Source organism: Amblyomma maculatum, chromosome 11, assembly GCF_055883805.1.
Source record: "Amblyomma maculatum isolate TAMU_Amacu chromosome 11, ASM5588380v1, whole genome shotgun sequence".
Classification (NCBI taxonomy): domain Eukaryota; kingdom Metazoa; phylum Arthropoda; class Arachnida; order Ixodida; family Ixodidae; genus Amblyomma; species Amblyomma maculatum.
The window spans coordinates 32,570,799-32,642,887 of NC_139354.1; the positions used below are offsets into that span (position 1 = coordinate 32,570,799).

A 72,089-nucleotide genomic window follows, 5' to 3' on the forward strand; every position below is an offset into this window, starting at 1 on the left:
GTAATGTAAGCGAGAATCGAGCAAGAGAAAATTGTTCGCGGGCGAAATCAGATGTATACACTCGCACAGTAACATATTATATAAGAAGGGAACTGTCATTAGCAGCATAAGCAAAGTCGTTAAATTAAGCCGTGAACTCTGCATGAATTTGTAAAGTAGTTCGAACAAAAAAATACGCTAATTGGAGTGTCGTTACACCAAACAACATTACTGGCGTGGCTCCATAGCACTTAGTTATGGCGGCACTCGATCCACGAGAATTATTACCTTAACAAATTCTTTGTCAGAGCGACAACAGATCCAGCAGACAGGCACAGATTCAGCAGAGAGGGGACACACACTCAAGGGCGCTGTCTGACACTGGTAAAACAATCGCGGTGTGCGTTCGCGTACCGGGTACATACGAGAACTGCCTCATGGGCTGGCTCTCGAATATATTCGACAAAAAGAATTGGCAGGGTTAAGTTTAGTTGTTTATGCATCAGTCGACGTGAGCTGAGTGGAGCAGGCGTAGGGAGTGATATGAAGTTCTGAATCTGCTGCTGCTGTTACTGACCCTGAAGCCAAGGCTATCTCAGCCATGTGTTTTCAGACCATCGGACTCCAGACCGGGTGACTCGTGTAAGCATGCCCTTTCGAATTGACACTACCTGATCTTGTGCATCGGAGGGCACGATTACAAAGCGTGAGATGCGGTATCTTCGCGACTGTTTTTGGCTTCACATATATCCATGGCAAGGCGCAGTCTACCAGAGTCCATGCACAGGCGCGGACGGCACAGTAGACGCCGGAGACTGTTGCTGCCTTCGATTCTGAGTTAATTTAAACTGAAAATGAATGAGAATGGGAGGGATATGTCAGGCGCAGTGAGGACCACCTGAAGAAGCTAGGCCTTTGACAGTGTTCCTGACTTTGTTGGAGAGCCAGCATTAAATGAGCGAAACTCCACATCCAGGAATCGTTCGTGCACACTCGCAGTCGTGACCTGAACGGTTTTTCCACAGTATATATATATATATATTTCGTTATCGTCCTATCCATGGCACGCATCCTCTTTTTCTATTTTCGTGCTTTTCCCGGCTGCTTAGCCGCGATACTGTGGACCTTCTTTGAGAGAAACCTTGGAAGCAGGACTGAACAGGCAGCAGTTTTCGGGCAGGCAGTCAGAGGGCGCCTCGGGCGAAACGAGATGAACGGGCAGATCTGTCCCGCAGTTTCTGCGGAAGAAACGGAGCTGCAGCGGAGCGGTTCCTTCGGCCGGTCGAGAGATTAGGGTCTCCGTCCGTCCGTCTCACGCACGCGAGATCGCTAAGGTGCACCACTAATCCAGCCACCGGTGTATCATATATATACTTTCACCCCCGCGATTGAATCTCGCGAGATGGCGCAAAGAGCGCAAGCCTTGCTGCTGGATGGAGTCCAAGTATCTTCGAAGACTCTTTTTCTTTGGACGGTAGGCGGCCGGTTTCGAAGAGTGGGCCGCCCCCCGCGATGCTGTTTTTCTGGATGCGCGCCGGGCTGGGCGAAGACGACCGTCGTCGCGCTATCGCCGTCCAGCAGCGCGGTCCGCGCGCGTTCGGAATACGATCAATTCCTAACCGCACGCCGACTGCACCCTCGCTCACGCGAGACCACTCTCGACGAAGACCCCAGAATCTGCTCCGAGAGCCGAGAGAGAGAGAAAAAATCCCGCAGATATCGGCCGAGACGTCGTCCGCCAAGGACTTCGAGGTGCTTCGACCCTGCCGGGAGTGCGCGAGCAGAATTCAAGGCCAGCGTCTTCTTCTCTTGGCCGCCTCCTCAGGCCTCTCCGGGAGCTCGTTACAATTTACCGAGACGCTGCTGCATAGGCTGCAGCTCTTTCCATCTCGCTTCTGAGGGGTCGCTGCCGTAGGAGCCGTTTTTCTTCTTTCGTTCTTTCGGTCTGTGCGAGCGAGAAAGGGAGGGAAAAGCGCCTTGCACGCAGCCTGGGCCGAAAGAAGCGTGGGCCGCTTTCGCAGATGCAAATGGCAGTCGTGTTTACATTCGAAGATTGCGCGCTCGAAGCGAAGACGGTTGTCCCACTGGCGCGCGCGCATGCGCAGAAGCTTAAGTTGTCGCGATTTGATGCCCGCCGCGACACATGTGTCATTTCGCACCATGTATCGCACTGCCTGCCATCTGCGGTTAAAGAACGGGTCTCCTTTTTCTCGCTCGCTGTGCCTACAGGCTGCAGGGTGTCGCTATTGCGGCAGCGAACAGCCGCGGTGAATGCGGCCGCAGCTTGTCCTCGTTCCACTATCCGGAACAACTTGTTTTAAGTCTTCCGTCGAAAGTTCGCGGTTCAATAGAACGCGATTATACTGCTCCGCAGGAAAATATGGCTGAGTGTTGAAGTTTTTGAATCCGCTAGCAGGCCTCCGCAAAATCGAGGATAAATTCAGACGGTGAATCGAAGGGCAGAAACCTGACGGACTTTAACAAGGGCGGCACTTTTACACGATGGGATTTCGTAAGTTCGGATGATCACGTGTGCTTTTTCGAAGCCAAGTTCCTATAGCTCACCGGTAATGAGGTTTTGCGGGGTGCGCTACAAAACGTCTTTTTTAAGACCTTTCTTGACTCAGGGAGCGAAAATCTGTGCGAGGGAGCTGTGCGCGTGATGTGTGCATCGCATCTGCGCATCCCTGTGTCACTTGAAAATAGCGGATGTGTGACGAGAAAGATTCAGAGCGAAAACGATTGACGGTGACAGGTAATGAGTAAAAGTTATAGACATCGATAGAGTTAATAATGACTAATGCTAACGGCTCAAGGCACGAGCATCACCGAGCGCAAGTTGCCGAGGTCGATTCCAGGCACCAACGAGGCAAAAAATCATGATGATTAATAATGACTAAAATTAATTGTAATAACCAATAGGTCAGACTACGACTTGTAATGACCGCAACTGACTTGAAACGAGTAAAAATGCTTAGCGATGACTGATAATGATCACAGTCACAAGGCATGACTCATCATTACTACGAAACGACCAATATGTCAAACGAAAGAGACACCCTCTAATTTTGTTCCCCCTATCGTTTAGCTTTTGTACTACGCACAGATACAATTAGGGTGTATATATTTTTGTCGCGTTAGTATGAAAACCAAATAGTTAAACTGCTTTGAAGATAATTTATCTTCTAGATTTTATTGACAGGCACCACATGAACGTAGTTCCAATGACTGATTGATTGCCCTTTTCGCTTGTAGCTGTATATCTTACACTGCGAAGTTGTGCAGTCGATGCACGTAAAGATTTTGTGTATTGCATGAATTCATTTGAAAAAAACTCTGACAGCAGCTTGCGCCTTGTAGAAAGTTGGATTCAGCAACTTTAAGCCGGCTATATGCTGATACGCAGCAGGGGTTCGTGGAAGATGAAAATTAGAAGTCAAGTAATTTAATGATGAAATGCCACACAGAACAATATGCAACTGCACCACAATAATTTCAACTGCATCGCGTTTGAAGAATAACGGTGACTTGGTTAATGTTCTTGTAGCTCCTAATGACAACTTCGGTGGCCTACATTATGCTCTAAAGCAGATCTTATCCTTAGCGTTTTTGTTTGTTTTGTTTTGTTTTCCGGAAAAAAATTCTGATTCGTTATTATGGACGACTCGCTTTATGGATATTTTTGTGCTGAAATCAAAGTGCCCATATTAACGACGCACACTGTATACAGCACAGGACAACGTTGCATGCTTGCTACTGCTGATACACATAGAATCCGGTCATCGCATGTTTTCATCGCGACCGCGCTGGTTCATGCAGGAAAGGAGGGCAAGCAGCGCTGCTCGCTCCATTAATCGTCACTGCCATCGCGGAACCCGCTTGTTGGAGCGCGCTTAAGATGAGTCTCAGTTGAGCCAGCCACTCAGCCGCCCTCCAACACCTTCAGCCGTTCCTCCTCGCTCAGATGCGATCAAGCTTCCCACTTCTGTAGATAGAAAAAAAATGGAAGAGAAAGCAACCGTTGTTTTGTTCAACTGGCGGCGCGGTGTGGCCGAGTAATTGGCGCGTGGTAGGGGACACACCCAGCGGCGAGTGCGGCGCGTGCGGTGGCGTTGCACGTGACGTACACCAATTGGCCTTTTCAATTGGCTTTCCGGTCGCTCCGAGTAAGCGGGCTCCGGTCGGAAGCAGCAGGAGGGCTAGTCGCTTGCTCCCCGACCCTCAGCGGCACAATGGTGGGCCAGCGTGGGAGTTCCACCGGCGTTTCATTTGCGGAGGGATTGTTGTAAGCGCGCGGCCCCCCAGAGCGAGGGTGAAAGGTGTTCACCCTCAATGAACACGCTGTGGGTCGCGGCAACGCGATGGCACCTTGATACCGTGACGTGGAGGGTGAGTCATTTTGGCAACCCCGGTGCAGCTCACAACGAACCAACGCGTGCGATGTCCAACGGCGAACTGGCTGATTGACAGTGCGCCGGATACCGCAGTATATAGTCTGGGAGCACTGCGATTAACGGGTGCTTCCGATGACGTCATCGATGCTCGGGTGCCCTCTGCCATTTAAGTCACCGTTACGAGTGTTTCCGCAGGCCTCGCCCCAGCGGGAGGGCCGGGTGGGAGATATTTTCCGCCGCTTTGTTCACGGCGTATGGCGGAAAACGTGGGAAATAACCGCCCTCAATATGGGCTACACAAACGCGTCCGCAACGGGGAAAAAAAGAAAAAGAAACAGCAGCTAAACAGCCGGAACATCCCACACGTGGCAGCGCTCAACGTGAATACATTGAGAGACGCTGTTAAGTCTATAATTTGGCAATGCGGCAGCCTGCACCCTATTCATGTTCTGGGCCATCAGGAGAGTGACCTGCCACTGACGGGGAAGATTAAATCTATTTGTGTTGCAAAAAGTACGGCGCCGAAATGCTTTCGGAGTACCGAATTATATATATATATATATATATATATATATATATATATATATAAAGAAAGAAGCCACCAGTCCACGGGGCCAAGGAAAGCATTGGGGATTGTCTTTTTTTTATTTTACTTCGGTAATCACATAAACTAGGAATGTAATCTGTTTAGGGGAAAGATAAACACAAAGTAGAAGGAAAAACAACGTGCCGATGGTGGGAACCGAACCCACGATCTCCGAATATCGCGTCCTGTACTCTTCCAACTGAGATACATCGGCCGCTGTCCCCTCTGCTACTTTCTTGGGTATTAATGTTGCCTGTATACGAACCTTGAGAGTGTTCACCAGCGCCGCCCTCAACCATAGCGACGAGGAACGTCCTTCTGTTACCGCCAGCGTCCCGTAGAACGTGATCAAGAGCGAGGGCGAAAGCTGTGCTAGAACCCTCTTAAGCTACCTATGGCTTCAAGACTGCCAGAACCGAGGCCCCCGTAGGCTACAAGCAGATAAATGAAGGGCAAATGGGGGTACTCGTTATAATACATGAAGGAAAGAAGCCAACAGTCGGCGAGGCCATGTGTGTGTGTGTGTGTGTGTGTGTGTGTGTGTGTGTGTGTGTGTGTGTGTGTGTGTGTGTGTGTGTGTGTGTGTGTGTGTGTGTGTGTGTGTGTGTGTGTGTGTGTGTGTGTGTGTGTGTGTGTGTGTGTGTGTGTGTGTGTGTGTGTGTGTGTGTGTGTGTGTGTGTGTGTGTGTGTGTGTGTGTGTGTGTGTGTGTGTGTGTGTGTGTGTGTGTGTGTGTGTGTGTGTGTGTGTGTGTGTGTGTGTGTGTGTGTGTGTGTGTGTGTGTGTGTGTGTGTGTGTGTGTGTGTGTGTGTGTGTGTGTGTGTGTGTGTGTGTGTGTGTGTGTGTGTGTGTGTGTGTGTGTGTGTGTGTGTGTGTGTGTGTGTGTGTGTGTGTGTGTGTGTGTGTGTGTGTGTGTGTGTGTGTGTGTGTGTGTGTGTGTGTGTGTGTGTGTGTGTGTGTGTGTGTGTGTGTGTGTGTGTGTGTGTGTGTGTGTGTGTGTGTGTGTGTGTGTGTGTGTGTGTGTGTGTGTGTGTGTGTGTGTGTGTGTGTGTGTGTGTGTGTGTGTGTGTGTGTGTGTGTGTGTGTGTGTGTGTGTGTGTGTGTGTGTGTGTGTGTGTGTGTGTGTGTGTGTGTGTGTGTGTGTGTGTGTGTGTGTGTGTGTGTGTGTGTGTGTGTGTGTGTGTGTGTGTGTGTGTGTGTGTGTGTGTGTGTGTGTGTGTGTGTGTGTGTGTGTGTGTGTGTGTGTGTGTGTGTGTGTGTGTGTGTGTGTGTGTGTGTGTGTGTGTGTGTGTGTGTGTGTGTGTGTGTGTGTGTGTGTGTGTGTGTGTGTGTGTGTGTGTGTGTGTGTGTGTGTGTGTGTGTGTGTGTGTGTGTGTGTGTGTGTGTGTGTGTGTGTGTGTGTGTGTGTGTGTGTGTGTGTGTGTGTGTGTGTGTGTGTGTGTGTGTGTGTGTGTGTGTGTGTGTGTGTGTGTGTGTGTGTGTGTGTGTGTGTGTGTGTGTGTGTGTGTGTGTGTGTGTGTGTGTGTGTGTGTGTGTGTGTGTGTGTGTGTGTGTGTGTGTGTGTGTGTGTGTGTGTGTGTGTGTGTGTGTGTGTGTGTGTGTGTGTGTGTGTGTGTGTGTGTGTGTGTGTGTGTGTGTGTGTGTGTGTGTGTGTGTGTGTGTGTGTGTGTGTGTGTGTGTGTGTGTGTGTGAGCGAGCGAGCGAGCGAGCGAGTGTGCGTGCGTGCGTGCGTGCGTGCGCGGGGGTCGCAGATACCTCCGAGAAACCGAGCTTGGAGCGACCGAGCGGAAAAAGGCTGCTCCAGACTCCTGGCAGCCCCTCAGGCATCAACGCTTCCAATCACTGCAGAAGACAGGCAGCGTCCTGCACCCAGAGTGTATGAAACCACTTACGTTGTCAGACCATGCGTCGGCCCCCAGGCAGCCGCGACCTGCGAGAAAAACACGGGTTGCGGAAGACTCCTCCGAAGAGGGAGACCCAAAAGGACACTGCGGGACCTTTCCCTCTCCCCTTACCCGGACGAGGAGAACATATATGAAATGGCAGCCCGCTGTTCGCCGCCACCTCCCGTTATCTTTAGATAACCCCTTGAGCTGTATGCAGTTATTTATAATGTAATCAAGCCGTATCCTCCTTGTGATCGACCACTTTGATCATATATATTCGAGGGCTCCAATGGAAAAGAAAAGAAAAAAAAATTGGTGACGCCACTAAGAAGTACCGAAAACCTTTTCAAATCGAGCATAAGAAATATACGCTCTTAAAGAATACATTGAGGACGTTATGAGGTTGACCCGCTTGTCAATACATCACCCCATTCTAAAGAGAAAGAGAGACATACCACTCTTGCGGAAAACGGAGCTTTTATGAGCAGAAACCAGGGGCATTAAATTAAATACAGATGTCGCTACTACGAGCTAATTTCGCAAGAAATATATGGTGCGGCGACAGATATTTTTGTGCGCAGACTCTAGAGACTTCACTGTTCACTTTTTACAGTAATCTTGGAGGCCCCTTCGTTGTAAATGTTTGAAATGAATTTCGGAAATTTTTAACGCAATATTCTGAGCGACATAGGCGTCTTTCGTCGCCGAAAAAAAAAGTCAACATAGCGAGGGAGAGGACAAAGAGCCATGCAACCGAATTTTGCTAAAAACAATTGCTGAATGGAAATCTGCAGAGAAATAACTGAGACAGCACAAAAGCAGGACATACGAAAACAGTCTGGTTTGTGGGTGACTCTTGGAGGCCGCCACTGGAATGGGTTGGTTTGTGGGGTTTAACGTCCCAAAGCGACTCAGGCTATGAGAGGCGCCGTAGTGGAGGACTCCGGAAATTTCGACCACCTGGGGTTCTTTAACGTGCACTGACATCGCACAGCACACGGGCGCCACTCTGTTTCGCCTCCATCGAAGCGCAACCGGGGTGGCGCAGTGGTACGACTCTCGACTACTATTCCCAAGGACGCGGGATCGAATCCCAGCCTCGCCGGCCCCTGGAAGTGGGTTTCTACTTGGGGAAAAAAAGAAAAAAAAGTGGGGTTTCTGCGCAAGAAGTTCTTACAAAGAATGTTTCTGAGACCGATTCTGAGATCTAATTCGAGGCCTCCTTGCTTTTAGTTTAATTAGCGTGTTCTTTAAAAGGTCCGCAGAGGCATGCACATATGGAGTGTTAAGATGAGTTCGGATGGTCTTCAGTGGCGTTAGTGAACTGAGTGTCCAAGTTGGCCAGTGCGCGTAGTTCATTCCTGACGATGCGTCCCGCAGCCAAGTCCGTGCGGGAAGCTCTTCCATAGCGTGGCCCAGATAGCGCCGGACGTCGGCCGCATAATCGACCGGAAGTCGTTAGCGTGCAGCAGGAAGCATGCGCCAGCGTCCTTGTGCAAGAACGACCGGAACCACGTCGCGTGACGCGCTCACGTTGCTGCTGGTACTGTCTACTGCGCATGCGTTCCTGAGTTTGCGTGGCATCAACTGGCGGCACGGCCACCCGAACGGGTGCCGATATGAGCTCCGCCCAAGTTTTAATGGCGAAGCTAGATGTCTTTTTTTTTTCTTTTTTTTTGTGTGTGTGTCCGGAAGCTCGAGAGAAGCCGGTTGACGTTTTTTTCCCGCATTGTGTCGCGCTCGCATTTGATGAGGGGGCGGTTTTTGGGACAAAGTAGTGGGCCCCCGAAATGTCGCACAACTGTGGGAGTGGTTGCATTCGAATCTGTGGTCTGTGTGAGATTCAGCATAGAACTGCTATTCGCAACTGGCACCAGCCATCGGTCGGGAGTCGAACCATCAACCAAGAAACATAACGGTGTTGTTGTTGTGGCTGTAGGAAGAAGGAAAAGAAAATGCACGGGCCTGCTACTGGCTCTGTAGCTGAGCCACCTCCGCTGCCTCGTGCAGATAGAAGAGAATATAGAGAAGAAAGAAAAGGGAGAGGGAAAGAAAGACGCGCGCCGAAACAACAGCCGTCGTCCACCACCAGCGGTGGCGTGTGCAATGACGGCCTACAACAGATAAAAATTCGGTGCCAGGCTAGCCTCTTGCCGCAAGCGGCGGTGACCCACCTGGACCAGCCCCATCAGGGGAAGCCCGCCATAAAGGTGTCGGGTCAGATGTAACGGTGTCTGTCTATAAAACGTGCGTGCACCTGCTACGCCGCTGCACTGTCACACGCAATCAGTGATTAAGTGTCCCGCTTTGGCGGTATTCTTTTTAGAGATGGAAGTAAGATATATGTCTGGCTCCGCTTATCCAACTGTTGATTCAATAGTCGTTTAGTCATCGACCTGATTTTAATTAAGTCCAGTAGTTCAGTCATCATCATCATCAGCCTGACTATACCCACTGCAGGGCGATGCCTCTCCCATATTTTTCCATATATAGTTCACTCATCAGTTTGGTTCAATTCAGCCTTATCGGTTTAGTTACGCAAGAATGACCTGAATCACCTTCACTTATTGCTCTGATCCGACAGAACGCTTCCGTTATGTTGCTTGCATTACGTCAGTGGCTTCACTCCATTACCACGTATCGTCATAAGGAGTGGATGTTTCCGAAGTCGTCTTTCACGTGCTCTTTTTTTTTTTTTCCGTTCCAGTGACCATACACGGATGCTCTTTCCTGTATGTAATGTAATTTGTTGTTGTTGCTTTCTGTTTTCCGTCCAGTGCGTATACTGACCCTCATCCGAGGTTTCGGCTGGCGAGGTCGGCGCATTAATCAAGGCGCCTTACCGAGCAGGGCACGAAGATTGCCTAACAGCCAGCCCTCTGATCGTTTCGTTAGGGCAGACTGCATAATGTGCGCACGAAGCGCGCGCTTATGAAGCATCTGGCGAAGGGATGCTGTGGCTCGGCCTCCCGCAAGCCCCGATTCGCATTTCTGAGGCACGCTGTAAGGGACTGGAGTAAACCAATCGCGCCATCATTCGAACTCCAACTTACCCTTCAATTTCATTCCCTTTTTTGCCCCGAGTGAAGCAACAACCCAGGACAGCGCTTTGGAAGACCTCTGTAACCAGACATGGCAGTAATTGAATTACAGTATTGAAACTACTGTAATTTAATTACCTTTTTGGTATTTTGTAATGTAATTATTGACGTTTTTCGTTTGGTAATTTAGTAATGTAAATGGTAATTTAGTAATAATTTAGTAATGGTAGTAATTTCGCAGCGAAAGTAATTAATTCCTTTCGAAATTACTTTTACTGAAGTGCGTCTGGTCTGTTCCGGTTTTTGCTCTGGTCTTGTTTTTGAAATGGCAAGTGCTATAGGAAAGAGGTAAGGAATAGCTCTCTGGGACGGAATTTGGCGGAAAGACGAAAGAATGTGTGTGCTTCGCGTCTGGAGAACAAGTTGTTGTTTTTTTTTACTAGGTTTACTTAGTTTTTGCTGGATGGAAACTAGACAGTAATTTAAACATAATTGAATTACTCAGTAAAAGTAATTGTAATGTAATTTCATTCCTTTTTGGGAGAAGTAATGAGTAACGTAATTTAATTACTTTTCTGCAATTTTCAGCAAAATAATTAGTAATGTAATTTATTTCCTTTTCAAAAGTAATTTTGCCATGTATGTCTGTAATGTAATGAAACAGGTGGCACAAAAAGTCGCTGACCACAATGCAATTAAGCGTATTATCAGGTTAAAGGATACGAGTAAAGCGCGCCTGAATGTGGAGTGTATACGAGGTGCTGTCAGCTGCATTTTCTAATATAACTTTTGTCGCCTGAAGTGTTTTCGTATCCTGATTTTAATTTAGTGCCAGGTGATTTATCATTCGCGGCTCAGCAGTGTCAGCAAACAGAGCACTAGATGAAAATGACATCGCGTGGTGAAATATAAAGGATCAGGATGCCTACAAACAAAAAATCATAATTTGCAGAAATCACATGCACAAAAATGTCTACGTACAGGAAGAGCTACTTCACCGCCTCTTAACTGCATGTGAAGAGCCCAGCTTCGTTGTAGCTGAAAAGTAAATATAATAACTATCATACTTGCAGTAACGGTACGCATTATACTCTCGAAATTGGTTAATTACCCCGGTAATAATTTAAACAACGTGACATTTATTCAAGAATTAAAACTATGAAAAAGAACAACGGAGGCACAAAGCTACCATTTCCTGCGTCTTATTTCACGGTGCCATATTGCATCGGTTGATGTATTTTTTTGTGACCCACTGCTTTTTTTTTTTTTTTCTTCCACTTGCAGCCCTATAAATAATACGTAGGCTAGGTCTCCCAACGACGAGCTGCAGCATTGTATGCTACAGCGATTAATTCTTCCGCATGAAAGTAAGTAAACAAAGAAGTACGGGGCCGTCCATAAACGAAGTGATGGTGACCGAAACGGAGTGGCCGAGAGCACAATCGTTCTTCATGCCCTTCAATCAAGTCACCGACGGAAGTGCTTTGTGGACTGATTTTTCGCGGCATGACATGTATATACTGCACGCCTGTGATGTGATCTGGCCCTGCACAGCACTTATACTTACATCTATTCACGGAATCGAAAAATAGTTCAGTAAGAAAAAAAAAAAAAGAATAATTGTTTGTCAAGTGAATTCTCAAAGAATTCAATTTTCTGCCATTTTTCATTCCAATACTTTTCTTTTTTTTTTTTCCTGATGCTGCTTCCTCGTGGGACATTGTTAACGGACACGTTGTTTTTCCGGGGCCGTATCTTCCGGGGATATTTTTTCCTGCGTCCATAATACACAACATTTCTGGTTGCCTTCCCCCCTAACATCCGAAGTAGTGGCGAATAAAATTGATTGATTGATTGATTGATTGATTGATTGATTGATTGATTGATTGATTGATTGATTGATTGATTGATTGATTGATTGATTGATTGACTGACTGACTGGTTGGTAATAAAGGATCTGCAAGTAGCGATTCGGCTATAAGGGTGGTCCTTGACCAGGACGGATTGACGTGCAGTTTTTGCCGTGCTGCTGAAATTATATCAGTTATGGAAAGACGCAATGGGAAAGCCAGATATCGGCCCAACAGAGCTCACGCAGAATTGTCACGTCACATGTGTAATCGCTCCTGCATTCCTCGCTTCGTGCAACATAGCTCAGTTCCGAGGAGCCCTTCCCAGAACCCACCACGGTGGCCCAGTGCCTTTGACAATTCGGCTGCTGATCACCGAGGCTACGGGTTCGGTCCCGGTCGCGGCGTCCACACTTCAACTGAAGCGAAATATAAAGCCGCCCGAATGCTTTGCGATGTCAGATCACTTTAATAGTATTGTCCTTCGTTCGCCAACGTGTTGCTGCTGAATGTCAAAATGACAAATGGCAGCTTTTATCACGAGAGCTTCCTGTGATGCTGGTTTATGCTACAAAGCAACCGAGAACGGATGTTTCATACCGCCGCGTGCGGGCTCCGGATGCCCGACATAGCGGTGGCAGAGTCGGCCGCGAAGTTTCGTCACCGAGAGCCGTATCCTCCCGCCCGCGCCTGACGGAAGTGACGCACAGTCATTCTCTTCCGGCAACGAGCCAACGGCGAAATCCACTCGTAATCCGGTGATAGGCATCGTTTGCAAGCACAGGGCTGTAAGTAGCTGCTCTTTCCTATCTTGAATTTCTCAGTCGTGTATGTATACACATGCGTCTACGCCGAACGTTCCTGCCCTCGCCCACTGCGTGGCAGGGCGCCAGCGACGTTTGTAGTCAGGGGAGGATTCGTGAGTTACTCTAGAAAAGAGCCTTAGGCAATATATATCGACAATTAATTGAGCGCGGTAAAAAAAAAAAATCTCCTAACTAGTCGCCCTTTGAAATGGAAGCGGTTGTGCGTGCATGCTCGCCGTGGTCTGAATGTGAGGAAACTCGAGATGAAGGGAATCGTCCTATTCTTCGTCATTATCGATTATATTTTGATTCATGGGTTATTGCACGTTCAGCCAGTGTGTTTGTTGTCATGCGCTGTTCGTACACGTCATTGCAGCGCTTCGCGCGAACAGAGCGCAATAAACCCGTTTCGGTACGTCATCATCAAGGCATGATGCAATAAAGAGGCGACGTAAATAGTGCCTATATTTATGCACCCAGCACTTTTGTTTTTATTTTCATCGAAACCGCCTTTAGAAAATGCTTGCCGCGAGACCTAGAGCTTCTACTAGATTTCGAGAGCCAGTTTAGCGTAGTCTTCGCTAGATATGGTAAAAGCCACGTTAATAAACGTGGCTAGGAATTCCGCTGAAAAAGAAGATAAGCGAAAGAAAATAAATTAAAGCAGAAAAAATAAATGCCAGCAAGAAATGTAAACCGAAGCATATTTTCCTCATTTAACCTAGCAGTGATGCTCAACAAAAAAAAATTACGAGGGACTTTAGTGACTAAAGTAAAGAAAGGCGAAATCCTGAGTGCCGAATTCTGCTACGCAACTGACAAAAACTTATTAATTAATCAGCCAATTATTAATTAGGCATTAACCAATTAGTCGGTAAGTAGGTATAGTAATTAATAAATTAATTATTATCAATTAGGAATTTATTATTTATTGGCATATGGCCATATAAGGCACGCATTCGCGCATACTGTGGTGGTGCTCTGCGATTGGTCAATACATCTATGACGTCATCCCGCCTCGGCCAATCAGAGCCGCCGCAAAAGCGAGAGACATTTTGCCCACGACACATGAGCCATTAAAGGCTTTCGTCTTAAAACCGCCTAGAAGCAGAATACTTCAGTTACCCTTTAGCATTTGCGGATCGAGTGAGCGTGAATCGATATCCTATCGCCAGCTTAACTCCTTCTTAACTCCTTACAAGTATGAAATCTTCGACTAGGTACACCGTATAGGAACTGACGCACGTATCTTTTTTAACATTTATGGAGAATGTGTCATAAGTTGCTCTTATTGGTGGGGTTTTTAATCTGCGGTGAACTGTGCGTTATTCCTGTGTGGGCGGCACTTCTGAAGCGTGCTTATTATAAATGCCCCTTCCTTACTCGCTGTATTGAGTGCGCATGGCATAAAACTTGGAATGCTCTTCTTAAAGAGCTGTCGATGCTATTGCCAGCAAACTTAATCAGCGCCAAGGAACAAGAACACGTACAGAAATAGCAATGATTCATTCGGAAACCTAGAGGCCATGTTTTAATTCTGAACCTTTTGAACACTCCACTACGGAGGTAACAGCACCCTCCTGCATCTGTAAAAACAGCATCTGTAAAAGTCACTTTCCTCATGCAATGCTGCGCATATTCCGTTATGTCTATAAGTAACCGTCTACTCCTATATATTGGCAAACCTTCAGAATAAAGCAGTCCTTCAGGCGTCTCCATATCTACGTCACAGCATGCAAATAGCGTAGTTCATCGCTAAGAACAGGGGTAATGTAAGAGCTAATGCAAATGCCGTTAATCTGAGCAGCCGCCATGCGATGTGTCACGCGTTCGGATCGATCGGCTGGCGGAATGATCTTCAAATCGAATTACCGAGGAGAAATAGAACCTGTATCGATGCGAGGTACCACGTTCTAAAGGTAGCGAGACCACTCTCACCAAAAACTGTTCGTTTATAAATTACAACAGACTCCCCCACCCCAAACAGAAGAAAAACAAAACACGAAACAAAAAGACGGAACGCAGGTATCGCCGTGATCGGCCACCCGTCCATTTTTGGTATAAGAATGCAGCGTTTGAATCAGCTGTCGAAAAAAATGTTTCAATCGAAGTTTCTCTCCGATAAATATATTTTTGCAAATGACAGCAAAGTCCGAAAAATCGAGAGTCACTTTTTAACGAGAACAATACCTGAATAGGCTCCTGAGCCACACTTTAATAGGACTCCGAAATTGAGTCATCCTGGCCGACTATAGCAGTAGTTACCATGCCGCAAGACAGGCATTCTAACCTGGGCGCCTGAGCTATGAAAGCACGTGAAAAAGACCCCCCCTTGCGAAGAATCACATTCACTTCTGAAGCCTCGCAAGTCAAAGGGAGAAACATATGACGCAACATACTATAGGTCTTGAAAAGGGTACCCACGTCGGCTACTTCCCTGTTACCTCACCGATAAAGAGATTGCATATCGCGCCGAGTCGCCTGCACGTGTGTAATTCACGTCTATTTAGTTCTTGGGCGTTATAATGCCTTTAATGATTTTACTTCACTGTCGATTGCTCAATTGAACGTTTCTTTCATAGGCCACAGGCTCTTATATTGGTCCTAATCGTTTCGGTGCATTATGGTCGGGCTATTAATTTTTGTTCGCATTTTGTTTTCGCCATATACAGTTCGTAGCTCTCTTATTTATGACGCCTAATTGCTTCTTATTCTTTCTTCTATCGCATTTTCTTGTATCGCTCAGGGGTTATATATGCTCCACTCCCAAGTCCCAATGACGCGGGTTGAATTGGGTCCCGGCCGCTTTTCAACGGAGGCGGAAACTATATAGGCGTCCGTGTGCTGTGCGATCGAAATTATCCGCAGACCTCCGCTATGGCGTCAACCACTTTTAGCCGCGCTTTTGATTTCCCGCTATTTAAATTTTAGTTTATGATATAGTTTTGCCTCTGGTTCAGTTCTTTTTCCTTTCTTCTTTAGCTTTATTTTTCTCAGGTTTCTCGTATTTTAGGTCGGGTGTCAGATCTATATCACTTAGAGCATATTCTTTCCTCGCTTTGTGCATGTATATAAATGTTATATGCATCATTTCCGCCTCGAGTTCGAGGTGTTTATAGGTTCTTCTATGTCGATTGTTTGTCGTTTTCTTTCCGATGCCCTTTTGTTTCGCTGTCGCCCCTGCATAAGATGTAAATGTAACGAGATGTGTTTGCCCAGCTCTATTTGCACGCTATATGCTTCCGTGTATTTTTTGCCCGTTCTTTCCCGCCACGTTTCTTTTCGGCGCCAACTGTATTTATGAGCGACGGCAGAATGGAAGAGTTTGAAGTCGATATAGCGTTTCAATTGTCGCCGTTCATCTTCTTCACTGTCCGCATTTGCTTACGCCATATGTCTTTTAATAGAAACTGATTCGCCCAGCTGTGACCCCTGTAGAAATGATCACGCAGGTGGCCGCAAACACTCCCTTTCGACGCCTTCACATGAACGATGAACTTTTGCGCATTTACCTATACTTAAATTAGCACTGAATGCCTGCAGGGTGTATTGAGTGTAGCGGAGAGGCCAGCTACTTCTTATGAGGTTGCTCTACTGAACTTGTTCTTGACTCGCATATGCGTGCTCTTTCATTACCAACTGCGCGCAGGTTCTCCAGAAACGACCCGCATCCAATTTCCTCTCCCTTGCCTGCTGAGAATCGAAGGTGTGGGGGACCGGATCCAAGCCTGGTGGGGGTGAGCGGTGGGAGGTATGAGACGTGTGAAAAGGTTCGAGCACTTGCTCCTCAAGACTGCGTTGCCGTGTGTTGCGCTCTGTGGCGTGGCCTATTTGGCGGTGTACTCGTACCACAACAGGTCGACGACCGTCGGAAGAGACCGCGTCGTTCACATCCTGATCTGGCACAGCTTCGGGAGGGACTTTTTCGATCGAATATTCGGCGACAATGCCGTCAAGAAGTGCGCGTTTCGGTGCAAGTTTACCCAAGACCGCAAGCAACTGTATCGGAGCGACGTCGTCATGTTGCAAACCTTCTTCAAGACGTTTTGGAAAAGCCTGCCTCCTCGCCGGAAGCCAGGGCAGGCGTGGCTGCTGTACGCCATGGAGCCCCCGTACAGGATGCCGGCTAATCCGTCCAGGTTGGATAAGCTGGGCATAAACTGGACCTTGTCCTACCGATTCGACGCGGACGTAGTTCACAGGCACGGCTTCGTTACAGTGCGAAGAAAGAATGAGCAGAGCATTTCGGCGCCCGGCCCCAAGCCCAAGGTAGCCGCTTGGATCGTCTCCAATTGCAGGAGTTTCAATTACCGAGAACGGTACGTGAGGGAGCTGCAGAAGTTCGTTCAGGTGGACATCTTCGGCGGCTGCGGTCGACGCCGTTGCCGGGAGAAGCACTTCGGGTGCTACAAGGAGATAGCGAGAAACTACTCGTTCTACCTGGCCTTCGAGAATTCCATATGCAAGGATTACAGCACGGAGAAGCTCTTCCATCCGCTCCTGAACGAAATGGTCCCTGTAGTGATGGGTGGTGTCAACTATTCACTGGTGGCGCCCCCTGGATCCTACATCGATTTCGCGTCTTTCAGAACAGCCCGAGATTTGGCTGCTTACCTGCTGGAACTGCAGCAGAGACCCGAAGAGTATAGGCGTTACTTTGAGTGGAAGAAAGAGTACGCCATCGAGAAGCTCTCTTTCGGCTGCACCACGTGTCAACAGATCCACGAGTTGTTGTCGCGTACCACGCAGCAGGCTCGGAGCAGCGTGTACAAGTACCTCTGGGAAGACGCCCAGTGCATGACATGGGAGGAGTTGCTCAAAAAGAAGTGGTCGACCAGTAAGTGAACGTCGACAGTGTGTGCTTTGTTGGGAATACGCGCTGTTTGTGTACACTGGTGCAGTGCAGAAATAATGAGGCAGTGAGAAAGCAGCAAGTGCGCGTTCATCGTGACTGCCTTGTCCGCAGGTTAAAGTGACGTGCGCGAAAGGCTGCATGCTTGCGCCTCTGAAGTGACGTGTGTGCAGCGCAAACGAGTGTATGTGCTGTGATATTTATTCCAAAGATGCTGGAAAAAGAAACACTTACCGCAACATCTTTCTCGGTTCCGGTCGTGGGAACGAAATGAAGTTGTCGCCTGCACAACACCTTTGGCAAGGAGGATTGTCTCGAAGAGAAGGTTGCCGCAGGTGACCGCGGTGTAGGTCGGTTAACGCGTATACCTGTCGCAAGACACAGTTCAAACCATCATCATCACCACAGCGCCTAACAGGAATTGCAACGCATGACGTCACATAGCGCCAAAAAGGAATTGTAACACATGACGTGCACTAGCTTTGTACATAAACTAATTATCATATCCTTTCTTGCCTACATATTGAGCAATGTTTGAAAAATGTTTAGCAAAATTAGGTATGGGGTTTTTTATATTGGTTTTTCAAAAGAACTCACACAGTCAAAAATCTAATATTTGGCATTTCTTATGCTTGCTTGCCCTTTATTTATAAGAATTAAAGTTATTGATTTCTCGCACCTGGTCGTGGGAACAAGATTCGTCTGTCCTGAGCAGCGCCTCTTCTACCCGCGACGACTCTGCTGGACAGCCGATGACGTCAGATCGCGGACTTATGTCGTTGCAACGCTGGGGTACAGCGAAGGGCTTGAAGACTAGCTAGTCGTGAACACCCTAAGAAGACCAGTCAGAGGGTGTAGCTGCAGCTAGAGGTCTGACTTTTCGGTTTAAACCTAGAAAAAAAAAAAAGCAACGATAAATGTGTGCAAAATTCGGCTTTAAGCCAAGAATGTCTTTGGCGGACACACCAAAGCTCAAGCATGCGAGGACATTTATTATACCATCAACCAGTTGTTTGCGTAGTGGTACAATTAATCATCAACTGCGGTATACAGTCTGGCCTTTCCACGTTGCACGTATACGGACACGGATGAGTTTTACGTCAGCGCGGCGGTGGTGATGGTGGTTTGGACTGTGTCTTGTGACAGCAAGCGCACAACAACCTCTACACCGCGGTCACCAGCGTCGGCCTTCTCTTCGAAACAGACCTCATTATCAACGGCGTTGTGCGCGTTAGCAACAACTTTACCGGTCACAAAGTGATTCTCTTAACGACTAAATAAACAACAAGCATCAACATCAGCTTCTGAGGATACAGTTTTAATTACAACAATGGTCTGACACTCAGTATTGTCTGTTGTGTATAAAAGAAATAGCAATAGCAATAGCTGCAGCGACTTCTCCGGCAAGGGTGAATTCTTTCCTTTTTTTTTTTGAGTTGATAAAAAGTCTGATTTTATTTATTTATACTTCTATCCTATGCAGGATTTTAGCAGGCTGAGATACAGCATTAACGCACAGTAACATAGGCAATAAAAACAAGAATACCAATTTCAATAAAATGCAAGAAACAAACAAACCATAATAAACCATGGCAAACAGATGATTGTAATGATAACAGAAAACGTCACAGATTGAGGCATGACCAAAACAAGTTTAAGTGAAACAGTCTCATTGTCTAGTTTATTCCATTCAGCAATAGTCCTGGGAAAGAAATGATATTTGAAGCAGTTATTGCGAGTGAAATAAGGAGCTACTGTTAGGGAATGTCTTTGTCCTGTGGCATATCCTGTAGAAAAGGAAATTATACGATAGATGTAGGCCAACTTTAAAAACTTCCTCGGCGATTATTTACGCCTGTAACAGTGCACCTTGGTTGCGATGAAATTAGGTCTCGTTTTTAAGCTCTACCATGACTTGCGTCACAAAAAAAAAAAAAAAAATTATAATACGCAATAGTGTACGCTCACGAACTGCTCAATGTTATTATTTTTCACGTGCCGAAATAACTAACACACAGAAATATTAACAAATAAGCACGACAAGCATATTACACTGTGTTCTCAGATCCGCTGGTAAATAGAGGTAATAAAACTAACAAAAAAAAATCAAACTCAACGACGAGCAAAATGGAGTGAACAGAAATCGTCGCCATCGCGGTTTGCTCATTCTTGCACTATACTTGGTCACTGAGCACACAATGCAATAACATATTCGTTTGAATGTCATTGCGTCTCCGCCTAACCTGAGCACACAATTATACGAAAACAAAAGCGACGCGTGCGCAAACAACTTTTTTTCCTGTAAGTCACCGCAGACTAGGCAGGATCCTCACAACTGGTACAACACGACATTGGAAGTTATGCTAAGTTAAGTTCTGATTCACAGATAATATATATCATAATGAGATGCTCAAAGCATTAGTGAGGAGTCCACGAGTAAGGATCGATATCTTGAAGCACGTACAGCTGCCCTTATCTACGGCAGGCAGCAGTATTCCATTCACTGCGGTGGGCGGTAAACAAAACAACCATCAGTCAGTCATTTGCGCCCGCCACGTCCCGCTAAAAGGATATGAGGACCCCGGCGGAACAAACCATAGGCAAATATTTGTACTACGTTGGACCGTACATTATCAGCACAGCACCAATATTGGGCCAATAATAGATCGTTCTGCCTGGGGCGAGACGAGGCACCTCCGTGCGTGCAGGCAGGAAGAAAGGCAATGGAAGCAGGCCTTATGCAAATCACCCTAATGTTTTTATCTGGAAATCTAAATGCATCTCCGCGCACTAGAGCCTTCCGGAAGAAGGAAAAGATGCAATCGCGGCCGCAGAGAGGGTGCCTCTAACCAGAATAGGAGGCAACAAAGTCAAGGCCGGAAGAAGGAAGGGATGGAGGAGGGGAATGTAGTGGTTGCCTCTGCACGTTGTTCTACACGCGCTTGCTACATACACCAGCTTGTTTTTGTCGTCGTCGACTTCTTGAACCCCGAGGATACGCCGAGGGCAGAAACCCTCCGCAAGGCTGACTCGAGTGTGTCCTTCAGTGGTTGTCTATATTTCGTAGTGCGCAAAATCTCTAGAATCCCTATTCACCGATTTCGACGATGTCTGTGTGTGAATTATAAGTTTTTGACAAGAGCTGCAAACTCGGGCAGCACTTCTGGGAAGGGAACAGTACCCACCTGATCCCGAGTCAGACTTACTCTATACTTCAAGTTCGCTGAATACCCGAGTTTAAGAGAACTTCTTGTTGGGCTAGTTGGTGTCTATTCATTATAAGTTAAAGGCGCCAAAACAACACGCACACTGTCCCGTAAAGGCGCTCTGTCCCGTTCTTCTTTTCTTGTGTGTGTGCGTGTTGTTTTGGCACCTTTAACTTATAATGAATACCCGAGTTATAGGACATATCGCGACCCAAAGTCGTCCCTCTCACTCGCAGGTGGTCGCAGGGGGTCGCAGGTGGTAGCTGGCAGGTGTCATGGCCGGCCACCGACGTACGTCGGCATGCAGTTTGTGTAACGCATGTCACGAGATCATAGTGCATGGCCGAACTGGCAGGTTCTGCTAATTTTCGAAGCCCTTTTGAGATCGAAATCGAATCCACTTAATTGGCCCACTCGATTCCGAGTCAAACACGCTATTCCGAGGCAACGCAGGTGCGTGGGCAAAGGTTTCCAGGACTCCATAATCAGGAATCGTAGCCAATCGTTCTCTTGTTAGCCGGTGTACGGAGTCCAGACTTAACGATCTGGAAGCCAGACTCTCATGTTGTATCATCAGCTGGTGAAATCAAAAGATCGCCAAAGAATGTGGCGCTTGTATACGCCAGATTTGCTCTTCTCGTGTCCGGGAAACTTTTGTGCCCAATATAGTACATTCGTACGGCTTGGTCTAAAGGAGGCCTTTATTATCTATCTAGAGTGGTATTTCTTATAATACGGTAGATAGATTACGGCTATAATGTGCGACTTGAGACCACAGTGGTAATGAACCCCACCCCCCTCCCCCTCACACAAACACTTTTTTTCTTTTTTGCAAGAACAAGGGAAGTGAGCAGTCGGAAATGCAGAGCAGTTCGGAATGTACTGCACCTCATTTTTAATCTGATGAAAAGTTGCCTTTGATTATTTCTATAAATACAAAGTGGCCCTGGAAATTTAGCGCCAGTATCGAACAGGTGCAATATCTCAAACAAAATATCGTATGAAACGTGGGTGGCCTGTAATATTACCTGCGATGAAATTTAATACTAAAGCCAAGATCCTGCAAGACATGCGATAATCAAAAACTATGCTTTTTGATACTGTGAACGAACATATTCTTTCAGATGAAACACTGGTTACAGTCACCTCGGTGCAGCAACTCGAACACTCAGCAAATTCCTAAATGCAGGCTAAATTAAGGCAGCGCTGGTTTGATTTAGAAACTTGAGGTTCTTGTTGGGGGGGGGGAGGAATGTGAGGAATTGGGGGGCACAGCCCTATAACTGTATCCTAGTAGCATTTCGGGACTATCGCAAAGGGGCTCTGCAGGGGAAGGGGACGAAGAGATAAGCAGAGGGGGGAGGGGGGTGCGGTTTTATTTAGCTAGTGTCTGCCCCCCCCCCCCCCCCCCCCCATTTCGGGCTTATCTTCACTAAATAACAGGATAAATGCGTTAGCAAGACCTGACAGAGGTCTGTCCTGTGTCTGCTGCTCCATATATTCCCCAACACCGTCTACACAACCTGCTGTTCGAAACATTCCTGCATGCACGTGCTATTCGTGTCCTAATTTGCCACGTGGTCCCAATGCGACCCTTGTGCTCTGCATTACTTTTCCTTTATTACGCCGGTGAGTATCCGCAGCATCAGAGGGGTGCGGCCTCGTCAGGCACGTTTATTGCTTCCTGTCACTGCCCCAAAGCATTTCTGCAACGGATCGCAATGAATGAAAGAGAAGAAACTAAAAATTAAGTCCTGGCAACGACAAGTAATGATGAAAGAGAAGGAGGTGGGACGGGGCAGCAATAAATGTTGTTCATCATCATCATCACCCTGTTTACGCCGAGTGATAACCTCGTCGTTGGGCTCTTGCCCCGACCATATGCCTTCCTGTTTGGAAGCATGTCGTGCACCGTCGCCTTCCCACAGTCAACGTATAAACACGGTTCTGATTCTATGGTGTTCGCCGTCCTGCAGACTATACAGGTCAGGGGGCCAATTCGCGCGCAGGTTCTACCTCACGGTATAAGGCAGCGATTCGGTACGTCGGCATTAGGTTTCATAGAGTCTCAGATATTGTTATCTTGCTATAGAGAAATATGCACAAGCACGCACAAGCGGGGATAGTGGAGTGATGAAGTGCCTTCTTTCAGCAGGGCACGGCGATGAATCCCGACATCACATCTCTAGAGGAATCGCGGTTTAAGTCCGAGCCCCGCTTCATTTAACGCCAACTTTGCTTCCTGTTTTCATCTGTCTTTCGTGTTATCTTTGCGTGATCCGCTCCAAGCCCTGTCAGTGCTGACTGTATAGAAGGAGTGGTGTCGATCGGTCGGAACCGGACTGGCCTCTCGGGCTTAACCTTGATCGAGCCGCTTCGCGATTACAGTTCCCGATAAAACGACTGGGCCTCCATTGCCCAGTAAGTGTCTGCGTGTGTGTAACAGTGCGTAAGCGTTCGGGTGCAAGAACACGTTTTCTAGGACCCGTATATCAGTGATTCATCGCCTGAGTTAGTCGCTCTATTCTATAAATATGGCTGCGCATGTCCCGTGTCAAACGCAATCGCACGCGGTTAACACTGAGACCCGCTAACGTGAGAAATATTAGATGCTATTGATATCGGCATCAGTGAAGACGTCGGAATAAGCCATTCGAGAGTAACACTCTGTGAAAAAGAGATCCGTTTGATTATCGACTGAAATTATAAGGCAGCGAATTCTGCCTTTTCCCTGCAGTCGTGTGATTAGCGGCTTCATCTTTCAGTGCGAAAGCAGTGCTTCACGGAGTATGAGCTTTCCTGTGTGGCATAGAGGTACTGTATCTGGCTCAGAAGGCAAAGGCCTCCTGGCAGGCTGATTCTGACATCCCCCTTCCACAGGAAGGGGAGGCCAGGGGTGGCAGCTCCCACAAACGTAATGTCAGGCAACACTACGGCCATTCAGTGCGCGGTCATGTCAGCTGCCATCTGCCAGCGCCATGTTCGTGCTTTTTGCTCGCAATGCCGATGACAACTTCGACGCCACATTTTCTTGTGAACGGAGCCTATAACGCCATCGTGTTATAAAAGGAGCTATGTCTGAAACCTCGACCTTTGAAGATACCTCTGGCAGGTGGACGTTGGCAGGTGACATGGCCGAATTGGTCAGTGATTTCTCTGACGTCACAAGACCAGAGGACATGGCCGCATAGACATCTCCCTGTTTGCAAACAATGTGACGTCAGGGAGGCACGTGACGAGGAGGACGCGCCGAAGGAAAACCTGCTTGGTGGGCAAAAGCGTCCTTTCCAGCCGGGTCTCCCAGCTGCAAAGAGCGGCGGGCAGCTGCCCATTGCTGCGCCGTTTTTGCCTCAAATTGTGCTTTAGCCATATTCAGGTCCAGCACAATAGGCAGCACTCCTTAGCGTGCGTATCCATTAGCAATTCTCACTTTGAAAAAGATAGTCTCAGCAAGCATGCAATTATTTTTCTGTTCTATGAACTGGCGTGGCCCTTTGCGGACTACCTGAAGCCCTATCAAACGTTTGAAACGCCAATGACCTAAGCACTTTGGAAAAGGGGTCAATGCAGGCCTATTACAGACAGCGTTTTTCTTTTTTTTTTTTAATGTTTCCTTCACAAAACCAACTGATGGGCCCCGCGAAGCGTGGACAGTTGTAAGCGAAAATAGTAGCGCACGCGCGTGAGATGATTCGTTCTTGGTTGGGTGATTTTCATCCCAAGTGCAGAATTTTTAGTTTGTGTTTTGTTTGGCCAGACAAAGAAAATATATTATTGATACTTTACAGTCGGTGAGTGTGCGGGAAAAAAATCATTTCCGCCTTGTCGTGCAATTCAGTCACCTAAGCTGTGTTACGAGGAACCGTGAGGAACCGTGAGCTGCTATAGCAATGCCACGCGAATGGGTCCCGCGGTTTGGAAAGTAACAAAGCGCGTTTCGTACCACATAATATTCATGCAAGGCGTACAAATATTCATAAGTGCACTTAAATGATTCGAGTAAAACCACTTTTTGATTTGGACACGACAGCCTTTGAACGCGCTTTATTAATGATTCCGTCTATAGGGATGCGGCTGTACTTGAGCGATCATGCCGCTGGCATATGACCTAGCAATGGAAGCCGTCTTGTGAGAGAGCTAGCTCCTTCAACATGGCCAGCTGAACTGGAATAAATTCAATGACTAGAAAGAATCTCTCAAAGCGCTGCCATATTGATCGCATGCCGTCCGGGCCTTTTAAAAAGAGTACGATCGATCAGCATTCAGTACGGTTCACTTGGAAGGACAACAAACCCAACTAATAAGTGCATAATCGTCCTCCGAGAAATGCGCGAACGCATGAGTATACAAAAAAATGTGCTTACCGTCAAGAACAATATCGAGGCCTGCTGCAGCGCATGACGAAATTTGTCGCGTCGCTCCTTTGCCCAGCTGATAAACACATTTGGGCCGCTACTAGAACGGAAGAAACATGTGCCGTTGGTCATCTTTGATGGAATATCGCATTACACCACAAGAAAGATTGACGGCATTAAGAAAAACACAGCGAGTTGTCACCAGACGAGACAAACACCCCGCACCACGCCACCAGCAGCCGAATGTTCTGCCCACCAGGCCAAACCACGTGGCTCCTCCTCCGATACGTCATTCGTGACGTAGTCCAGGATCGAGAGGTCTATTGGTCAGTGATTTCTGTGACGTCACAAGACCAGAGGACATGGCCGAATTGGTCAGTGATTTCTGTGACGTCACAAGGCCACATGACATGGTCATATTGGTAGGGGCTGCCAACTTGAGTTTCGCCACAGAAACGGGACTCGGGGTGCACGAAATTGGAATCAAGCCTTTCAGGACCATTGGCTCCAGATTCAGACACTGCCCATAGGCGAGCCAGGTATGTTCGTGCGGCTCGATTAAAGCGGGTACTTTATATCAAGGTGACATGGCCAGGCACTGATATGTCCGTGGTTCCCGGGACGTCACCGGTCTTAAATTTGCTTACATTAAACGTGTGTATGACGTCAGTGGTGACGTATACGTGTCGCGTGGTTTATAGTTATAAAATCACTTGATGAGTCGGGCGAATTTCGTCGGCTTCGAAATAGATACCGAGCCTACTCCTTCGCGGCATCTGACGGAGCTAGGCGGCGAGAAGACAGCGACTGCGTAACCTACATCTACCAAGATAAACTACGCCAAACTAGTGTTTTCTACATTTACTATAGGTTTAGTCGCGTTGAAACATTTTTCTTTGTTGTCTTCTATTTAATTCACACTTTAAAATATATTTAATCGTTGATTATTTGAGTAAATTAAATGCCAGTCGCGAGCTAGCGCTTTCGGCTCCTCTGCGCTGAATTGAGCTGTTGCCCTCCTGTCTTCCTCGTCCGAAAAAGGCCAGCGTGGATATGTACGGACGACTTCTCTGCCCCTGTTACTAAGCCTTTTGCTCTCCATTTCGCATTTGTTACCATGCGGTAGCCAGAACAGCAGTTTGGGCTTGTTGGCATTTCAACCTATGGCAACAGCGCACCGGGTCGATAGGAACACGAGAAGCGTAGACGACACAAACGAGCGCTGACTTTCAACAACATTCGTTTCGATACATGCACAGCTTCGTGTACACTTGCAAACAGGCACCACGCGTGCCAGAGACACGTGACGCGTGCACTCTCGTGTTTCCGTCAACGTTGCACACTGTTGCCATAACCTGCGGGAGTGACGTCATCCCCTTCCGGACTCGCGGTGTGCACGCATGGTTCATCAGACCTCACGTGTTTTCGGCTACACATGCGCTTCCTGGCATCCGTACAAGGTAAAATTACTTTTGAAAAGGAATTAAATTACATTACTAATTACTTTGCTGAAAATTGCAGAAAAGTAATTAAATTACGTTACTCATTACTTCTCCCAAAAAGGAATGAAATTACTTTATAATTAATTTTACTGAGTAATTCAATTATTTTAAAATTACTTGCTAGTTTCCATCCACGCAAAAACTAAGTAAACCTAGTAAAAAAAATCAACTTGTTCTCCAGACGCGAAGCACACACATTCTTTCGCCTTTCCGCCAAATTCCGTGCCAGAGAGCTATTCCTTCCCTCTTTACTATAGCACTTGCCATTACAAAAACAAGACCGGAGCAGAAACCGGAACAGACCAGACGCACTTCAGTAAAAGTAATTTCGAAAGGAATTAATTACTTTTGCTTCGAAATTACTACCATAAGTAATTCATTACATTTCTAAATTACCAAACGAAAAACGTAATTAATTACATTACAAATTACCAATAAGGTAATTAATTTACAGTAATTTCAATACTGTAATTCAATTACTGCCATGGCTGCTGGCATCGATGCAGCATAGCCCAGACGCCATAATCTAACCAGATTCAACATGCCGCAATAGTAACAGCAGCGCAGCTCGCTCCCCTCTATCGTGGAGACACCTTTAACCGCGTCGCTGCCTACCACGTGGCATGGTGCCAGCCAAGGTCAAGAGATGCACTCTTGTACACTAGCGCGCATTCAGACTCGTCGGCCACAGATAAACACATCGGTTCTATATTTAAGGGCGCGGTGTAAAAGTGCCTGAAGACACTGATTGTTTCATCTGGCATCGTTTCGCGAAACTGCGCACACCCTAAGGACAATAGAGCAGAAGCTTCCGAAATTCGAAATTTCGGAAGAAGATCAACTGGACTTACACCGAGTTGCAGACAAAACTTCGGCCCACGTTGATCTTCTGGCGGTGTCGCGAGATATTGCTAGTCATGTTCCGGAAGATGAGAGGAGTCGGTTTTTTGAGTGAAGGCGCCCGGACGTAATAGCGGCACGGAATTGTAAGCAGAAGCCACGGTACAGTCTGAAACCAGTATGTGACTACCTGGTTGACAACCGATTGCGTCTGATGGTATCTGATAAGGAAGGCTTCTTTGTCGTTGTACTTGACAGCTGTTTCTCTGAAAAAGCCTCGGCCGCGATTGCCAAGAATTTTAAGAAGATGAAAGCGAAGCCATCGTCTTACAGGAAGCAAGCTATCGCTTGGTTAGATTATCATAACCTGAAGGCTTTAAGTTCGAGGGTGAATGCGGACGCCAACTTGGATGCTTTCTTCTCGGCGAAGACGCACAAGACGGACATTTCTTACATTGTTTCGGAACGTCGAACCTGGCAGTACGAGATTTCGGGATTTTTGAAGGAGCATCTAAAAATGTTGAAAGTTCAGGACACATTTTTGATTCCGAGTTCTTCTATGGTACTAGAGTTTTTAATGGACAGAAATCCGGTTATGTGCTCTGCAATCTTTGATGTGGAGGACTTATATTATTCCTTGAAGAAGTGCATCTGAGCCAGCAGCGCGTGCGCGCCATGTTGCAGAGATCGACATCTTCGTATCAAGCACAGTTCGTATACCGGACCTTCACATTTTAATGCGACAGCATACTCAGGCGGCGCGAACCATGCATTGGCCCAATATTGGTGTTATGTTGGCAGTCAACTGGTCCTATATTGTACCTGGCATTGCCAACGCAGTGCCAATATTTAGCCAATGCTTTGTGCCCCCTGATACTAAACCCCGTTCTGCAGAAAATCCGGCATTGCCGGCGTTATGAGCGAAAAGTCATAGCCGTGGCCCTGGCAGGATGCAGCTGGCACGGCCTAGCTGATTGGTCGAGGTGTTGAGCAACGTCACGTGACCACGTGAAATGACCGATCCTGCAGGAGCTGCCGACTCGAGCTTTTCCCTTCAGATGGAAGGGTAGGATTGAAGAGCAGCCTTCCAGCTAGGACTCCAGCATTCCGATTTAGCCCTATTTCCTACCCGGCCTTAGACCACGCAGGCATGTTCGGACGGCTTGTTGGAGCGGGCTTTATGTCGGGTGGTCTTTTCACATGACATGATACCCTACGACTGCATATTGAACAGTATTCTTGAGATAACATAGGCATGAATTAAAGGGAGACAGGAGAGATTTTTAAAGGATTGGTGCTTTTAAAGGATTAGGAATTGGATTTGTGATTAAGACAGGGGCAAGATGCTTGTTCTTTTACTAGCGTTCGCAGTTGGGCATCCGCGGATGGGAGCTGCGTCAAACCCTTTAAGGTGTAGCTTGAGTGTCCTTGCCAATTTGTTTTTGTCTACTGCGCATAGCGTTTGAAATGCTAAAATGCATCGAGATGCGGTGAAGACAAAACGTATGCGCTCACCGCCCGCAGTGCGACCTACTCTGGAAGAAAAAGAAAAAAGCTGTAGCTCAGCATAAAATAAAAAAAAAAAAAAACGAGAAAACGCGTGTTTGCGAGTTTCTTGCTCACCGGAGCCATTTAGATAATGCTTGCGTTGAAAGCGACCGTAAACATGCACAGGCGCCACCTGAGAGGCGACACGGCCGGCGCTGACTTTCGCTCTCAGCGCGCGCATTTCCACACGCACGCATGCAAACACACGAGAAAAGCCTTGCAGCTGGTACACCGCTAAAGAGACTCCTCCGAAGACGTCCAGTGACGTCACGAGCGTGGTTGAGTCCCACGCTTCGCCGCACTCGCGTCCAAGAGCACGCATGCCGCCAAGCCCCGCGTATTTCCATACGGAGCGGAGCGGCTGGCCTGCGTCACTGCGTGGCAGCGTTCTTGGCAGCCCCCGCGATGACAGAGAGTGCGACGTTCAGTGCGATCTCCGCCCGTCTACCGCCTCTTCATCCCTCGGCGTCAACGGTGGTGGCGCGCTTTTCCAAGTTTCCCAACGCGCAAACACGATGTCACGCCTGTGGTATACTGGGTTCCCTCGGTGCTACTGGTTTATTAATGCATTAACATTGTATGGCTATGAAGACGGGTTTCGCATAGCCATGACCTTGTTGGAGTTGTAAAAGAGAACTAGTTGGTACATCGGAAAAACAATGGTACCATCGGATAGAGCGTCAAGGAAAGGAGCGCAAGGGACAAAATGGTTGATGTCAGGTTTAAGTAGGTATTTAATTAGTGCCAATTAAATGTGTAATTGGGAGCCAAGATAGCCGCCAGCCAACTGCTGATTTCGGTTCTCAGCTTCCGGTCACGTGTCTCAGTACAGAAATGCGAAATAATAATAAATAATTGGTTCACAGGAAAGGTTAGGCGCAGTATCTGTCACAGTTGCTCTGCGGACACCTGAACTGATTGATTGATTGATTGATTTATAAAACTGGTTGATTTATAGGAAGAGAAAGGCACCTCACTTGTTTTCTGTGGACACCTCAACCGCGCAGTAAGGGAAGGGAGGAAGGTGGGAGTGAAGTGGGAAGAGAGAAAGAGGAGCCGTAGTGGAGGCCGTAATTTCAACCAAACTGGGGATTGATTGATTGATTGATTGATTGATTGATTGATTGATTGATTGATTGAATGTCCTTTATTGAATGGGAAGGCTCATGGCCACGGATGAGGGTAAAGGGGAGCAGACAGAATCTTCATTGTTTAAGTCGTCACTCAAATATTGCTCTAACCAGGCCACTAAGCGAGCCATACTTGGTAAATATCATATGTGTGTTAGCATCTGTTTCTAGAAGAGAACGGTAGTTCAGGCGGTAGGGTTTGATCTCGGAGCATCCAGTAGAAAAAGCAGGACAATCCCAGAGTGGATTAGATATGCCGCCGCGCGTTGGAGTCGTACAGTGGGGGCACGTAATCATTTCCTCTGTATACTGACGCCAGCGGGCCATAGTGCGTGGCGTATAAGCCGCATGGGCGATGAGCTTATTCAAAAAGACTTCTTGACTTCGGGTGAGGTGGGTTCTTCTCGTAAAGAGTGGGTCTGGTGTGGCCACCTGCATGCGATGCTGACTGAGGCTACGAAGACTGGTCCGAGTATGGTGCATAGGGGCAGGAGAAGGGGTGTGTTGCCCGCCCAGGGTCGAATAAGGATGAAGCAAGAGGGGTGGGGGAGTAAATGTGGACATCTGCCAAGGCAGCAGCCGCGGCCATACAGTGCCTCCTTAAACGCCACCAGGTCGCGACCAGAACTGTCGTTATTCAGTGGGCCCCGGGTCACTCGGACTAATTAATTAAATTGGTTCACAGGAAGGGAAAGGCGCAGTAACTGTCACACTTGCTCTGTGGACACCCGAACCGCGCCGTAAGGGAAGGGAGGAGGGTGGGAATGAAAGTGGAAAGAGAGAAAGAGGAGCCGTAGTGGAGGGCTACGGAGTAATTTCGACCACCTGGGGATCTTTAACGTGCGCTGACATCGCACAGCACACGACGCCTCTTCGTTTCGCCTCCATCGAAACGCAGCCGCCGAGGTCGGGTTCGAACCCGGGAACTCCGGCACAGTAGTCGGGCGTCTTACCACTGCACCACCCCGGCGGGGCGGTCACTCGGACGAATCAAGGAAGTAGTGCGGCGGAGGGGGGGAATGAGGGTGGGGAGAGGGAGGGGGGAGCCGTGGTGTGCCTCCTTAAACGCCACCAGGTCGCGACCAGAACTGTCGTTATTCAGTGGACCCCGGGTCACCCGGACGAATCAAGGGGGAGGTGCGGCGGAGGGGGGGGGGGGGGTGAATGAGGGCGGGGGGAAGCCGTAGTGGAGGGCTACGGAGTAATTTCGACCACCTGGGGATCTTTAACGTGCGCTGGCATCGCACAGCACACGGACGCCCCTTCGTTTCGCCTCCATCGAGGCGCAGCCGCCGAGGTCGGGTTCGAGCCCGGGTGCTCCGGCACAGTGGTCGGGCGTCTTGCCACTGCGCCACCCCGCAAAGCTCTAAACAAGACTCTGTACCAGCGAGCCCAGTCTATGCGTCGAGATGGTGTTAACAAACAACAAGCAAGTGCAGTTGCCGGACGGCCTCAGTCGCAAGAACGCGTCAGAACATTAAGTCAATTGGATTCTCACAGGACTTCGCGCGTGCTTACGCTGGACCTCTCGTATGACCTCAGATGCAGGCAGCCCTCTGAATCCTCCCGCACACCAGCAGTCTGATCTAATCTCTGGTGCAAAATGAAGTCACTTAATTGGAGAGGTTATTTTGGAGAAAAGTAAATTCGTGCGAGCCTCTGAGTATTGTTGGTATAAGTCTTTACGGACGCCTCTTCGTTTCGCCTCCATCGAAACGCAGCCGCCGAAGTCGGGTTCGAACCTGGGTACTCCAGCACAGTAGTCGGGCGTCTTACCACTGCACCACCCCGGCGGGGCGTGCCACCTCCTCGTGCGGACATAAAAGAAAACAGAGAAGAAAGAAAAAGAACAGGGAAAGACGCGCGTCGGCAACAGCCGTCGTCCACCACCGAAGCGATGGCGAGTTCAATGACAGCCTACAACAGATACAAATCCGATGGCAGGCTAGCCCCCGCCGCAAGGCCGTCCCTACTGATGGCGCCCCTGACGCTGACTGAATACCGGCCACTGCTGAGCACGTTGCGGGTGTAGTCAGGGAGATGCATAGGATAGCAAAGATGCCTGTGCATAGGATAGCAAAGATGTTCCAACAAATATTAGCATATGTCGTCTTCCAAACTTAATTCAAGTAGCGCTAACATAACAAATCCAACACTCTGCTGAAGCTTCAGCTCGACAGGAGAGAATAACCTACTAAAAAGCGTAGCTAGCTGCTTCATAAGCTACTTCACTTAGCCAGCAAAAGAGTGTGAAGACTGCACGGCAACCTTCCACTAGTTGCACGAGCAAACATTTATGCTTAAAATAAAAGACCCCTGTAATAGGAAACAGACCCCTGAAACAGACCTATAAAGACCCCTGTAATAGGAAACACGATGCGTTTGTTTTCAGCTATGGTGAGTTATTATTTGTGGGGGCCTGCGCGTGGACGATTAGCAGGCAAAAAACGCGAGTTGTACATATTCCATATAGCCAGTAAGCGGGACGCCGGCTCCACAGACATTCTCGAATATGATGTGGCGTCTTAAAGGTGTCTTGTAGCAGCACGTACCTTTTGACCTCCAGTGACGCGCATGTTCCAAGCGCAAATGTTGTAACAGAGTCGCCACAGAAAATAAAAAGAAAAGGAGGGCAGATCACCAGTGGAAAAAAACGTAATATGAGCTTATGAGAAATCTGTATGAGGTTACTGTGATTCATGCTTTTTTTCACTAGGTCTTTCCACCTTCGCCCCAACCTTCCTCCCTTCCCTTACGACGTGGTTCAGGTGCCCAAGTGTGACAGGTATTGCACCTTTCCCTTTCTGTGAACCAATTATTGTAGCGAAGGCTACACTGCCATGAACTTGCGATTTCGCTGTGGCCAACGTTACTAAGACTATACGTTATATAGACTAAAAGCGTTGGTTGTGGCGGTGCTCCGAGACCTTGAGACGTTGCCTTGAGGCGTTGCCTAGCAACCAGCGTGGCTGGCGGGCCCTGGCGCTCGCTTCGGGGCCGCCGCTGCCGTTTGGTATGACGTCACACCGCTTGCCTCGTTGCGCTCGCCTTCGCTGGCTTCGCCAGCTGTGTCGCATACTGGGGGGCTGCGGAGTAATTTCGGCCACCTGGAGATCTTTAACGACATCGCACAGTACATGGACGCCACGAATCACAGTAGCCTCATACAGATTTCTCATAAGCTCATATTGTTTTTTTCCAGTGGGGATCTACCCTCCATTTCTTTTTATTTTCTGTGGCGACTCTGCCACAACATTTTGTTGCGTTTTTTTCCACTGGGGATTTGCCATACAGATTTCTCATAAGCTTATATTACGTTGTTTTTTTTTCCACTGGGGATCTGTACTCCATTTCTTTTTATTTTCTGTGGCGACTCTGCCACAACATTCGCGCTTGGAGCATGCGCGTCGCTGGGGGTCAGGGGGTGCGTGCTGCTACACGACACCTTTAAGGCGAAAGAAAAAAATTTTATTACACCCGAAGGTGACATGTCAAGTACAGCAGTACAAAACAGGCTCGTCAACACCATGGCACGGGATCAATACAATCATGTGAAAACATGACAGGATGCTGGATGACAACAAGAGGACAACACCCTCCAAATCAAAATTGGCTGTAAGCATGAATGTTAACAATGACATTCAAAAGAGCATATGATCACTTTGCACATACCCAGAAGTTACAACAGACAACAAAAGTGACCTAGCCATATAGGTTACACAACTACTAGTGTAGGTCCGAGCTGGCCGTTATGATACATCCAAAAGATCTTCAAACAGTTAAAAGCACTCTGTTTTTAGATACATGAAAATACCGTGTTGACCATTGGCGGAGGAACTCTTGTTCCCCCAAAACAAACAGCCGTTCCTCTAAATGAGCATGTATGATTGTGCGCAATTTGCGCAACCTGGGAAACATTGCTCTGTTTCGTCTTCTCGACCTCTCTGACACATTACGGAAGTGCCACAGTACATACATCACTGTATAGTACACCAAGTAATCAAATTTATTCCGCTGTCTCGGGGCATGTGTAGGAAACACACCGAAAACCTTCCCAACAAACTTCCACATAGTACAGGCGACTACACATTCTTTTATGGGATGATTATTAGTCTCTACTTGAGCACAGTTTATGCATTTGTTATTTGGCACCATGCCCCATCTATTCAGCCTGTCCCTGGTTGGCAAGATGCCCCACGAGTACTGCCAGTAGACATCTCTGACAGTCGATGGCAAGTCACGCGAAGAAACAGGTTTCCAATTGTGTGTTGGACTTGGCAAAGAGTTCAAAGGCGGGGCCGACATACACATGGTTTCACACAGCCTGGATACTGGTGCTGAGCGCCACAACACATTCGGAAGCGCTTCAAGTTGTGCGTACATACGTGCTGCTGCAGCATACTGGGGCGCTGGCACAACAGCTGTTGGTGCTAAGTTACCTAGACCTCGAGGCACTAGAGTGCGTTTGTATTGACCTAGCCAGTACAATAATAATACTCTTCCTTGATAAGATTCGTCATCTAGAAGGTCACAAGTGCACTTTGTACACAGAATTCTGCTAAAAGTGACTACGCAAGGTAGGCTCCAGCCTCCCTTTGCCTTCGGAAGACGGAGGGATGTTTGTGTTACGTACTGCGATTTCCCGAGCCAGTACCAAGAGAAGATGAGAGTGTTTACTGTGCGTACCGTTGATGACGGCTACATTATATTCAATAATGTCTGTGGAGCCGGTGTCTCGTTTACTGGCTATATGGAAGATGACAATACAAAACGTATAAAGAGTGTCCAACCTAGCTTTCATTATCGGGAGGCTATCAACAGAGAATGCTCGTGGACACCCGCCCGAATAAATTCCTTCATGGCCTTCAAGCAAACGCTGACAGCTTTTAGAGGAAGCTGTGCTCAGCTCCACGACTACTCACATACCACGACATCTGCAAACTAAACACGATCACGCACCAAGTAGCGCATGGTAAACTCAACAATACGGATGAAACAACGCTAAGGCAATTACAAGGTAATTCCGTTTACAGCACCCAGCATATTTAGTAAAATATTTTGAAATCTTCATAAAGCGGAATGCTGAAACGGCGGACTTTCATCACATGGCTTGAGCCTGCTAATACGATCCCAGACTAGACACGATCAGGAGCGCGGCACAAGAGGAGTGGAAGGACGCGCTGATTAACCCTGAGCTTACGCACCGACGAGTACTGGTGGCGATAGCACTGGGGGCGATAGCACTGGGGGCGATAGCACTGGGGGCAGCGGAGTACAAAAGATTCTTGAAATACAGAAGTCAGCTGCCGTTAGCTCAAACCGCATACAGGCTTCGACGCATCACGCTTGTTGGCTCTCCCAAACGTAGGCAACACGGAGTCCTGGTGCTTGGAAAGAGAAAGTGGTTTGTGGTTTGTGGGGTTTAACGTCCCAAAGCGACTCAGGCTATGAGAGACGCCGTAGTGGAGGACTCCGAATATTTGGACCACCTGGGGGTTCTTTAACGTGCACTAACATCGCTATGAGTCACAACAATCTCATACAGATTTCTCATACTAATCTCATATAAATCTCATATAATCTCATAAAAATATAATTCACCGTATGAGCAATATATGAGATTGTATGAGATATGTATGAGTTTAGTATGAGTTCAGTATGAGAAATCTGTATGAGGTTATTGTGACTCGTACGGTTTTTTCGCTAGGGTCGAGAAGCGACCGCCGAGTAGTATGGTTGCTGTTAGGTAGCGAGCCTCCGGCCGCTCCGGCTCCCCCTCCTCCCCTTGCTCGCTGACTTGGTCCCCCTCTTTTGTGTGCGTCCGGCGGGACACCAGCGGTGAAAGAATGGCCGTCGCCAGAGCGCTGAGTTTTGTGTCGAGGGGTGCAAATCGGACGAAGACAAGCTAACCGTCCTCGCGAGCCCTTCTGTTTCTGAGAAGTGTGTTTTATGGCCCTCGAAGATGCGGCGCGCAGATGCCCCAGAAATGGAGACGGGATGGTGACCGCTACTACGGCTACTGCTCCTTGGACCGCACGTGTGGCTCCTGCTGCGCGATGCTTTTGTTCGTTGACTGCTTTTTCGTGTCGGCCCGCGGGGCTGTGGCCATGTGTTTAGGCATCCCACAGTATCGAGGAAACGCGCGGGTCTGGAAAATAAAAACAACTTCGTTTGCCCCGACACGCCATTGGCCCATTTAAGTTGCCCTATAAATTCTCGGATTGGCTACCAGAAGTAGGACTGTGATTGATGCGTAGGAGGTGCCCCAGAAACCTGGAAAAACTGACCTAAGGGGCTGTTTTGGCGCGAAATAGGGTGGAGCGCACCGGTCTCGGCCGCCTCTGGTCTGTCATCGTTTCAACTGCCTTTCTTCATCTGCCCTATACGTCTTTGGCCCTGTCTTTAATAAACGGCTTTTATATTCTAGACTTCTCCAACTAGCAAAGTGTCGCCGGACGAGCGGACGAAGGAGCTTGGCGCTCTTCATTCGACACTATACAATCACCAACGTCCTATTGATCATTTCGACGTCATTGTGATCGACAGTCACCACCCGGCGTTCGCAATTTAACTGTTGCTAGGAGGGAGATGATAAAGTGACGGTATTGCTTATCGGCGAACACCTCAACCGCTTCGTGGGAGAAGGAGGGAAACAAATAAGGAGCATACAGACGTCGTAGCAGATGTCCCCGGATTAATTTCGACCAGGGCTCTTCAGCAGACACTGACATCGCACTGCGATTTCGCCCCCCCCCCCCCCCCCCCGAAAATGTGGCCGGCATTCCAACCCGTACTTTTGATCGATAGCCATGGGCCGTAAACACTGAGTCTGAGTCGCAACGACTAACGAACCTCGCCAGTAGCCAGTCTCTGCTTCAGGGCATATTCTTTCAGACATTTCATGCAGTCGAGAGAGAGTGCCAGCCCGCTGTGTGCATGCATACATTCGCCTGCATCTCGGCTCTTAACCTTTTTTTCTTCCCTTCATCGACTCCTTCCTTGAATTGTTTCATTCTTCGGTTATATGTCATCCGCCGGCCGCCGCACTGACTACAGTTAAAGGGCAGCTGGCGTCGCGGTGCTGCGTTATACGCCAGCTGCCACTCGCTCGTGCCTTCAAACATCGCTACAGCCAGCACTGGCTGTGTCTGGCTTGTCTTCTCTGTGATTGCTTTCGCCTAACTAGGAAACTGACTCTCAGCAAACCTGGTTTCCGTTTTGCTAACCACTGAGTGCAACGTGGGTCCTCTTTGAACGACGTGTTGCTGTCAGTAATACAGCCGCCTGGTCGCTGACAGCAACGTCGGTACGTGGGACTATATAGATGTCCTGATTAGTATACGTTCTTTTTTGCCATAAATGTCCGATTTTATAATGCTGGTCGCAATCCTCGATCCGGTATACTAGTGAATATATAGACCGTGATGTAAATGAAATGATTTTAGTTAATGTAATCATCTAGACATTAATGCGATAGCGTTAAATTCCCGATCTTATGGCAATCCGACGTCAACGCTGTGAGCAAAAACTTTCGAGCATGGCTCTGCAAGGTGTTATAGTTCAATCATGGCTGACATTACCGAGCACTAATTTTTCGTTGAGTTGCCTGACGTCACGTAACCACGTGACACGACTGGATGGATGGACGGACGGATGGATGGATGGATGGATGGATGGATGGATGGATGGATGGATGGATGGATGGATGGATGGATGGATGGATGGATGGATGGATGGATGGATGGATGGATGGATGGATGGATGGATGGATGGATGGATGGATGGATGGATGGATGGATGGATGGATGGATGGATGGATGGATGGATGGATGGATGGATGGATGGATGGATGGATGGATGGATGGAATATAGGAGCGTCCCCTTTGAAACGGGGTGGTAGCAGTAGCTATCATGCTTATTTTTCTACCTATATCTTAATTATTGATTTAGATTGGCTAACTAAACCATAATTCTATTTATTAAAGTTTTGTTTCTACATTACTAACATTATGTCACTTCTCTGCTTTTAAGTCACCAATCTTCCAGTCGTGTTTTGCTACTTTCCACCGCCGGTTTATTCACCCGGCCACTGGTATCTCTAAACCCCAGAGCTTCAGGAACAGTGACTGCGCCTGCATCAACTTCCGGATGGATACCATTACATTCGAGTATAATATTGTTACGTGGTGGCATGACAAGCGATGGAACACGGCGACACAACAGAAACAGATAGACGTGATGACATGACGATGAAATATGCTTTAATGGCCAGCGGGCCTGGCGCGAGCGCTCCGCCCCGCGCCACTGCCCGCTTCGTCATCTTCGTAGCACTACGCGGGGCCACAGAGCGATCGTCCCGATCGATTGTTAGAAATCCAATACATGACGTGACGATGAACACAGACACAGGATTGGGACATGAAACGCTGGACACCACAATGAATGCGAAGATGGGAAGAATGCTTCCACCGGAGCATGAAGTCCAATCTTCACCGTTTGCCGAAATCCAAGGGTCATGGACACGCCGAACGGCTTGGGCGGGGGTGCTGTATTCGCTCGAGTGGTCGTGAGGTCGCTTCGTCGTGGGATCAGTAGGGTCGGTAGGGTCGGCTTTGGGCTCTTCCTGGTCGTCGTGTGTTGTGGTCAGGGCTGGGGACGAGGCTGGGGACAGCGGCTAGTCGGGTCTGAGCAAAAAGGGCTGGGGCGGAGCTGGGTGGCGATCTCCACGGGCTTTCGGCAGATGGACCCGGCGTACGGTTCGCTTCGACGGTGCAAGGCGAGGATGGGGATGAACCGCACCTCCAACCAAATGTTACGTGGTGGCATGACAAGCGATGGAACACGGCGACACAACAGAAACAGAACGACGTGATGACATGACGATGAAATATGCTTTATTGGCCAGCGGGCTTGGCGCGAGCGCTCCGCCCCGCGCCACTGCCCGCTTCGTCATCTTCGTAGCAATATGGTCAATTCTTTCACTGGAGTTACCACATACAGCACATGCATCATCTTCATTGTTAAATTTATTTTTGTAGCTGCGTGTTCTAAGGCACCCTAATCAAGCTTCAAAAAGTAGGGCACTACCGAGTTATCAAAGAAAGCTTCCTTCCTGATCTGCAGTTTCCCCTTTCGGTATAATTCCACACTCTGTTTCTTTTCCATCGAATTTATTCAATTTTTACCTTCTGTGTTTTTCACCAGTTGCTTAATGTTCTTTATTTCTCCGTCCTTGTGACTAGTTAGTTTCCTAGTTGTTTTCCTCCATTGTGAGTCAACGCTTTTTAAGTACAGGTATTTAAATACTTTAGCTGCCCATCTATTACTGTCCAATTTCCTCAGGCGTTCCTCATATAATATTTTACTCTGAGCTTCCCGTACTTCGAAAGATGCTCAGCCCATATCTCCCTGTACCGCCTCATTTGTGGTTTTGCCGTGGGCACCTAATGCTAATCGTCCAACGGCTCTCTGATTTATTTCTAATGTCGACTGTACCTCTGATTTTAGGCACAAAACCGCATTTCCGAAAGTAAGTCCGGGAACCATAATTCCTTTCCAAATACCCCTCAAAACCGATTTGGTAGGACCTGCCACCTTGGGGCTCTCCTCATAATCAGACTAAAATCAGCCTTCCAGGACCCTCGCATTCTGAATCGGACACGCTACTCCTGGGCCACGCGCAGGCACGTAATTCGTATACGACTTGGTTAAATGGGACTTCATGCCTATGTCAGGTCACCTGTCACATACTATTGTATGCTAAAGATTGTGTGTGAGATATTAGAGGAACAAATTAAAGCATTAGTAGTCGGGCGAGCAGCCAAGTCCACGTACAAGGATCCTCAAGGAGAGCTGGCAAACGGGGGCTATTAAGTTGTCGCCTCATGCCCTCAAAGCGGAGCTTGTTCCTCGCTGGTGTTGATAATGTACAAAAGTTGACTGCACGACGTTGGCTCGCCAACCCAATTGGGAAGTGTAACGAAGAAGAGGTTGGGTGTGGGAGTGACGCGCGTGCAAGTGTCAACAGAAGACCAAAACTCCAGAGTCGCGTGCGAAAACGAAGGGCGTCATCAAAACTGTTCTACAATCATCAAAGCTTTCTTTTGCATTCTTGAAGTCGTTATTGCAGGCCTTTTCGAAAGCCGGGCAGCCTCGGAGTAGATGTCGTTCAGAAGACGGACATCGATCGTTTCTGCTGGCCGGGCAGGTTAAATCAAGAGAGCGAGATGATGTTGGACGGAGTAGCCGGAGGCTGTTGTTTTCGATGGCAAAATGTATATAGTCCCGCCAGTGCGTGAGAGTATATGGAGCGAGAGTGGCCTTGGTGCGGGCTTTCTGATCAGACCCTTTTGGCCTGTCCTGGAAAGAGGTGGCAGTACGTGTGTCAGGCGCAATACGAGTCGAAAAAGACGACAGAGCTGTGTCAAAAATACGACAAAATATCCTGTAGTTCTGTCGTAACCATCAGATTTCTCTGTAGTTCTGTAGTTTTACTGTAGTATATTTCTGTTGTCTGTAGTTCTGTAGCACTTTTCTGATGTAACAACAAAAATATCTGATGTTACGACAGAATGTTCTGTTGTCACAAATGATTTCCCGTCAAAAACCGCACAGAAATTCTGTCGTAACATCAGAAAATTTTCTGTAGTTTTTTCCGACTGCAACGGAAAGCTCGTACGCCAGCATTACTGTGGAAACCTAAGACTAAAATAATCAATTTTTTTCTGTAGTTCTGTAGTTTTTCTGTAGTATATTTCTGTTGACTGTAGTTCTGTAGCACTTTTCTGTTGTAATTACAGAAATTTCTGACGTTACGACAAGAATGTTCTGTTGTCACAACAGGCTTCCTGTCAAAAACCGCACAGCAATTCTGTCGTAACATCAGAAAATTTTCTGTTGTTTTTCCGACTGCAACAGAAAGCTCGTACGCCAGAATTACTGTGGATACCTAAGACTAAACTAATTAATGGGCTGTTTCAACGCGTAGACATCGTCGGCTGAGACTCAAAAAATCCCTGTTACGCGTCACAGACCTGTTTGTCGCACAGCTCTCCTTGCGACACGTCAACGAACCCTTTCCTTCCCCCCCCCCCCCCCCCCCCAGCAGGCATCACTGATGTCCCGATCGACGCTCTTTCCCTCGAACTGTCCACTGAAACAAGCGAGAAAGAGGGCGAAGCGAACGCCGCATATTACAAAACGTCAGTTACAAAATCTCCAGCGGAGTGTATTCATGAGCGCTCGTTCGACGTGAAGAAAAACAGAAACAAGTTGGTTTCAACCCCGTCGCTTGAAGCAGTACACGTTTAAAAGCCGAACAGTGGTATTCTCTATACTGACGTTCTTCTTGCTTTACTTTTCCTTTTTACTCCGAAATTCGCTGAGAGCGCAAAACCACTCGCGTTACACCGCGTCAACAGCCCGCATTCCGAAGCACAGCGCGAACACTATCCGGCCATCATCATGCACGAGGCTTGGAATTCCGAGCCTGCCAAAAGACGTCAGAGGAGAGAAAAAATAAAAAAAAACGGCATTACGTGAAGCGAGCACGAAATACAAGTCCCCACCCAGTCGGGATACTTTTGTTGCGAATATATATATGTATATATTCGCTGCGCAAGACAGTATATTAATTAGCAACCCTATCTCGACAGAAATCATTGTAATTTGTCCTCGTTGTGAGCTCGAAAACATTGTCGCGATGTTATCACGTCGCAGGCGGCGTTGGTGAAGTCTGTAGACGCACTTTAAGGCGAGAAACAAAATATCCAAACGCGCTCGCCAGCACCAAGTTGTATATACACTTCTTTCCCACCACTGCAGCGACAACCGTCACTGGCGACAACCGGCGTAACTGAAGCGACGTCCATCAAACACCGTTATATTTATTTCGTCCCCTTGCACCGTGAATCCTTTTTTCGTGTTTCTCACGGGCTGGATCCCTTGTACCGCGACTGCTGCGGCGAGTCACCGTGCAAGATAGTACACTGAAAAGCAGCACGTAACGTTTCTCCATTGCCAGATTAACTGATTTTCCTCATAGCTGGATTCGGATCCTCGATAAATCCTGGTGGCTATCAATGAAAAACGGAGAAGAAAAAAACAACAGCCCTTTTTTGGCCGTGTTTCCTTTTGCTTTTCTTCTGTCTTTACCGAAAACTTCCGTCTCGTCGTTGAATTATTTTGTTTTCATTCGGTTCACGATTAGAAGAAACGATTTCCGACCACGTTCCATCAGATGGATAGAGCGATTTCAACCTTATAGCTGGACACGGCAGAGTGCGGCGGTCCTCCGGACGCCGCTTCGCACTCAGCTGCGGCGAAACAGAGGGGACGCCGATAAGCGGGCTTGTTTCGCCGGTCACGGAGCCATCCGGGCGCCCGCGAGCCTCTCCGCGATGCCGGGATTCCCAGAAGCGTTGCACGTAGTCGCTACGGTGTGCCTAAAAGCTGCAAACAGCCTTTCGCTGGCCAAGGCGCCAGAGTTGGTGGCGACTTGTTCACCGGTCTTCCGGCCAAGGTCACTCGAAAAAGGCGGGCGACGCTGGGAAGCTCATTAACGGGAGCGCCTCGGGGAGGTGGTTTCGCTTTCACTGGGTAACTGCTGAGGGAGCGGCGAAAGTGAACTAACATTTGCCGAGGAATCTTCGCGGCAAACAGCTGAGCTCATGCATAAACCGCAGGCATGGTCGGTTCTGATATTTATGACATCATTATTGAAGCAGCTTCCCTACGCCATGTAAAGTCAAGGTCACCGTGCCGAACGCTGGCCACAACTGCGCGTGCGCCCAGTCTTCTTCTTGCCGTCTTCCGAACCTTCTTCTTCTTCTTCTTCTTCTTCTTCTTCTTCTTCTTCTTCTTCTTCTTCTTCTTCTGCTACTTCTTCTCATCCTCCTCCTCGTTCTTCTTCTCCTTCTTCTTATTCTTCTTCTTATTATTATTCACTTCTTCTTGTTCTTGTTCGTCGCCTTATTCTTCTTTATATTCTCCTTCGTGTTCTTGTTCGTCTTCTTCTTTTCCTTGTTGTTGTTGTTGGCCTCTTGAAAAATGGCATGTATACCCACCATTGGCGATTGGCCAAGGTGTGGTGCTTGTTCTTCTTGTTCTCCTCATCCTCCTTGTTCTTCTTCGTGTCCTCATCCTCCTTGTTCTTCCTCTTCTTCTCCGCCTTCTTTTTCTTGTTCTTCTCCTTGTCCTCATTCTCCTTGTTATTCTTCTTCTGTTCGATCCTCTTGTCTTCCGAATCTTCTTGCTTCCCGTCTTCTTCTTTCTTCTTCTTTTTCTCCTTTTGTCTTTTCTTCTTCTTCTTGTCCAATTTGACCGGCTTTTGTAAATAAAGAGCATTATCACATGTAACCATTAGTAGTAAAGCTTTAGCTTACACACTAGGTTTAAACAAGATAAACCATCAGCAGTTTTTCACACTAGTCGTTGAACGATGGACTACCTCTATATTAACAACTAAACAAATTAAGATGTTTCGGCGTGTAAAATCCGTACACCTAGAAAGGCGTACGTCGACGTACAGCTCATACATATGCGTATACATGCACGCACCCCTCACTTTTCCTTACAACTGGATTAAGGTCTCATTCGTGATAGCGTTTAATACCATGGTTATATAGTCTTAAATATTCTGGCCCCAGCTTTATTTCTGACTTCTTGTGCTATTATTTGTAATTTTTTCTCGCTCGCTCATTGCGGTAAAGCAGTGGCGTCAGGGCTTTCAACTCAGAGATCGTGAGTCTGATCACAGCGTACAAGGGGGATCGATTACATCACCTGATGCCCGTCCTCTCTGCGTACTCTAAAATTATCGCATAGTTCGATCGGCATATTAATATAAGGCAAGGCAGCAATTGCGGTTGGGCGGTACGCCCTTAATTAGTCTGTGGCCTGCTTTCACAAGCCTTAACACAGCTGGGTGCCAAATAGTCATGATGCATGACTAACAGAACGGCGCCTTCACCGTAAAAAAACATTCCAGCTGCACCTAAAGGATCGCTCCGGTTTACGACGAGTCAAAACAGCGTCATGCAGCGTACAACAGCAACACAGACAGCAGACAGAAATCAGAGAACCGAGTGTTCCGTCGCGTTGGGGAAGTCACGCGGCTTTTAACAGCCTTATCTCACAGGCAAGACAACTTAACCATGTACATCAGCGCTCAGCAAGCTATAGCTACTGTTCTACTGCTCTCATGCGTTCATATATGGTACACAGAAGTTCTGCAGTGTCCAGCGCTGCCTGCCACCGAACAGAGAGCTACGCAAACGATGGCACCGCCCCCCCCCCCCCCTTTTTTTTTTTTTTTCCAGGAAAGCGCCATAAAGGCGGCCACAACTGTGACGTTCAAATAATCCCCCAGAAAGCTTTCTCCGCGAAAGGCATTTTTCCGAAGGCCGCGCCCATGGAAAGCGGAACAGGGCGGTCCCAGAGTTCGCTTTTCCGTCGTCTGCCGCAGAACGAAGAAAGCGGCGAAGCGTTATTCTTTTTCTTTTTTTCAATCGTTCGTTTCTGTTACTGATGTTTTTCTTCTGTCTTCTTTCTCTTTTTCTTTTTGTGGGCGTCACGGCGCAGCGTCCAGGGAAGAGGCCGAGCTGTCGTTGCCTTTTCCCGCTCCTGTGGTGCACTGCTGCCGACTCTTCCTGCAGTTACGCACCAGAGGCGGCAGCCGTCGATTAGCGTCCCGGAAAGAGAGCTCCTTTCTATATTTGCCTTCCTTGTCCATTTACTTTTTCCTTCGCGGAAGTTGCCCACTCGTCAGCTGATGGGATGTAGTCGTGTCCAACGGCTCCTGGTAGTGCGACAGAAAGAGAGCTAGAGGACGGATGAGTTCAGTTTTTAAAGAAGGGGACACCCCCGAGCAGGCGACGCCCACTTGCGGTATAACTACAGGGCGAATGCCTCACAGTTTTAAACAGGAAATGACGATAAATCTTTGCTGAAAAAAAAAGAATTACGGAATCGGCGAAAAACACCGGTTTCTGCGCATACTGAGACGAAAACCATCTCCTCCTCCTTTCCTTTCGGGAGAGCACAGAAACACTGAGGATGCGATGAATACACCACCTCCAAAATTTTAAAACCTCCTCGAGGAGAATATTCCTGTGAACCTTCCATATTGCTCAGAAAGAAAAGCGCCACCTATAAAACATAAACGCAGGCCGCGGCCGATCGGCATATTGATATTGGTTTCTGTCATTATAATACAACTTTCACATGGTACGCTGCTTGAGATTTTACTTGTTCTCTTTTTTTTTTTTTAATCTGCACCAAAGATAATCAGATTCGGCTATGCTCATGGGCAAAATGATTAACTGCCTCGTAGGAGAGCACGAAATTGGGGCTCCCACCTAAGAGCAGCCAGAAAGTATGGAGGAAAGTTCAACGCCTCTGCAGGAGGGCACTGCCGGGACCCGCCAAAGGTCTCGACAGATCTGAGTGGTGCCACCTTAGACGGCTCCAAACCGGATGTTTTCTAAATGCCGCCATACTAAAACACATGGACGCAACATTCACGGGTAGGTGCAAATTCTGCGGGCAGTATATGCTGATCTATACCACGTGGTGTGGGCCTGCCAGAAAAATACAAAAATAAAAGCTATAAAACAGCCAAGTAGGGAGGGCATGGGAGGCGGCCCTGTCCAGCTCGGATCTGGAGGCCCAGCGTGTCCTGGTCCAGAGAGCTCGGGTAGCGGCGGCGGCCAATGGCGTCCCGGAATAGGGTCTGCCACTCAGCTCCACTACGAAACGCACCTCCCTTCCCAAATCATATCATCGTAAATAAATGTTTTCTCCTCCTCCTCAATACTATACCAGTAATTCCTTAGTTGTTGAAGAAAAGAGCCACTTTATAATGGGAGCCCCCGAAGGTGGTTTTCATTAGCCTGTTGCCGATGCTTCACGAAAGCAGCCAAAAGCTCGAAGCATTGGTCTAAAGCAGAATATGCTCAAGAACTTAGAGAATGGCCATATTATATACGAGACTGCGGCTTTACTCGCTGCTTTGAAGACGCTTCTCATGATACAAGATCTTGTCGCCCTGCTATGGTGGAATCAGGCACCAGCAGGAGAAGCGTGGACAGCCTAAAGAACACGTTCGATTAGAACCCATGGTTCTAAATAGCTAGTAGTTGTTATGTGCCGTTCTACAAGGCGTTTCTAGTTACTTAATTGTCGCTTAATCGAAGAACATATAGCGGAACAACCACTGTAAATGCAGCTCACAAATAACCCTTAGATTAATGTCGAAAACGTTAATTGACCATTGTAGAATGAGGGCTCGGTTGCCGGAGGATTTCGCGTACCAGAAACCGACCCACAGGTTCGTATACGGAGACGAATTCAACAAAAAGAATTTCAGTCGGAAGTCAAAATTACGAGACATTTTGGCGACTAAAGTAGTGAAAGGCGAAAGCCTGAGCAATGTGTATGAAACAGCTATGGACGTTTCAGAACGTCTAATCATTACTTTTGGTTAGTGATAGTTAACCATGACTTGCACTTTCTGAGTACTAGTTATTGTCTGGTTAGTGTTAGTTAAACACCCCTTAACTAGTATGTGATGGTTAGTAATAGTTACGTGACCTCAATATGTTTGGGTTCCTATGGGCATCTGCACGATTTTTTTATTAATCGCAAATTATCATGAAATTTTCTTGAAAATGCCTTAAATCATGTTTCGATATCATCCGATGGCTATTGATTGACTATCGATTCAATGGTAATTTGCATATGCCCATATAAGGCATGCACCCGAAACGTGGACACATTTGCTAACGACAGTATGAGGCATTAAAGGCTTTCGCCTTAAAATGGGCTTATACTTCTGTCACACGGGCAAGTTCCAACTCCTTCGAACTTCTTTTCCATAAAGGACCACGGAGGGAGTTCAGCCCTAAAGGAGTTGTCGCCGTGTTACACGGCTAAGAACCAGCTTCTCCGAGACGCCGTCGGGGTCCCATTAGGCGCTGTTCGTTTTGTGTATACATATAAAATAATCAAGTTAAAAACATGTGAAATAATTTTTAGCTGCTTTCTTTTCAACAGTTTAAATTGACTTTAAAATATAAATGTATCTTTATTCATGTGAAAGGAATGCGCTGTTACTTTTACTAGCATATCGTGTTTGTCTGTTCTGCTGGCCACAATGTGCTTGTGAAATTCTTGCGTGCATGCTTGGATTTTTGCACATTTACTTTTTTTCCATGCTTTGCGTTATGCTGCAGTATTAAAATTCGTTAAAAACGCAAAATTAATGCATAAGTACTTCTTTTAAAACTTGCATAAAACTCGCGGGGAACCAGAGTACTCCCTTTACCTGCTCGAGGGAGATGATTGGAACTCCTTACGCTAGGAACTTCCTTAAACTTCCTTTCCTAAAGGACTGCCGTGTGACACGGTGCGTATCTCCATTATGATAAAGACTACCTTGGTTGAAGGGAGTTAAAAGGAGTTCAGCCGTGCCCGTGTGACAGCAGTATTAGATGGATTGGATCGCGGTGATAATGCGTTTTATAGCGGAAACGCGACAGTTCCCAAGCTCATTTCTTTAATATCTGAAGTAATAATTCTGAACAAGTATTTTCGAAGTTAGATGATGCAAACTCAAGCGTGCTAATACAATCGATGCGTCAGTAAAAAAAAAAAAAAAAAATGGCGCTCTTCGCTCTATTACCTCTCATTTAAATTTTTCTTTTTTCTCCTTGTCAATAGCCACCGCTCTCAGAGCTTGTGTCGCACAACTGGCCGAAAAGCACTGATTTTCCCAAAGAGGAAATTAACTCCGAAAAACATTCGTCGACTTTTCTCAGAATTAAACACGGGGAAGTCCCCGGCGTATAGACAGATAACGGAGCGTGCGCTGCAACTCACGCGCGCTCTGGCCGTTAGCAATGTCGGGTCGTCACTCTAGCTGTGTTTCGTAGAATTAGACTGATGCTCTTTGCGCTCACGTGCCTGCAGAAAGTATTTAGAACGGCTGTTGCGGCGCGCGTCTTTCTCTCACTCTTAGTTTTTCGTTCTTCTCTACTTTCTCTCTTCTGTCCACACGAGGCCAGCGGAGGTGGCTCAGCTACAGAGCCAGTAGTAGGCCCGTGCATTTTCTTTTCCTTTTTCCTACAGCCACAACAACAACGTGCCTTCATTCCTGATCAAATGTGGTAAACAACTGGCCCGAAAAGCCCTGACATCGAAGAACACGTACGGGCGGCCTTTTATGTTTCGTCTCCAGAGAAATGCGGCCGCCGGGAAAGGGGGTTTCGATTCTGCGACCTTGTCTCACCAGCCTAATTATAGGTTGGTAGATGATACAATGCTCTGGATATACAACTCAGTTCTGCGGTGACTTCCACGGAGAATTTTTTTGTCGCAAAAATTGGTCCCCTGTTAAAGCTTTTCTTGTCACCTCTAAAGAAAAGGCTAACTTGCCAAACGATTTGATAAGCAAAATAATCTTGATGCTTCTGGTTTCTTTGATAGGGTAAAATATTAAAAAAAAGTCTGATTTCGCTTACTGTGTGTGACTGTGTAACGGAATAATATAAGACGCAGAGGATCACAGCTCATTGTTATCAACTGCTGTTTTGTTGTTGTTGTTGTTTTTGTTGATAGGAGGTATCACAGGCGCCATTTTTTGGTGCATAGCACAGCTTCCGCAGTAGAAGTCGAAACAGATAGCGATAAGCAGATACGTACCACACTATGGTACATGTGCCGCACTATAATGTCTAACGCATTATTTGAAAGAAGAAAAAAAACAAATGAAATCAGATGTCGATTTTGTTTGCATCAATACGCTACTCAGGTCAGGTCAGGTCAGACATATATGTCATAATATAGTTATCATATAGTATGCTTACAGTTATGCTGATGTGCTAAATAAAGCTTTTTCCACGTCAGAAAAAAAAAATCGCGTTTAACATAATTGTTGCTCGAGAAATACATAAATTACCTTAATCTGCTTTGCACCAGTGTTCAAGACAGGCCACAGACGTAGTTACCACCAAGCCATTTCGGGTTTGGGCCACACTACAAAACATGCGTCGGTCGCAAATCAGATCGAGAGTTCGCGTATACACTCTTAATCTGGCTCCACATAGGTTCCCGTTATAAGTGGAACATTTTTCAAAGTTTCACTTATAACCGGAACGTATGTGGAACCCGATTAATAGTCTACCGACACCTCTTCACGTTTTCTACTGTTCACGGTCGATTGTTGTGGGCCCTGCGTTCCGCTTACGCAGGTGAAAATGCACAGAAATCTAGGAGCTATAATGTGAACTATTGGGGGCCAAAAAGATAACGCGAATTAAGGGGCCGTCATTGCGGGTATATGCTTGGAAATTTTTCCACTGTTCATTGTGTAAACGGAACATATCCATGCTGCTTCGTTCTTCTTTACTGCCAGACATATAAGGCGCTGCTGAACCTGTGACATCGAGTGCGTTGCTCATTATTCTCAGTATGCCTAAGACGGAGTATACCTAGCGTCGAATTCGGTCACGGCAGCCATGTTTCAATGAAGGCCAAGCGAAAAAGGCATCCTTGCGTTTTGCGATGTCAACTCAAAACCCGGGTGGTCAATAATGTACTACTGAAGGACTCTACTTGTAGCTTTTGAATGCACAATCAAAAATGGACGCTGATTTGTAGCCGTCTGCATTTATATCTGCAGGAAGATCAACAGTGAGCGAAAACGGCGCCGACATATATGCAATGCAAAACAGATGATGGACACCTGGCATGGCTGATCTGCGCACTCATATGTCAAATGTGGTGCTCCAAATCAGGAATTGTGTAGATATGACCAGGCATGGCCAGATATGTTATATCTGGTGCTCCCAATCAAGAATCAGGCAGATATGACTAGATCTGCCTTATCCTGGTACGCCCATATCTGCATTTCATATCAGTCCAGATATGGTATTTTTCTAAGGTAATTATTACTGATTGATGAAAAAGAGCAGAGAGGGTTCCAGCGTACATGAAGATATAAATGCTCGCTTTACCTAGTATACAGCACCACAGCAATATGTCTGAGAGGGCGAGGTCGCAGCTGTTTGCCGTGGCAGGTAGCGGGTGTCTACCCGCTGCCGGCGGTGTTGCGACCCAGGTCAGTCGTGTGTGGGAGGTTGGGCCCTGCGTCCTCACTCCTTGGAGGAGAGTGACTGGGAGAGATGTGGGTCCGCCCACCAAGGATGCAAAATGCGCCCGGTTCGCGTGCGGTGCATCATGCCCTTGGATTGTGGAACTCCACCAGCCGAAAACTATGATCGGGAAGATGCTGGTCTAGCGCCCTTCTTGACCTTCCGACGGGGTTTCCTAAGCGGACGGGCAAAGGGTGACGAATTACCCTCTCCCCTGGACCACGTTCGTGGGAGGTGGCGGCGCTGTCAACTACGGCTTGCAATACGGGCTTCGTTGAAGTCGTCATTTCGCTATACGGAGTCGTGGACAGAAAAAGGTGAAGCGGCGGGACTGGAGGCGCTTTCGACAGATGCGCTGCCTAACGCAAAGGTCTACAGGGAATTCCTCTCCACTCTTTGCAGAGTGACCTGTTCTCGATAGTTCTCAGCGTACGATCTCTCACTGGCGGCTGCTCGCGAACAGACCGTGAGGGTGAGGGTGTGAATCATAACTGTGGAACATACTGCGGTTGAGAATTGGATGGTTCGACGCATGCCGTATTTTTTGTTAACTGCGGAAACATTGCGACTCTTTGCTCTTAAAAATACGCCGGCCTGGCTGGCATAGCTCACGTAGCAGCAGCTACAAGTGTATACCTACACCACATGCACCTGGCTCTGTCCTATCACACCTGGTCAACCTTAAACTCACATTCGCCAACCCAACCCCACAGCAGTACCCTCCAAAATGTTATTCGCCACCTCCAACCTCTCAAAGGCTTCAAGCGCACCCAGGAGTAGTACTAAAATAGATAACGAAACAGAATTTAAAGATACAGGACACAACGTGAGAGGAAAATTTGGGCTGTGAATTTTTTGGAGGATCTCCTTATCAACTCGACAGAGTTGAAAGCCCCGTCCTGCAGAAAATCCGGCGTTGTCAGTGTTGCGAGCTAAACATTGACGCGGATATAGCAGGTGACAGGCGCAGTTGGAAGGAGCTGCCAACTTTGATTGCACATTTAGTTGGGAGGGTGGGATACGAATCAACCTTCGTGAGCTCGTGGATGCCGACACCGATAGGCCATGCAGGCACGTTCACTTTTTCGTGTAAATAAAGCGAGGTTTTACGGCGGATAGTCGCTTAATTACGACCGGTGGCTGTATATCCTGGTAGCTCAGTATTGCTTTTTAATAAAGGAGGAGGAGGAGGAGGAAAGGCAGGGAGGTTAACCGGTAGAATAAACCAGTTTGCTACCGTGCACTGGGGGAAGTAGGTGAGTGGATACAAAAGTGGTGGGTAAGAGATTGACGGGTGAAGTAAGTATAGTCACATCACAGTCATATCACGTCACATTACATCACGTCACAGTCATAGCACGTCACATCTCTGCAAAATCACAGCTTATCGGTCAGGTCATGCAGTGGTTTTCATGCAGCAGAGCAGTGCCTGGGAAGGCTTCACCGCCGATGATCGCCGTGGCCAGTGACCTAGAATCTTGATAGTCAGTGGGCGTCCGTCCAGACGCTCCAACGCACGGCAGAAACGTTCTCCTTCCAACTGTATATGGGGCACTCATAAGAATGTGGTCTATAGTCTCGTCGCACTAGCAGGTTGCACATGCAGGGCTATTAGCCATGCCTATCACAAACGAATGAGAGTTTGTGAATGCTAACCTTTTAATAAAGGTGTGTGGGATATATCAGAGGCACAAATTAAGAGATTAGCAGTTAAGCGAGCAGAGCAGAGCTTGTAGTCAAGGGCGTCTCGGGGGGGTCTGAGACCCCCCACCAGTATTTAGGAGGGGGTCTCAGACTGTTCACACTCGAATGTATAAGGACTGCATGAATACAAAGCAGGCTGCCATCTTTTATTTTTGTCAGTGGTTGTCAGAGCATAGCAGTGAGTTTTGATAAGAACCATTATTATTTTTTTTTAAACCCAGGACGGAAGAAATTTATAATTTCTCCCCTTTGTATAAAATGATGTGCGTAGCAGAGCACCAGCCCCCCCCCCCCCCCCCCCCCCCCTCTCCCTCTCTCTCTCTCTCTCTCTCTCTCTCTCTCTCTCTCTCTCTCTCTCTCTCTCTATTCCCCTTTCCACTTGTGCTCGAATCACTATCGTTTATGCCGGCGCGTACCCTGATTATAGGCGCAAATAGTAGTAAAACGCACTTGCCTAGAAGAACCCAATAGAATGCAGCGATTGATTTTCAATTTCGAACTTCTGTATCTGCAGCTTTTGTGAACTTAATATCACATTTTTTCTTCAAGTGCCGAAATGACGCGGAGTTTGCGATAGCCATCGCCTATAAGCCTCCGTTAAGCTCCCCTAATGCGGTGATCATTTTAGTGCCATTAAGCCCGGCGTTATTTTATAACTTTGCTTTGACCGACCCCTTGCTTTTGATGATCGCCTCCGCCCCCATCTCCCTCCTTATCTCGTTATCAGTCCTTGCACTCAGACGCCGTGCTTAGTGAACTCGTCAGTGCAAATCAGCACTACAGCGGCCTCGAATATACGGCGTTATGCAATAAAGCTTATCCCCGTGACTAAGTTTGGCGCCTATCTAACGGAGATGTGGAGGGTAGGGATCAAGGTGACCGGATTGAGAAAGTCAGAGTGCGAACGCCTTGGTGCAATCACCGAATGATTAGAAAAGGAGCGGGGCTGGACGGACGGGCCCTGTTTGCATAGTCGCCCTTGGCCAATTTGCGACTCGGAGGAGGACGATCGAGGAGAGGAAGAGAGAGAGAGATCATAGTAAGACCGAGCGAAGATCCTTGCCTCGCAGCCTTTGAGGTCGCCAAGAAATGCGAGGTGGATAAGTGCTCCTATATAGCTATCATTCGCTGCCGTTTTAACCTCCTTACTGGCTTTTTTTTTTTTTCTTTTTCTTTCTCTCGCTCTCGTGCATGGCGTATGTCTTTGCGTCCCGCTTAGGCTGAGTGTTTATGTATGCATGTCATTTAATGCAACATTACGTCATTAGATCTAGAGATAACGTGGCTACACACTCCAGCGAAACACTTATTGATCTTTGTATGACAAACAGCGATATTCACAGTACAATAGCAGGAGTACTCCTGAGTGACGTCCATGATCACCTATCAACTTTCTGCTTCATTCAAAGGTCATATAAACAGATCGTCGAACGTACCGTACCGATCGACCACAGAATTTCCGGATTATAAGCAAGATCAAAATTGACCATTTTCGTCAACTCGTTTCCTCTATAGACTGGAGTGAATTACTATGCGAGGAGGATCCTAATATTTTGTACGACAGATTCTTGGATAAAATAATAAAGTTGTATGAATGTGCTTTCCCAGTTGTAGCAACAGCCAAATGCAGAAAAGGAAGGAAGCCTTGGATTACGCGAGACCTGCTTAGACGAATCAATGCACGAAATAGACTTTTCAGCCAGTTTATAAAATCGGAAGATTTGTCAGTCCTGAAAGAGTATAGAAAAATTAGAAATAAGTTAGGTGCTGATATAAAAAAATCTAGAATTAACTATTACGCTCAGAAGTTCTCGGATGTTTATTTTGACCCTCAAAAAACCTGGCGTACAGTAAAAGATCTTCTACAGAAACCGGAGAAGAACGTACCAACTCAAATGACAATTGAAGGAACTGATCTTAGTGGCAAAGATCTTGCTAATGAGTTTAACAGGCGCTTTTTGGCACTTGGAGCCTTTCGTGCAACAACGTCCAGAAATACTGGACAATACGTAGAATCTAATGTACAACATAGCCTTTTCCTATATCCCACAACTCCTTCAGAGGTTAATGACATAATACTTGACCTCAAAAACAGCTGTTCCTGTGGTTTTAATGGCATTAAGGTAGCACCAATTAAAGCAATTGCTGACTTAATAGTTAATCTACTTTGTCATCTGACAAATCTAATCTTGACAACAGGTGTTTTCCCCGACAAAATGAAGATAGCAAGAGTGGCTGTTTTGTTTAAAGGCGGTGCTGCAAATATCATCAGTAATTACCGACCTATATCAGTTCTCCCGTTGTTTTCCAAATTAGTAGAGAAAGTGATTAAAATTAGAATCACTAACTACCTTAATAAACATGAGTTAATCTCTTCTAGCCAATACGGATCTCAAAAAAATAAATCGACTGAATCTGCTTTGCTTAGTATCAAGGAAAAGCTTATCAAAAACATAGAAAATCATCTGTACACATTAGGTGTTTTTCTAGATTTTAGTAAAGCATTCGATTCAATTAAACATGATATACTTCTTAACAAACTGCCATTTTATGGAATACGAGGGGTTCCACTTAAACTATTGCAGAATTACCTTTCGCGCCGCTATCAGTATGTTGTTGTTAATGGTTTCACCTCCGAGTCTGAGTTGATTAAATTTGGGGTTCCCCAAGGGTCAATTTTAGGACCTACCTTGTTTCTTCTGTACATTAACGACATTGTATCTCTGCCAGAAACTCCTCCTATCATCCTTTACGCCGACGATACAAGTGTATTTTTTTCAGCAGAAAACTTAGACTCCTTAATTCCACATGTAAATTTATGGCTTGAGAATTTATCTGATTGGCTTATTGCAAATGAGCTAGCATTAAATGTTGACAAAACAAAGTACATTGTGTTTACTCCAGTTAACAAGGCTGTTCATATTAGTAATGAAGTGATATTTCAGTCGCGACCACTAGAACGGGTTTCAGAAATCAAATTTTTAGGCGTTCAGTTTCAGGAAAACCTGAGTTGGTCTTGTCATGTTCGCTTCATTAAACGCAGTGTTGCACAATGCATTGGTATGCTCAATCGGTTCCGTTTACTGTTGCCTCGTTATCTCCGGCATCAGCTCTATTTCAGCACTGTTCACTCGCGGCTACATTACTGCCTGCTTGTATGGGGCAGCACTTCGAGGACAAATATGGAAAGCCTCTATTTATTACAGAAGAAAGGTGTCCGCTTTATTGAAAATCTATCACGACGTGACTCGACATCATTACATTTTAGGCCAAATCGAATTCTGGACATTGAATCATTATTTAAACTGCGATTGTCAGAGGTTGCCTTTTCAGATTTTAAAAGCAATCCAGCACTATTCATATTCAAATATACAAAACATGAGCCACATTACGAATTTAGGAAAACCATTTATATCAAGAACAACTGCCGGACGAATTATGGTAGACAATTATACAGTTGGCAAATTCCTAACCTCCTGAACATCTATCCTGACCTGATTGATATCATGAAAACCTGTTCCTCTCTGCCTGCCTTCCGGAAACAGGCAAAGATTTTCTTCTTTAGTCATTTTCTTCAGTGAATGCCACGTGAATAAGTTTAAACCAGCTGGTGTGTGTAAGCAATGCAATGTTCGCATATTATACACTGTTTGGAAGATCAAGTTCTTCTGGAATGTCTTTCTTTTCACTCTGTCAAATTAACGTATCTGTTTGTATTATTTTTTTGAAACAAAGGTGTTTTTTTTTTGTCAAGCAGACCTATCTGTGGGTATTGTTTGTTTTGTAACAAAGGTGTTTTTTTTTTTTTTCCTATGTATATATTGCAACATGAAATCGTTTGCTGTGTTCTTGCTATGCTCCAAACTTGCTGTGTTCTTGCTGTGTTCCAAACTCTGTCTGCATGAATGCAGGGTGTCTAGGGCCCAGTCAGGTGACCACGCGTGTCACTTTTAGCCCTCTTCACCCAGACAGTTTTATCTAAATCAAAATAAACTCAAACTCAAACAAACCTATACTATACGTACGCTCCCAGCGCGCATCCGGCGCAGCGGCCCTTCGGATATACAGACCGGTTATGACACCTTTGAATACTCGTTCACAACCATATCGCTTTGCTCGATCCAAGAGGATAAATGTCGAATTGGCATCCCCCGAGAACTGTAGGGGATAATTTTTGTTAAACTAAAATAAAATAAAAAAACGCTTTACCATAAGGGAACGGAGCAGGATACAAAACACTTAAGAACTCTCCTGCGTTTTCTTCTGATTAATTTCGTATCGGTTTTAGATAATTGTTATCGTTTAGTCCCGTTTATTTAATTATGTTAAGATACGCGTGTCAAAAACTGTAATCGCAGTATAGTCCGTGATGTTAAAGCTTCATCAACTATGCGACAGAAGCTGACACGTCTTTCATCCTCCCCTCCAGCCTTCTTATTGTTATCATCATTATCGTCGTCGTCGAGCAGTATGATTGAAATTTGTTGAATTGAAAACAAATCATAAGACATGTTTGTTTTTGTTTTTCGATAAGCGCATCCGTTCTTGATGCTCCAATTTTGGTGATGCGCGGTCTACACCAGCACTAGTCTTCGCAAGCCTACAAATACACGTCAATGCTTGGGGGTGGGCGGTCTAGGGGGTGTGTCGACGAAACCAAAAGAGTGCTGCCTCTGATATTTGCGCCTTAAAATTTGCAGCTGTTTCACCTAAATAAAAGAACATCCGAAACGTCCGACGATGACGTCACCAGTGCTGCCATCGATGTCAACACCCGCCCTTATCCACTCTCCGACACTGCATGCATACATCGGTGGGATGTGTGGTGTGTCGTACGCATGTAGTCAAGTTTGATAGAAACTGGTTGTTTGGGTACACATGACTTGTGTGCTAGTGCACCCTTATTCCGAATGGGTTCGCATTCTTGCTTATAGCTTAGCTTGGTGCTTTGCTTAACAGCCTGTTATTCTCTAACTGCGCTTAGAAGCGGTCGCAGATTGCGTTGTGTCGTCGCTGTGAACTACTCTCGCGATGCACTTCTTCGGAGTCCACTTCATAAAATATTTTATACGCTGGTCATTTTTGACTCCCAAATATGTGAGGTTCGTGGCAGTACATTTGTGACGCATTTAGGTCTAATGTAACGTAGCCTGCCCCGCCTTAGACGCGAGTTTACCCCCCCCCCCCCCCGCCCCATTTTCTTCCATTCACCAGCGTGCATGGAGTTCCTTTCACACTCTCCGCCGCCGAGGCATGCACACAGGGTTTACGCTCGGCCCGACCTTTCTCCCGCCCAACAGTTAACATCCGGCCTTCAGCGTAAACGCTGTACATCATCCCCGCGTATAAACGCGCTCTGTTGCCCCTTCTTGTTGTTGCTGCTCCTCTTTTGAGCCGCCCTGGGCTATACGGCTGAGAAGCCGTAAACACACTCCAAGTGGCCGGCCGGATTCCGCTTTCGGAATGGTCTCGCTTTCCCCAGGGCGCGTTCTCCGCGAGATTATAAATAGCAGTGCCGCCCCACGGGGCTAAGGCCAGGCGGTCACTCGGCTCCGGACGAGCACGTTTTGATCGGGCCTCCTCAAGACGCTGCGGCGTCGGGAGGCGCCGCACAGCAGGGGCCCTTGTCACGTCCCAGCTCGGCAAGCAGGCTTTTCCACCATGCCACAGAAGAGGCGGTGGAGCTCGTCCTTGAAGAAGGAGCCCGCGTTCCAGTGGACAACAGGGTGAAGGAAGGGGGCTAACTAGAGGAGTGGGAGGCGGCGTAGGAAGACTCGCAGCAGCAGCAGCAGTGCACTGAAGGGAAAGAAGAAAAGAGGATGCAGGTGAAGAAAAAAATTAAAAAGGCCTATCGGAACGGTGACATTGCAAACTGTGAATTGTGGAGTTTAACATCCCAAGGCGAGAAATGGGATATGGGGAACGCCGTAATGGAGGGCACGGGTTTGATGTAGACAACCTTGGAGTTATTTAACGCGCGCTGACATCGCACTTCGTACTAGGGTTTTTGTATTCGCGCGACAGCTGCTTCTTTGGAATCCGTTGCTGAGCAACAAATCCATTACGACACTACGAACGGGTCTATTGAAACGGTCACTCATACTCACATTTGAGCCCTACCTGACATTAATGAAAGAGAAGCCGGACCACTGAAACTAAAAGAATCCAATTACAACACGTCGATTTTGCGAGATATTTAATGCGAGCTGTATTTTTTTTCGAACTCCGTACCTGGCACACGATCATCGCGAGCAACTCGGGTTCACTCGCGGAAGGCATGCTCGGTGGGTGAATGACATAAATAAAACAATACATTAATTAAACGTCAACTCTAAGCACTCTTCCCGTACAACTCGACCTTCTTCTTGCTGTCTCATCGCACATAAATAAGGAATATCGATGTAAACTGCTTTCACCTGTGAAAAGGAGATTAAAAAAAAACATCGACCGACACGGATCCAACAGAAGGATTATCCGAACAGTATTACAAGCGAGAGCGGGCTTAAAGGAGACCGCACAGACACCAAATTCTTGGTGGAGTGTTTCTTCTTTCCAATGATGCGTGATACACAGATATCAACGCATGGTATTTGCCTAAAGACCGGGCAATACACCATGGTTTAATCACAAGCTGCGGCGTACGAACAACAAAAAAAAAGCGACTTTATCGGCAGGCCAAAAAAAGATGGTAGTTTAGGCACGTGGGAAAGGTATAAGAAATGCGACAGAGAATACCAGTTATTATTAAAATCCACTCGACGTCAGTTTTTCAATCATGACTTATCCTCTCTGTTAACCAACAACCCTCGTAAATTTTGGCGCATCATAAATCCTAGCTTTCACGCTGACATTTTGATTTCCGACAGTAACGGCGTCATAATCAATGAATCCGATTGTGCTCAGGTTCTTAACGTTACCTTCTCATCAGTTTTTACCAACGAAGACATTAGCTCATCTCCTATCTTAATTACATTTCATGACATCTGCATGCCTGACATAGTTATTAACGAAGCAGGTATTTCAGTTTTATTAAACAATCTCAAAATTACAAGTAGCTCGGATCACCTTGGCTTTAACAATAAGATACTAAAAAATACATCCAGAAGCATCTCCGCTATCTTGTCCTGTTTATTCTCGCAGTCGTTATCGAACGGACTAATTCCTAATGACTGGCGTGTAGCAAAGGTAATACCTATATTCAAATCAGGTAATCGTTCCTCCCCACTTAACTATAGACCCATCTCGTTAACCAGCAACTTTTGCAAACTTCTAGAGCATATCATTCACAGCCAAGTCATTAACTACCTCGAAGATCATAACATTATTTTCAAATATCAGCACGGTTTTCGCAAAGGTTTTTCATGTGACACTCAACTAGCTGGCTTTGTTAATGACTTACAATCATCAATTAACGCAGGCTTTCAGGTCGACGCAGTTTTTTTTTGGATTTTTCAAAAGCATTTGTTCGGGTCCCTCATCACAGACTTTTACTAAAACTAGCACAGCTTAACATCCACCCTAATGTGCTCGCCTGGATTAAGGACTTTCTTTCTTCTAGATCTCAGTATACCTCAGTTAATAATTCTAACTCTTCTTCGACTTATGTGACATCTGGTGTACCCCAAGGAAGTGTGCTTGGTCCTTTGCTTTTTCTAATCTATATTAATGATTTACCTGCCTGTGTAACATCTAGAGTTCGTCTTTTCGCAGATGACTGCGTAATTTACCGTAACATTATTAATGTCAGTGACCGCCAATTCCTACAATCGGACCTGAACGCAGTAAGCTCATGGTGCTCAACTTGGTTAATGACTTTAAACGTTTCTAAAACTAAACTTATATCTTTCACCCGTCGTACCGCTCGCATTCCAACCACTTACATGCTCAATGACAATGCTGTTGAACTAACAAACACTTACAAATACCTTGGCGTGCACTTTCAGTTTGATCTAACATGGCATCACCATATCGACCTCACCCTAGCTGCTGCTAACCGTTCACTTGGTCTTCTTAAACGTACTCTCAAACACGCTCCTATCCATGTTAAAAAACTTGCTTATATCACTCTAATACGCCCTAAAATTGAATACGCTGCGGCTATTTGGGACCCTGATCAAGCCTATGTTATCACCAACATCGAATCCTTGCAGAACCGTGCTGTGCGTTTTATTTTTTCAGACTACTCATCTTTCACTAGCGTCACAGCATTAAAACAACGTGCTGAACTGGAATACTTGTCATGTCGTCGTAAACACGCTCGGTTAACACTTTTCCATAAGCTTTATCACCATCCACTACTGCGCAGTGATTTGTTTCAGTCACCTGATGTCATTTTTCCACGACTTGATCATGCTTTCAAAGTTAAACGCGTCAAGTGTCATTTATCATATTATGCCAATTCATTCATACCTCGCACTATCAATGAATGGAATAACTTGCCATCGCACATCGCTACAGAAACTAACATAAATAAATTCCAAGAGCTACTTCGCTGTGACGGAAATGTGTAGAATATTTGGTGTTGTTTTTCTATCCTCTTTTGATGTTATATAACTGTTCTTATTGTAATTGTTGCTAATTACATCGTGGTTTTTTTTTTTTTTTACAATTGTATCCCCCCCCCCTCCCCCCTATGTAATACCCTCCTTTGGAGGGCCTTTAGGGGTAACCTCAATAAATAAATAAATACTCTAATTCCTTCTCTCACATGTTCCGTTCTCGCCTGGCAAAGCCGAGCGAAGGCTATGACGTGGAAGGTCATTATCGGTCACGTAAGGCATGAAAAAAAGAAAAAAAAACTGCGATGTTATAGTTGCAGCGTTGGTTTAATTGACCGCATCTGTAAAGACACCGCGCCTGAAAAGCCATAACGACAAGTGAAAAAAAGAGAAACACGACTATTGCGATTTCATTTGTAGCTCACGTGACCTATACCGACTTTCAACGTTATAGCCATTGCTAGCAAGAGGAGTTTGATTGGACGTCAATTTTTAGTGTGTGTGTGGGGAAGGGGGGGGGGGGGGGCAGCAATCTGTGGAATATTGTAAGCTGTGGATACGAAAATACCGAACTTATTTGTCCAATCAATGGACACTCAGCAAGAGATCTCAAAATCTATCTTTTAATGCTTGTCATTTGCCCGCATCGAGTAACTGAATGGCTTAGAAAACCAATGAAAAACGTTTATGACAATAGCATAAAATTATGCTATCCTCGCGAGGGAAGACCTGGGAATACGTCGATTTCTACAGTGAAATTTTACGAGCGAATAAAATTGCGTTCGTAAATGCTGACAAATATGCATGTGACCAGCATTCCTGGGAATGTTGGAACCGGAACCTAACCAGGTAAGAGAAGAAATGCCATTATTAAATATTTATCACTGTTTGGCAAACAACGTGCGGCGACCTATAGTATATAGTATAATGTTTTGCGCATCATTACAAAGAAGAAATAAGGCATCCGAGCTTAGGCAACCGAGCTCGTTTAATTCAACATGTCCCTATGGCTAAGCAACCCTGCAGTCCTCCCCACGAGAGTCTCTCTCTGTAGGGCGAGGCAGCCCACAACGAGCTGATCAGCGCACGTCAAGAGAGTAGGGCAAAGCAGCATCTAAAGAAGCCGTTCAAAAGCGAAGCGCGGGAATCACTGTGATAAAATATTACGAACACAGCCGACTGACTGACTGGTCGTTCATCAGCAAGTTAGCTGTACACAAGTAAGTGAACGTTATGCAAGAGAATAACGTCCACTTGGAGGATGCATACGAGTAACGCCCTGACTCTTCCAGATTCATCATTTGTCCTTATTTTGTTGAATGCACAATATTGTATTATACTCCTTTACCTTTTAATCTAAACTGTCCTTTCTCCCTGTCGTTCACCTCTGATTTCGCCTACCTGTCTCCTTGCTATCCCTTTATTTCCGCCGCCCTAGTTCAGGTGATTCACCTCATTTCGATAGCAGATACCGGGGCAGGCACAAATCTTTTTCCGTCCTTTATTATTTTTATTTTATTTTATAATAATAATAAAACCACTTGCTACTACTACTTTTAATCGTTCTTGAGTATTTGTGTTCGGTTCGAAGCACTTGGTCTGGCGAAGTTTTACGAATTCTTGTCAATTTATATCATGGTTAACAAATGAAATAATCCGAACTTTCGGTTAGAGTTCCTTTTTTGTTATTGTTGTTATGAGAAGTATAGTTCAAAATTTGTAGGAGATTCAACAGCATGCCTAAATGAGTTATGAATGAGCCTCAGGGGCGCTGGTATTAAACTGTTCCTCTCCTGCTGAACCTTAAGTACTTTGGGTGTGTCTGCTGGCAAAAACTCGAAGAGCAGACCGTTCTTTCCCGACCGTTAGCCAAGTTCAGGGCTTTAGTGTGCGCCGCCTCCTCGCTTCCGTAAACACCACCAGTTCCAAGAAAAAGACACCCGGCCCACCGTTTCTTTCGAGACAAAGCTATTTTGAACGCGTGCTTCTGAACAAGGTGAGATGCCAACGGTTGTAAATGTCTGTCTTTGAAGTAACTTGGGAACCTCGGTAATCGCGGAAGCTGGGCGAAGATAGCAAATATGATGCGAAAAAAAGTAAGCTGCGTGCATATTGCAACATTGTTCCTTTGAGATGTGCCGCGCTCAGGGACATGGTGCTAACTAAACTGAACGGTTCAATAAAACTTGGCTTGGAAAAGAAAACCATAGCTGAGCCGATCGAGTTACTCGAGCGACAGCTCAGTTTTGCATGTTTCGGCCGAGACCTTTTCAACGGTATATGAAGACGTTGTAGCGCAAATTTCAAATTCTAACCATAACTAATTAACAGCAATTTACCAAGACTTACAATTAGTGCAGTGCAATTATACTCGACATAGGCTATCTAACAATGAATGACGACATTGTAGCGCAAAGTTGAATTTTCAATAGCATTTATCTAATTAAAAGTAATTTATTAGGAGCTATAATTAGTCCGTTACAATTACACTCAACATATAAGCATTCCAATGATATATGACAATATTGCAACGTAATATTCATGCTTTTAATCAGAATCAAGGAAATGGTTGTAATTAGTTACAACGCGTGATTATAGTAAAGCTCAATTATACTCGACGCCAGCTGTCCAGCGACATTATGCTCGACATAATTAAGCTGCACAACTATATAACACATCCCTTTCGAAAACACTGTACGAGTCACAATAACCTCATACAGATTTCTCATACTAAACACATATATTTCTCACACGTTGAATGATATTTGTATGAGATTATATGAGATCTATAAGAGTTTAGTTTGAGTTTGGTATGAGAAATCTATATGAGGTTATTGTGACTCATAGGGTTTTTTCGATAGGGATGTGCTGCTATGGCTTGAAAAATGTTTGACATTGACGCCTATAAGTCAAACAGACGCAATCCTCTGGTGCTCGATTTTTGCCCGAGTAGATCTGCAACTCTCGAACATTTTTACGCACGCGTACCTCTATACGCACGCACAAACACATTACCTTTAGCACATCTTGTACTCTGTGCTGTGCTACCAAGTGACGAAGTTCCAGGAGCACGCGCGCCGTCAACGCGCATGCGCGGGTCTTCTTGAGTCTGGCGCCAGGTGACGCCAAGTGTCCGGCAGCTACGCGAACGGCGGCGACTAATCATCGCGTGCGCGTTGCCGGCAAGTGCAGCTCGTGTTAATCTTTGTCCGCATTCCTAGTTTGCATCTTTACTGCAAGTGTTGGAAACATCGGAACCGGATGTCACTACCACTTCCGGTTCCGGCGTTTCCACCAATCAGATGACTCGAGGTCACGTGAGATATCAACACTCAATAACGACGCAAACTAGCAATACGGGCCCTGGTAGCAACAAAAGTACTCGACAAGGTATGTTAGGGATTACAACTAAACGGTTATCTCCACGCAATGGCCTCTATTCAATGAAGCCTTGGCCCTCCGCACGGGAGACGAAAACGACGCTCTGGGCCACTGTGCGCACTCCGCTGCTCTCCAAGGGGACACGACCGCTGTAGCCAAAACAGCGACGCTGATTACCGCGCGGTTATTCATCGTTCAATTTATATTTCCCGCTCTATATATGGCAGGGATCAATGAATCGCGATTACCATCGTGACGAACACGCGATGGCTTCTCATTAAGTGACAGTTGAACATTGTGCAGGCGATTCCTTGTACGCGCTAGCCGACCTCGCTTACACCTTGAGCCAAAAGAAAACCTGCGCGTCAATCTCACCTGTGCAGCCGACCTTAGCAAGAGCTTTAGAAGATGACGAATTCTATATTAAACGCACTACACAAATTAAGCAAGCAACTCCATTACGAAACTCAAATCTAGCAGGAAAAAGACGCATGGTCTCTCATAGCGCCAATATCGTGAAAGGAAGCCTGCCCTTCCAATCAAAACAGAGTTTACAGTGCAACAAGCTGTCAGATCTTCGTAATTTCCGCACCAAAAACCAACAAAAACTCTGCAACTTCTTGCAATTCTGCAAATCCTGCACACTATATGGCAAACTGGGACAGTCATGTGAAGGTCGCAGCAGGTGCGCGTTCATAGGATTCGGGCTGGTCACGTGACAGTCAGTTGAACAGATACACGAAATCTTCCAACCCTCGTTGAAAAATAAAACTATTCCTTCATACACTTTCCCCGCCTTTTTTATTTTATTTCTTTTTTTGATGTTGTTCTGGCTACTACGTGTTGCTGGTTTTGTGGGCGTGGCTTCCTCCTGCCGGCTTCTGCTGTGCTCCATGTGGAGCTACAGGGTATATGGTTCGCGACCTGCAAGATTGCAATACGTTTGGTTTGGTTTATGGGGTTTAATGTCCCAAAGCGACTCGGACTCTGAGAGACATCGTAGTGGAGGACACCGGAAGTTTCGACCACCAGGAGTTCTTTAAAGTGCAGTGACATCGCACAGCACACGGGCGCCTGGCTTTTCGCCTCCACCGAAAAGCGACCGCCGAGGCTGGGATTCGATCCCGCATCCTTGAGCGACACAGAAGTCGAGCGCACTAACCATTGAACCACCACGGAGGGGTGCAAGGATGGAATACTGGATGCTGCACGCTGAATACGATCAACTTTGATGCGGTTGTGCAATGACTGTAGTGAGGAGTGCCTTTTTTTTTCTTTTTGTGGGTTATTCATTCCTAATTGTCTGGCTACTCAATTTGGATCGACGAGGCTAAACTGCGGCGGCCGGTTACGAAGGGCACAGCGTCACCAACGATGTTGCCCCACTCCGTTGTCCAATCACAGAAGTTTAAAGAAAATAAGCCAGCTTTTTAGTGTTTGGGTGCAGCAACCAAAACAAACCGTGCAAAATTATTGAGCTCATAATTTCGTTCAATTATTGCCTTCTTAATCATCTAAGTAACAAGATCTTTAAGCCGGAGTTGTTAAATATATGTATATATATATATATATATATATATATATATATATATATATATATATATTGTAAGGAAGAAGATACGTTCCAGCCGCACGCTAATCACCTGGCTGGTCTCGCAGATCTCAGGCTGCTGTTATACCTACTTGAGTTCCCAAGCTTTTAGAAATAAACCCCCACCTTACAATCTAGGTATATACCAGAGTAGTTCAGCATGGTTGTCATGACAGTGGGCGTAGCGGTGGCAGGGAGACTTGAGCTGCATGCAACCATTACTACTTTCTTTCTGCTTTAATTGAACCGGTATTTGCTGCAAACAGGCTCACAAGAAAAAAATCAAACGAGATCTTCATCGACGGTATAATTTGCGCAACATCGCCGAACGCGATACACCACCCTGTCCATGTAACCGCCTGTTTATTCGTTCTTCACCGCGTGTAGTACTCACGCAAAGCACCTGTCTCGAAAACGAGTTGGTAGAGGCGTCCTCATCGCTGCCTGTCCGAACCAAGCGATGGGACGTCAGCTGCGCGGCGATGCCGTCGCCAGCAGCAAGGCGTTCGAGGGCCCTTCGAGTGTCCTCCAAGTCCTGTCAATCAGACGTAACCAAGTCGGCCTTCAGACGCCGTCAAGCTCTGTTTGCGCACGCGCGCTATAGTGGGGCCCTGCCCGCTGCTCAATGAAGCGACCCTTCACTTTCCTCGGATGGGAATCTGCTTGGCCCTTTCTTCTCCCCGTTGTATTTATTGTGCGCCGTGTGTAACCCGACGTCGCGCATCAGTCGGCTCTGAAGATGCGCTCACCAGGACGCCGCCTCGGACAGGCGGCAGGGCTGACATAGGCGCCTCTAATAACTCCTCGATGTTTATACTTGGGGCCAGAAAGCAGCGAAAGTTTTCATGGTCGCCGAATGTCTTCGCTAAAGTCGTGATCGGCAGATGTTGCAACATTTTTCCCACCTCGCGGATGGATGGCACTGGAACATTGCAGCAGTTAGCTGAGACAGTCTTTTAACGCTTTGATTTTTGTGATTCGTTTATTTGTATGCGCTAAAGATAACATTTACGACGGATGTAAGACGCTATACCGCTTAGTTCCGCGCTTGCCTTGCGTTCTTTTTCTTTTTGCTGGGATAAGCGAAGGGGGTGAAACGCAATAGGCATTTATTATGTGAAGACCCGCAGTTATCGCGGAGAAAAGGCAATAGAGAGATTTAGCTTACCGCGACCTGCGATCCGCTACCGTGATCCGCCACCGCGCGTTCCACTGCGCATGCCCAGATCCCCTTGACGCCGATAGATGGCGGCACATATTGATGTCGGCACATAGACCTGCCGGTCGGGACCAATCAGCTTGTGCGCCCCGCCCGCGCACGGTAAATGGTCACGGTGGCGGATCGCGGATCACGGTAAGCTAAAGCTCTCTAATAGCGACTGTCGGCGTTACCGGTAAGCAAAAGCACTGAATGAGACGAAACCGTGTGAACAGGGCAACGACGCGTAATTCCGTCTCCTCAACGGTTGGGTCCCGCAACTTCTTTCTCCTGCACTGAATGCCTCTCAGCAGGTTAAATGGCGATAGTTACCAAAAGGTGCCTCTGAACGCAACCTAAAGGTAACATACACTCACTGAAGGCAGGAAATGATTACGGTTAAGGTTAATTGACCACCATTGTCATGGCTCTCTTCACGGCTGATTTCGCTGCTATTAAGAAATAAAAACACTACTTATTGTAACCTAAAGGGGAACACTCCCCAGGAACGAGCTTGGTAGTTTTTTATAATGCTGCCTTAAAACAAAACTAAAAAAAAGACAAAAAGGTATTATTGCAGGATTCGAACACCTGTTTTACACGCTTAGTGCTGAGGTAAGTAGTGTCAATCCATTGCGCCACTGAAGCAACAAGTTCGGCATGCTTTACACCCCGCTATTATTCATTTTTACAATATTTCCGCTATCTGTCGCCAGGTGACGCTGCTCAGAGGACCCTACCGTTGAGGGAACGGAATCACGCGGCAACGACAGGAGATTTACACGCTTGCAAAGGATACAAAAGAGCTTTCGTAGAAAACGTCGTAAAAAAAGGAAAGAAAATAAGGCAACTTTTGTATTTAAAATTCCACATGCTGCTTGCGTGCCGATGATGAAATCGGGAGGACTATGAAAGTTTGCAACCCGATTGGTCACCTTATAATGACAAAATATAGGTTCGGAATGTAAGGAGTCATTGTAAAAATTCTGCAGCAATCGCCTCGCTGTGACAACACAAGGTAAGCCCCCCAACGGGGCAGTACGATTCTTTCGGATACTGTACACGAGTAAGGATAAAAATTCATGAGAGGCACTTAGATACATCTTAAGTGCAGTAAGGTGAAAGCCCTTATGAAACTCTTTGTACTCATTTGACTATATGAACTTGCTTATCAATGTGGTATCATCTAGTTAGTCACTAAATACTAATTATGTACTAATTCGGTCTCTTTTTTTTGGTATTCTACTCATTCTTGTAAGATCTCCCACTGCTTCCACGCCTTCTTGTAGGATGTGACGTCACCATCCATGTTTGTTCGTTTTTGATACAAATTGACCCCAATTATAAGTATTTCGGTAATCTTGAGTATTAATTACGCTTAATTAGACGTTTTTTTATCTAGTTCAACACAAATCTGGCGTATTTTTCACTCATTTTTTTATCTCACACTGCCTCGAAGTCTTTCCGCCGAATGTGATGTCATCATCCAAGTTTTTTCGTTTTTCTAACCTTAATAGGTCCTTCTGTGATGTTAAGTACGAATTACTCTTAATTGCACGCATGTCTAATCCAATTTCAAAGTTTTTGTAATATTTCGACGTCCGAGCTGTTTTCACACGTCCCCTAAATATATCGACGTCCGGCTCAATTTCGACGCAAATTTGACATTTGTGACTCTAATTAATTAATTATTCTACAGTCATCAAACTTGGTTTCTAAATTTATTTTTTCTTCCTCTATCTCACACAATCATTATTTTTCTCTTATCTTTATTATTTCAAGCGCTAGCTGGGGTGGACACCTCGCGCGAACGCACACTTATAAAGGCTCTAGCCTTTATAAGCTGTAACAATATTATAGCAAAGAACAATGGGCACTTAAGCAATTTGGGAAGCCATTTAAGGGCCCAGAAAACTTACGAATAAGTAAGAATATGACGATACCCCTAGGCACAAGAAAGTGTGACACATGCATAACACGAGGAGCTTGTAAGCCCACGTGCATTTGCCTGCATGCGCACTTATAAAAGGGGTGACAAAAGCAGAGAAAATGAACATAAGCGGAAGGAACCCGCAAGTACTCATGTTGCAACGCTCTATGAGTCAAGAATCGATTCAAAGCTACGCTGGAATACAGTATTTTTGAAGCTATGATGAGTTCGGGCAGTACGCAGTACAGAAAAGTGTGGGGATGCCAACGCTTTCTTATAAGCCCAGACGCCCCGTGGACGACATCGATACTGAAATCGATTCGAAACTCAGCGGGAAAGAAAGGGTGGGGTGTTGGCTTGTCTCACAGAAGCAGTAATGTTGTCATGCAGATGCTATACATTGTCACACAAAAGTCATACAAAAGAAATCCGCGCTTCGTGCTACGCTCAGGGACAAGGTCTCCAGGATTCGCAGATCTGAATCGTGTGGCCAACATTCCCGCTCAAATCAAGAAAGAAAAAAGTATAGCCTCGGCACACTTTGCGCCGCGTAGATCAGACAAGAGCCGAAAAGAGTTGGCACTGACGCGCACAGAGGAGATGCGGAACGAGAGCGGGGCCCTGAAAAAGAGCTCCGTGGGGTAGGAAAGTGGGCAGCAGCACGAACGAATATTCATGCACTGCAGCCCAATGTTATAAGAGTATCATCGGGGCACTGCAATCGCGTATTTTAACGAGCAGTGTAATGAAGCAGTTTTGCGGACGGCGAAGTTTGATGTGCAAGATATTAGAGATTTAGCTTACCGTGATCCGCGATCCGCCACCGTGATCCGCCACCGTGATCCACCACCGCGCGTTCCACTGCGCATGCCCAGATCCTCTTGACGCCGATAGATGGCGCCACATACTGGATGTCGGCACATAGACCTGCCGCGTCGGGACCAATCAGCTTGTGCGCTCCGCCCACACGCAGTAGAGGGTCACGGTGGCAGATCGAGGATCACGGTAAGCTAAATCTTTCTATTGAGGCAGGTAACTTCCGTTAAGCAAACAAGGAGTTCACTAAAAATTTTAACGTGGCAAGAAAGCTGCTCTGTATGAATGATTTTGTTGTTGTTGTTATTGTTGTTGTTTACACAGAAGTTTATGAAGAAAAAATGCACGGAATGTCCAACACATATAGCTCTGCAGGACACACGAAGTGTCTGTAAAATGTTTGGTGAAGCATGCAGTTCCAAAAAAAAAAGTTTTTCGATCAAAAAGAAGCGTTAGCGTCCAAAGTTAACGTCCTGTAGCTTGCACGTTCATAATTTGAATCGTCTTCGTTTTACAAATAGGACGTCCCTATACAGAACTGCAGTTCGTATTTTCGACCTTTCGTGACATGAAATTGATTTTCGGCGCCAAATAAATGTTATTGGCAACAATGACAAGCGATACTCCGCCATCATCCATAATAAGCCCGCAGTGAGGGGGGCGTCTCCGAGCTTGCTAGCTCGATCGACTCTCGAGACCCCATGCATCCGCTCACGCGGGCAATTTGTCAGCATTCGAAAGCAGGAAACTGGAGAAAAACAAGAAGTAAAGATTTTGAGCACGGTGCAGGCGCAGCAGTGCAACATTTTCCTCCTTTTCGCGCGTCTCCGATGCGCGCCCTCGAGCTAATCCTTGGCCGGATGTGGCTGGGCGCTCGGGTCGTCCTTGGCGTCTCTCACCGAGTGCAGAGCCAAGGCCGACCCGTGACGTCCCTTCGGCGCTGACGTAGCCAGCCGTTCTTTGGTGCCTTGACGGCGCCACCGTTTCGCGCACACATAAACGGTTGCATCGCGTGGCGACGATGCATCGGGGGTCAGAGTCCTCTTCGCGCGTTTTCGGACAGTCATATGCGAGCGCTAGCCGCAGTGATCAACTGGAAGGAATTACGGTCGATGCTTTGGTACAGGAGATAAGCCTCTGAAGCCTGTTTCGTGTTTATAGAGCGGGTCATTGAAATGTTCCCTGGCCGCCGTGTTAACTGTAACAGGCCGAGCTGATCATAGCATTCATCACCGTGTTACCCATGTAATGTTTAAACCCAGTCGAAAAAAAAACTACAGAACTGTGTCAAAAATACGACAAAATAGCCTGTAGTTAACCATAAGATTTTTCTGTAGTTCTGTAGTACTTTTCTGTAGTTCTGTAGTACTTTTCTGTAGTTCTGTAGTTTTTCTGTACTATATTTCTGTTGTCTGTAGTTCTGTAGCACTTTTCTGTTGTAACTACAGAAATTTCTGATGTTACTACAGAATTTTCTGTTGTCACAACAGGTTTCCCGTCAAAAACCGCGCAGAAATTTTGTCGTAACATCAGAAATTTTTCTGTAGTTTTTTTCCGACTGGGAAATACCGAGAAATATAGTCAGTTGTCCGTAAGTAGAGATTCGTGAACGTATACTTTACCCACACTACGCGCTCATCGGCAACTACGATATTACTTCCACATATTAGAACTAATTACGGTCCATTCTCATTTACATATAATGCTGTTGAATATTGGAACGCTCTACCGCAAAACACTAAAATAATCAATAACTATCAAGAGTTTAAAGGTACATTAAAATATTATCTTGACGATAACTTGATTGTATAACTTCTACTTTGTCATTATATAACTGCTATACCCCCAAAAACATGATTTCACCTTTTATTACGAGAGCAATACTGCGCCAGGTTTCGAGTCGTCGCATAGCTCACGGCCGGTCGCCACGGTTGACCTTGAACAGCCGCGAAGAAGAAGAAGAACAAGAACGCTCGGTCACCGGCAGCTAATGTTTTCGCTCCACATTCGGTTCAGCAGCATTGAACCCTTCTCATTTATATGTGGGCTGGTAACTTACGCTCTCGCGTCCTACTCGTAAAGGGTGAGCTTAAGTGTCCCCAATAATGTAGCACATTACACTGATAGGGCGGGATAGGGGAATAATGTAGCAGGCAAAATAAGCTTCCGCCGTTGATATCGCAATTCAATTAGGGTTAGCCAAAATTAAACCACAACTAATTTTTGTTTTCTCGATTGTACAAGTTATCCTCCCGACTCACTGCTGATAGCTTGCATTGATTTATGCAGCTATTAATCATATAGGAGCCCCTCCCACAACTCTCAGTCGGGTTCCGGTTCTAACTGAATATTCATGTTATATGTACTTGTAGAAATATTAAATATTGATTAATTGATTAATTTCTATTTATATATTCATCTGTACAGTTTATTTGTTCTGCACGTATACTTATTACTATGCAAGGGTTAATAGTTTAGTCAACGGAGCCAGCCTCAAAGGTGAGCTGGTCAGCTAGTTTCCCAGGACTCCGGCACAGTTAAAGAATTCAAAGAACTCATTAAGCAACATACAGAGCAGATTAAGACTCTCAGTGAGTATGTTAACAAGCAAGAAAAACGGAAAAAAGATACTAGAAACAGCAGCTGACAGAAGACAAAATAGAGAAGAAGAAAAAAGAAGAGGGGGGAAGAGAGAGAGAGAAAGAAATACGCGCGTCGCAACAGCCGTCGTCCACCACCGAGACAGTAGAGACGGTAGTGGGTTCAATGACGCCCTAAACCAGAAAAAAAAATGTTGTGGCAGGCTCACAAAAAAGGCGCAATACCTGTCGCATTTATTTCTGTAGAC

At 46.5% G+C, this 72,089-nt stretch overlaps 1 protein-coding gene across 1 annotated transcript; it reads left to right on the top strand.

The window, feature by feature from the left end:
• The first annotated feature begins 12,370 nt into the window (after positions 1–12,370).
• On the top strand, positions 12,371–20,281 carry LOC146173431 (alpha-(1,3)-fucosyltransferase C-like). The gene is made up of 2 exons (XM_084583455.1): positions 12,371–12,522; positions 16,190–20,281. Exon 2 carries the CDS (start codon positions 16,294–16,296, stop codon positions 17,383–17,385), a length of 1,092 nt encoding a protein of 363 aa, XP_084439581.1. The 5' UTR covers positions 12,371–12,522; positions 16,190–16,293; the 3' UTR covers positions 17,386–20,281.
• Positions 20,282–72,089: the final 51,808 nt, after the last annotated feature.

Excerpts from the sequence above, each read along its gene's own strand:
- LOC146173431 (XM_084583455.1), top strand. The coding sequence starts at position 16,294 with ATGAGACGTGTGAAAAGGTTCGAGCACTTGCTCCTCAAGACTGCGTTG.